General features: G+C 45.2%; 6 pseudogenes and 3 gene segments (V, D, J or C); all 9 read left to right on the top strand.

Annotated features, from left to right (window-relative positions):
• Positions 1-5,130, top strand: part of LOC146336145 (immunoglobulin lambda constant 6 pseudogene) — a 7,565-nt pseudogene extending 2,435 nt beyond the window's left edge. The window contains exon 3 of the transcript XR_014785676.1: positions 4,592-5,130. The product of XR_014785676.1 is annotated as an immunoglobulin lambda constant 6 pseudogene (transcript). The remainder of the gene's footprint in view (positions 1-4,591) is intronic.
• A 1,247-nt stretch (positions 5,131-6,377) lies between these two features.
• LOC146336144 (Ig lambda-1 chain C region pseudogene) lies at positions 6,378-13,943 on the top strand (annotated as a pseudogene). The gene is made up of 3 exons (XR_014785675.1): positions 6,378-6,464; positions 9,402-9,474; positions 13,411-13,943. The product of XR_014785675.1 is annotated as an Ig lambda-1 chain C region pseudogene (transcript).
• Positions 13,944-16,676: 2,733 nt separating this feature from the next.
• Positions 16,677-21,506, top strand: LOC146336143 (Ig lambda-1 chain C region-like). The segment is given in 2 exon segments: positions 16,677-16,984; positions 20,791-21,506. Coding segments are annotated over 2 exon segments (396 nt in total).
• A 3,861-nt stretch (positions 21,507-25,367) lies between these two features.
• LOC146336142 (immunoglobulin lambda constant 6-like) lies at positions 25,368-30,168 on the top strand. The segment is given in 3 exon segments: positions 25,368-25,385; positions 25,599-25,671; positions 29,630-30,168. Coding segments are annotated over 3 exon segments (411 nt in total).
• Positions 30,169-34,218: 4,050 nt separating this feature from the next.
• Positions 34,219-38,994, top strand: LOC146336141 (immunoglobulin lambda constant 6 pseudogene; annotated as a pseudogene). The gene is made up of 3 exons (XR_014785674.1): positions 34,219-34,236; positions 34,450-34,522; positions 38,462-38,994. The product of XR_014785674.1 is annotated as an immunoglobulin lambda constant 6 pseudogene (transcript).
• A 2,801-nt stretch (positions 38,995-41,795) lies between these two features.
• On the top strand, positions 41,796-46,400 carry LOC146336140 (Ig lambda-1 chain C region-like). The segment is given in 2 exon segments: positions 41,796-42,042; positions 45,862-46,400. Coding segments are annotated over 2 exon segments (396 nt in total).
• A 1,243-nt stretch (positions 46,401-47,643) lies between these two features.
• LOC146336139 (immunoglobulin lambda constant 6 pseudogene) lies at positions 47,644-55,202 on the top strand (annotated as a pseudogene). Its single transcript, XR_014785672.1, has 3 exons — positions 47,644-47,822; positions 50,690-50,742; positions 54,670-55,202. The product of XR_014785672.1 is annotated as an immunoglobulin lambda constant 6 pseudogene (transcript).
• Positions 55,203-56,455: 1,253 nt separating this feature from the next.
• Positions 56,456-64,022, top strand: LOC146336138 (Ig lambda-1 chain C region pseudogene; annotated as a pseudogene). The gene is made up of 3 exons (XR_014785671.1): positions 56,456-56,542; positions 59,480-59,552; positions 63,490-64,022. The product of XR_014785671.1 is annotated as an Ig lambda-1 chain C region pseudogene (transcript).
• A 1,253-nt stretch (positions 64,023-65,275) lies between these two features.
• The window catches only part of LOC146336137 (immunoglobulin lambda constant 6 pseudogene), a 7,558-nt pseudogene continuing 744 nt past the window's right edge, over positions 65,276-72,089 (top strand). Inside the window, exons 1-2 of the transcript XR_014785670.1 lie at positions 65,276-65,362; positions 68,302-68,374. The product of XR_014785670.1 is annotated as an immunoglobulin lambda constant 6 pseudogene (transcript). The remainder of the gene's footprint in view (positions 65,363-68,301; positions 68,375-72,089) is intronic.

Below are 72,089 nucleotides of genomic sequence, written 5' to 3'. Positions count from 1 at the left end.
CCGTTGTCAGGCAATTTCATTGCTATCCCACCACATCCAAGCAAGCAGTTCATTTCTTAAGTCAATTAGCACTGAATTCTCTAACGTTTGAGACATACCAACAGCTACTCAGGGAAGCTCATATTTACAGTCAAGGGAACAGTCTGGTGCAGTGGGTTTACATTATCAGAAATTATCTGAGCATAGACAAAGGCTTCTCTGTCTACCACATCACCTATGACTTCTCTGCTCAGAGACATATCCATCTTCTACTAGACTGGATGAACCATTGCCACCATTTCACTCCCTCTCCTATGTAGCTCACGCTATAATGAAAAAAGGGATCTCTTCTGCCATACTTCCTCCATTTGGAAATGGACCATGGCGCATAGGATCACGGTAAAGAACTGAGATGCTTATAGATCACCAAAAGAACCTTCCCCTTCTTTGCCCAAAGATGAACTAGACTGCAGTAACTGTATTCTTCCAAAAATACTCCCTTGCCTACAGTTTCTGTGGAAATGGGAAATGCTTCATCCTAAAGGGAGCAACAGGGGTTGTCGCTCTGTTTCCATGTGGGATAAGTGTGGATAACTGGTCTCTGATGTGAAGTGGGGCAGGTTTTTGTACAGCTGTGTGTCACTGTGGTTTATCTTCGGAAGTGGAACCTGGCTGACTGTCACTGGTAAGTCACTGAATTTATTGTGTCCCTTTTCTTCTCTGTGAACATTGTGTAACATTTCATCATTTTTGCCCTCTTTTCTTTCTCTTCCTTCAAGTTGACCTTGGGGGTTCTGTTGCTTAATCTGGGATGATCAACCGAAACGTTTATCATAGCTGGAGCAGGGTGTTCCAATGCCACCTTACATGTCTCTTCCCTCTCCTCAGGGGATATTAGAGAGTTTATTGATGGAAAAAAAGATATTTTTTCTTGCTGTGTAATTCAATGTAGCATTGTTTGAACATCTCCAAACTCAAATTCTGAAATAATTTTATAGGACGATAGAAAATGTAGCTCACAAATACATTCACGTTTTGGCGTCTTCACACAGTCAACACAACTTATGGACCTGGGATTTTTTTTAATGGCGCCTTCTAATATTGTGATTTCGTAATTGTGCTTCCTGCTAGAATAATGGAACAAGGTCTATTCAAGTGATACATTGTTTGATAGGTGGGCAATCCAGAGCAACAGGCTCTCTCTCTATTTTTTTCTAAAACCAAGAGGTTCCATGTTTATTTTGGTAGACACAGGTCTTTGTGAAATGCAAGTGTGTGGTGTAGTTGGAGAGCCAGTGTGGTGTAGTGTCGCGAGTGTTGAACTGGGAGCCGGGAGATCTGGGTTCTAGTCCCCATTCGGCCAAGGAAGCTCCCTGGGTGACATTGGGCCAGTCACCGACTCACAGCCCAGCCTACCTCATAGGGTTGTTGTTGTGAGGATAAAATGGAGTGGAGGATGATAATGCAAGCTGCCTTGGGTTCCTTGCAAGAGTGGGGGGGGGGAAGCAGGATATAAATGCAGTTAATATATAAATACATAAATTTGAGGTCAACTTTCTGAATGACATTTGGAATGAGTGTTCCAAGAATGGTAGCAGAAAGCTGCAATCCACCAGGCATCACAGGGCCAGGATACATCTGATGCAGGAAACTGCATCTCCTGATGTTTTTGTTTGATTTGATGGTAGATCAGCTTTTGTGGGCACCAGACCGTGCTTCTCATCAAGGAGGTCTTTTCTACCCCAAATGTTGTATTAGCCCCGCTGAGAAAAATAATCCCCTGTCTCTATCATGCCCATTTTTTCCCCCAGTGCAGCTAATAATGGACTCAGGGTGCAATTGTATAAACACTTAGCTGGGAGTACATCCTATTGAACTCAGAGGGACTTACTTCTCAGTGCATGCATAGGATTGCGATGTAAGGGCAGAATAGCTGAGGAAAGCAGCAGGGGTAGGAACCGTTAAATATCTTTTCCTTCAGTACTGCTCTTCCCAGGAAAATTGGATCTCCCAGCTGTTTGTTTGTTTGTTTGTTTGTTTTATAATGCTGGGACATCCAGTCATCCAGGTCTCCTGCATGCTGTCGGTTTTACCTCTGGGGGTTCCAGTTAAATTTATTGCATTGCACTAGTATACATCAATTGGAGATTTCATGGATTGACAGGTGCCTTTCATTCCATCGTCTCTTCATTGACAGAATCAGATTTTTTCAAGTTTCACAAAGTTGCGTAAATTCACATTTGTGGGAATTCGCACTTTCAAGAATTCATGAATTCACATTTGGAAAAAAGCGCAAATCCCCCCCCCCCCTGGCATTTTCATGCTTTAGCCTATGGGGAAAATGCACATTTTTGGACAGGGTTTTTTATTATGCTTTTACATATTTTTCTGTGACAACGTTTCCATAAAAATCCAGGGAGTAAAACAACTGGTCTGCAAGTCCGCAGAATCCGGGCCCCTCAGGAAAAGCCTAGTAATGTGGTCTTACTGAGGTGAGAGAGACTGCATGGCACAAAGAGGTTGAGCGTTGCTGCCTTACATGATCATCAGGAAGTTCTGATGGTTGTAGGGCTTGTTTCCCACTGGAATGTCAGGCTTGTCGATACCACAGAATATCTCTTTAACATTATGGCCAACCATTCTGGCACATTTAGTATTCCGGGGTTGTTCTTCACTTTCCTTTGTGTAACTACCGTTGAATTTAAACAAACAAACAAAAAAAACTGCTTTGAATTTCCTCCAGAAATACAATGAGGGCAGATTTACAAAGGTGAGCATCTGGCAAACGATGTATCTCAGTGGTAGAGCATCAGCTGTACATGCAAAAGGTCCCAAGTTCAATGCTTGGCATCTCCATGTTGTGGTGAGAAAGACCCTTGTCGGAAAACGTGGAGGGGCTCTGCCAAACACTGAATACTGAACCACGTAGACCAAAGATCTATGCATAAGTCAGATTCCTCTGCGCTGCTCTTTTCCTTCTTCAGAAGATTGTGTATGCAGGTATCCATCCGCCTGAAGATGCATTCGCACAATTATCTACCACGAAGTCTTGCAGAACCTTAAGGACTAGCAGGTTCCTTGTGGCATAAGTGACCATGGCCTAGAGCCACCAATGCTGACCGCTGTCCCTCTGGACCTGGAAGCAGTTAGTGTGTCGATGTCACCTGGATTATTTTTCTGATTGCAACTGAACTCTTTCTCATTTACCATTACTCCACCTTGTCTAGAATACATGTACAAAATCAAAATGGGGTGGGGATATATGCGCAGATGACCCTCGAGTTAATTGGAGCACTGAGATATTTTATATCTCGGATTAGGGTTGGGATTAGGGTTGGGGTGAGGGTTAAGTGGTGGGATTAAATGACCCTCCTCCATATCCATATCCATCCTAGAATTGCCAGGTTCTCTGGTGAAATGAAGGCTGACATCCCACTGAGGGGGCTGGACAGTGTCTTCTTAGCAGTTTTGGACTGTGTGTCAGGGCTCACATGGTGCAATGCTCCTCCATACAACAGAAATGCCATGTGTAGAGAAAAACAGAAGCCAGGGAGAAGAGCTCTAGCCTGTCCTTCACCCGGAGAGGTGAACATCTAAGATGGAGGCGTTTCTTTGTGTTGGAGGGTGGGGGACCATTGCACCCTGTGCTGCCCCACCTGCATTCTGAAATGGTACAGGCCACACATGCCGTCACCCTCTCAGGTAGAGGTGGGCCACTACCACACTCCCAAATTTATGCTCGATCTAATTTACCAGTTCATTGCTGAGATATCCAATGCCACAAGAGCTAATATAAAAGATGTTTGGGCCTAACCTACTTGCCAGGAGCCCCTGTATTTCTGAATTAATTAACATTTGTTCACATGGACTAAAGACCTTTTCTAATTGGAATTTTCTAATTGGGCCTTGTAGGCCCCTTCCAACCCTACTATTCTATGATTCTAAGAATGTATGAACATGGGACAAGGCGGGTCAGGGATACAGCACAGATACCCCTGGGAGGGCTGCCTGTGTAAATGCCATGGCTTGGATGCATATTACATCATACGTAGAGAACCTGCTTTGAAATGAATGGGACTTCAGCTAATGAGTCACTTTAGACCCATTGATTTCATTGGGTTGGCTCTCATTATGACAAACACTGGATCCAAGAACTTTCCAAGAATTGGGACTGTATTGGCAGCAAAGCCAAAAGTTCCCACTAGTTCACAGAGACTTCTGCAAGAAGAATAGTGGAGGCTGGTTTTGAGGACTTGCCGGAAGACGTTACCGTGCCAAGGCACATTCTATTGAAAATGTTGTCTTAGTTCCACGATGAAACCCTGAAGAAAAATAGCCCAAACCCTCAATCATCAGCTGAATTCCAAATGTTCACACTTGCATAAATCTCAAATACCCCCGCAGGGCTGGTGTAATAGCCTGACGTAGAAAGTCTGTCTGATGCTTAAGGTCATACGTAAGAAGTTCTGTCCATGGCAATGTCCGGGTTAAATCCATGGGTGAGATCCAGAGTTAAGTCATACAGATTTGCCAATGTACGCGTCTGTAATATTCTGCAGAGGCACTTTACTGTTTCGCTCAGGCACTTAAGAAAATCTCTGCTCTCTTCCAGGTCAGCCAACAGCCTCGCCTTCCGTGGTACTCTACCCTCCATCCCAGGAAGAGCTCAAGGCCAAAAAGACAGCCACCTTGGTCTGTCTGATAGATGGCTTTTATCCGGGTACCATAGAAGTCAGCTGGCAGGCTGATGGCAGTGCGATCTCCTCGGGAGTGGAGACCACCAAACCCGCCAAAAAGGATGGCAAGTACATGGCCAGCAGTTACCTGACCCTGACTGAGGCAGGCTGGGCAGACCATGAGACGTACAGCTGCCAGGTGACGCACGAAGGAAAGAGCATCACAAAGTCGGTGAACAGAATGGAGTGTTCTTAAAGATTGGGTGACTCAAGGGTGGCCCGTATCCCTCCAGCCACCAGGAAGAAAGTGTCCTTCCTCCATGGGCACAAATTCATTCTCTTCTTTCCTCCCAATGCTAGTCTGACTGAATAATACCGATATCTCTTGTATGTTGCCCCACTCCCCGGACCCACACACCTTGTATGCTTGCTTCCAGTATTAGCAGAGTAATAAAATTTGACATATTTCACTGGGGCTCTTTCTTGACCAAGGTACTTAAGAACATAAGAAGAGTCCTGCTGGATCACACCCAACTGGGCCTTTCTAATCCAGCATCTTGCTTCAAACAGTGTTCAGTTAGCTCTCATGCAAGATGGTTGAGCTGTGCAAGTCATTAGGTGACCCCCTTGGTTCTCAATGAGATCCGCTGAATCTAGATTTTTCACTGGGTTGAAATGGGTGTGCTGAATTGAATTCACTGCATGTACTCGGTCACACAGATACTTGCATGATCCTTGGGTCTATCAATTGTCCTGCGTAGTGGAGAAGGCAGACTCGAGATCTCAGGGATCTCAGGGACCGGCCACGAATGCTTTCAGGAAGTCTACAACACGGCTGGAGAGCAATGTAGGAAATTCCGCTCCAGTGGTTATCTATGAATGTAAGTTGCGGCCAACTGGATCAGACCAAATGTCCCCTTAGTCCAATGTCCACTTTCTCACAGGGACCAGCCATCAATGTTTCTGGGAAGCCTACAACCATGACACCATAGCCATCTATGGAAATTAAGCTCGACTGGTTGGCAAATCCCAATCCAAATCTGACCCATATGTGAATACATCTGTCACCGACACATAATCCTGATGTTCTCCCACTACAAGGGTTTAGGCGCTAGCCACTGGTGTCTCGATTCTGATTCCATTCCCACATGAGGCCAACGTGTACGTGGAAACAGGAAACTAGGGGAAGCAGCATGTCTGGTTGCTGGGGAACCATCCTTGCTTCCCCCGTTTCTTCCTGGAACATAAGTGCAACAAGCAGATGAGCAAAACAAACAGATAAGCAAACTTCAGAATGGCTGAGCTCCTGATGTTAAGTTGAACGTTTCTTTGCTCACTCACTCACTCACTCACTCACTTCCTACCACTTCTCACCCTCAAATCAAGGAAACCTGAGTAGTGTCCACAGTGCCTATCCTATTCCATCATATCACACCACACCATAGTATGAGGGTTACACTCTATGGCCAAAAATAAATCTGTCCACATGGCAAATGGTAGAGGTCATTCATGACAACAAGTGTGGAAGAGGGAACATCACCAAGACACTTCCAGTTGCGTATGATCTTGCCCTGACTGAACGTACCCCACGTCAGATCAGAGCACAGGCTTCCAGTCGTTACAAGCAGGCCACTCCATGTGACGACTAATGCCCAGTATGGTTGTGTAATGGAGCGGTGGCCAGCAACTCTTTCTGGAGTCTAGCGTGGAAGGGTTCTCATTATGTCAGTGCCATACAGTATCTTGGAGCCACTGGCCAACCCTCACGTGGAAGCTATCCCCATCAATAGTGGACAGAGCTACGCACAGGTGGGCAACATGTGACCCTCCAGATATTTTGGCCACACCGCTTCTGATCCCTCTGCACTGGCTGGACTGCCTAGGGCTGAGGAGGGTGGCAGGTCAAAACATCAGGATGGCACCAGATGGGCCACCCTTGCCTTGGCCAAAGTAGGGACAGCTCTCCATACGAAGGGAACCGTTTCCAGACAGTATTACATAGTCAGCATTCCATGGGTAACATTTTCAGCTCGTTCAAACATAGACATTGTCCAAGGCCTAGGCCTTTGTGGAACCATGTACTTCACCATGAATTCCATGTGAAACGAAATTCACTGTTAGACCTCCTCATGCAACCCAAGTGTGAAATTCTTAATCAATCACAGGGGATTTTTCTAGCAGTGGAGACATACCACCAGCTGACCAGGGAAGTTCAGATTGACACTCAAAGGAACAGTTCAGTGCATTGAGTTTAATTTATAAGAAACTGAGCATGGACAAAGCCTCATTGCCTACAATGTCTGCTCTAAAACCTCTTCTGAAAAACGCATTCTGCATCTACAGGACGGGAGAAGCCATTAGCACCCCGTCTGTGTGCCTCCTATATGGCTCAAGCTATCATGAAAAGGGGAGATCTTCTGTATTGCTTCCTCCATCTAGAAATGGACCATAGACAGTCCAATGACTTGAAAGACCTGGGAGACTTATGGAGAAAGCCAAGAGGACCTTCCTCTGCTCTGCCCAGAAATTAACCAGATAAGGGCATTGTTTCTCTTGCAAAAGAGACCGTTCACTACAGAGTATTTGGCAATGGGAAGTGTGTCATCTTAAGGAAACCAACAGTGGTTGTCTGCTTTCCCACTCTATTCCCATACGGAATGGGTATCGCTGATCTTTCTCTGACAGGTGTCAATGAGCATTTTCTGCTGTGAAGACACTGTGGTTTTTGTACAGCTCTGAGTCACTGTGGGCTGTCTTCGGTGGAGGAACCCAACTGACTGTCACTGGTAAGTCACTAAACTTCTCATGTTCCTTTCCTTCCCTATGACAATATTTTAACATTCCCGTCATTTCCCCATTCTTTTCCATCTCTGCCTTCACCTCAGGGTTTCCCTCACTCCATATAGGATGCTCCTTTAATACGAACTGAATTTCAATCCATGCAAGAGTAAGGCGGAAAATCCCGTTTTACATCCCCCTTCTCCAAGGACATTGGAAAACATACTTATAAAAGAAAACATCCCTTTTCTGTCTCTAACTTAATGTGACATTGTTTGAAGAATCTCTTTTGTGGCTACATTGGTAGATTCAAAGGTATCAGAGAAGGGAATTCGCGCTGAGCCAGGTATGCCTGCATAGTCAACTTGGCTTCACGCAGAGGACTGGATTTGTTTTTGTTCAGAACGTGTAATGGTGTGTTTCCATTATGGGACACCCTAACTGCAATAACATAAAAGTGCCTATTAAAGTGGCGTGCTGTTTAATAAGTTGGCAATGCAAAGAATCCAGCTCCTGACCTACTAAAATGAAAAGCAGCAGGAGTTCCCAAATTCTATTTGGTCATTGCAGATTTATTACCATGTGAATTGAGGTCAAATTACTGAATGACCATTCCCGTATCTACATGAAGTGTGGGTCCATTCTATGCTGTGATGTGGGGCAGGTTTTTGTAGAGTGGTGTGTCACTGTGGGGGGTGTTTGGAGCAGGAACCCATCTGACTGTCACTGGTAAGTCACTCATTTGTTCACGTCCTTTTCCTTCTCTGTCACAAGATTTTTACATTTCCATCATTTTTGCCGTCTTTCCTTTCTCTGCCTTTGAATTGACCTCAGCATTTCTGTTGACGAATCCACTGAACTTTTCACCGTAGCCATAGCAGGGTGTTGAAATGCCATGTTCTGTGTCTCTTGGGTTCCTTAAAGTGGAAAAAGGAGGGATATGCATGTAATACATACATACATACACACACACATACATACATATGGAAGACAATGGAACCAATGACCTAGGGAGGTAGTGGGCTCTCCCACACTGGAGGCATTCAAGACGAGGCTGGACAGCTGTCAGTCAGGGATGCTCTGGATTCCTGCATTGAGCAGGGGGTTGGTCTCGATGGCCTTGTAGGCCCCTCCAACCCTACTATTCTATGATTCTATGAAACTGGGCTGATGAGAGTGGTAGGTCAAATCATCCGGAGGCCAGGATTGCCCACCCCTTGCTATGACCAGGGTCAGAGAAGGTCTTCAGATGAAGGAAACATTTCCCAAGCAGCATCTGCCTAGTTAACATTCATTCGGCACCATTCTTAACAACATGACCATCGTCCACGCCAGTACAGAACAATGCATTTCTGGAAGCCTAGATTTCACCGTGAATCCCGTTGTCAGGCAATTTCATTGCTATCCCACCACATCCAAGCAAGCAGTTCATTTCTTAAGTCAATTAGCACTGAATTCTCTAACGTTTGAGACATACCAACAGCTACTCAGGGAAGCTCATATTTACAGTCAAGGGAACAGTCTGGTGCAGCGGGTTTACATTATCAGAAATTATCTGAGCATAGACAAAGGCTTCTCTGTCTACCACATCACCTATGACTTCTCTGCTCAGAGACATATCCATCTTCTACTAGACTGGATGAACCATTGCCACCATTTCACTCCCTCTCCTATGTAGCTCACGCTATAATGAAAAAAGGGATCTTCTGCCATACTTCCTCCATTTGGAAATGGACCATGGCGCATAGGATCACGGTAAAGAACTGAGATGCTTATAGATCACCAAAAGAACCTTCCCCTTCTTTGCCCAAAGATGAACTAGACTGCAGTAACTGTATTCTTCCAAAAATACTCCCTTGCCTACAGTTTCTGTGGAAATGGGAAATGCTTCATCCTAAAGGGAGCAACAGGGGTTGTCGCTCTGTTTCCATGTGGGATAAGTGTGGATAACTGGTCTCTGATGTGAAGTGGGGCAGGTTTTTGTACAGCTGTGTGTCACTGTGGTATATCTTCGGAGGAGGAACCCGGCTGACTGTCATTAGTAAGTCACTGAATTTATTGTGTCCCTTTTCTTCTCTGTGAACATTGTGTAACATTTCATCATTTTTGCCCTCTTTTCTTTCTCTTCCTTCAAGTTGACCTTGGGGGTTCTGTTGCTTAATCTGGGATGATCAACCGAAACGTTTATCATAGCTGGAGCAGGGTGTTCCAATGCCACCTTACATGTCTCTTCCCTCTCCTCAGGGGATATTAGAGAGTTTATTGATGGAAAAAAAGATATTTTTTCTTGCTGTGTAATTCAATGTGTCATTGTTTGAAAATCTCCAAACTCAAATTCTGAAATAATTTTATAGGACGATAGAAAATGTAGCTCACAAATACATTCACGTTTTGGCGTCTTCACACAGTCAACACAACTTATGGACCTGGGACAGTGCTCAGGATTTTTTTTAATGGCGCCTTCTAATATTGTGATTTTGTAATTGTGCTTCCTGCTAGAATAATGGAACAAGGTCTATTCAAGTGATACATTGTTTGATAGGTGGGCAATCCAGAGCAACAGGCTCTCTCTCTATTTTTTTCTAAAACCAAGAGGTTCCATGTTTATTTTGGTAGACACAGGTCTTTGTGAAATGCAAGTGTGTGGTGTAGTTGGAGAGCCAGTGTGGTGTAGTGTCGCGAGTGTTGAACTGGGAGCTGGGAGATCTGGGTTCTAGTCCCCATTCGGCCAAGGAAGCTCCCTGGGTGACATTGGGCCAGTCACCGACTCACAGCCCAGCCTACCTCACAGGGTTGTTGTTGTGAGGATAAAATGGAGTGGAGGATGATAATGCAAGCTGCCTTGGGTTCCTTGCAAGAGTGGGGGGGGGAGGCAGGATATAAATGCAGTTAATATATAAATACATAAATTTGAGGTCAACTTTCTGAATGACATTTGGAATGAGTGTTCCAAGAATGGTAGCAGAAAGCTGCAATCCACCAGGCATCACAGGGCCAGGATACATCTGATGCAGGAAACTGCATCTCCTGATGTTTTTGTTTGATTTGATGGTAGATCAGCTTTTGTGGGCACCAGACCGTGCTTCTCATCAAGGAGGTCTTTTCTACCCCAAATGTTGTATTAGCCCCGCTGAGAAAAATAATCCCCTGTCTCTATCATGCCCATTTTTTCCCCCAGTGCAGCTAATAATGGACTCAGGGTGCAATTGTATAAACACTTAGCTGGGAGTACATCCTATTGAACTCAGAGGGACTTACTTCTCAGTGCATGCATAGGATTGCGATGTAAGGGCAGAATAGCTGAGGAAAGCAGCAGGGGTAGGAACCATTAAATATCTTTTCCTTCAGTACTGCTCTTCCCAGGAAAATTGGATCTCCCAGCTGTTTGTTTGTTTGTTTGTTTGTTTTATAATGCTGGGACATCCAGTCATCCAGGTCTCCTGCATGCTGTCGGTTTTACCTCTGGGGGTTCCAGTTAAATTTATTGCATTACACTAGTATACATCAATTGGAGATTTCATGGATTGACAGGTGCCTTTCATTCCATCGTCTCTTCATTGACAGAATCAGATTTTTTCAAGTTTCACAAAGTTGCGTAAATTCACATTTGTGGGAATTCGCACTTTCAAGAATTCATGAATTCACATTTGGAAAAAAGCGCAAATCCCCCCCCCCCTGGCATTTTCATGCTTTAGCCTATGGGGAAAATGCACATTTTTGGACAGGGTTTTTTATTATGCTTTTACATATTTTTCTGTGACAACGTTTCCATAAAAATCCAGGGAGTAAAACAACTGGTCTGCAAGTCCGCAGAATCCGGGCCCCTCAGGAAAAGCCTAGTAATGTGGTCTTACTGAGGTGAGAGAGACTGCATGGCACAAAGAGGTTGAGCGTTGCTGCCTTACATGATCATCAGGAAGTTCTGATGGTTGTAGGGCTTGTTTCCCACTGGAATGTCAGGCTTGTCGATACCACAGAATATCTCTTTAACATTATGGCCAACCATTCTGGCACATTTAGTATTCCGGGGTTGTTCTTCCCTTTCCTTTGTGTAACTACCGTTGAATTTAAACAACAACAAAAAAAAACTGCTTTGAATTTCCTCCAGAAATACAATGAGGGCAGATTTACAAAGGTGAGCATCTGGCAAACGATGTATCTCAGTGGTAGAGCATCAGCTGTACATGCAAAAGGTCCCAAGTTCAATGCTTGGCATCTCCATGTTGTGGTGAGAAAGACCCTTGTCAGAAAACGTGGAGGGGCTCTGCCAAACACTGAATACTGAACCACGTAGACCAAAGATCTATGCATAAGTCAGATTCCTCTGCGCTGCTCTTTTCCTTCTTCAGAAGATTGTGTATGCAGGTATCCATCCGCCTGAAGATGCATTCGCACAATTATCTACCACGAAGTCTTGCAGAACCTTAAGGACTAGCAGGTTCCTTGTGGCATAAGTGACCATGGCCTAGAGCCACCAATGCTGACCGCTGTCCCTCTGGACCTGGAAGCAGTTAGTGTGTCGATGTCACCTGGATTATTTTTCTGATTGCAACTGAACTCTTTCTCATTTACCATTACTCCACCTTGTCTAGAATACATGTACAAAATCAAAATGGGGTGGGGATATATGCGCAGATGACCCTCGAGTTAATTGGAGCACTGAGATATTTTATATCTCGGATTAGGGTTGGGATTAGGGTTGGGGTGAGGGTTAAGTGGTGGGATTAAATGACCCTCCTCCATATCCATATCCATCCTAGAATTGCCAGGTTCTCTGGTGAAATGAAGGCTGACATCCCACTGAGGGGGCTGGACAGTGTCTTCTTAGCAGTTTTGGACTGTGTGTCAGGGCTCACATGGTGCAATGCTCCTCCATACAACAGAAATGCCATGTGTAGAGAAAAACAGAAGCCAGGGAGAAGAGCTCTAGCCTGTCCTTCACCCGGAGAGGTGAACATCTAAGATGGAGGCGTTTCTTTGTGTTGGAGGGTGGGGGACCATTGCACCCTGTGCTGCCCCACCTGCATTCTGAAATGGTACAGGCCACACATGCCGTCACCCTCTCAGGTAGAGGTGGGCCACTACCACACTCCCAAATTTATGCTCGATCTAATTTACCAGTTCATTACTGAGATATCCAATGCCACAAGAGCTAATATAAAAGATGTTTGGGCCTAACCTACTTGCCAGGAGCCCCTGTATTTCTGAATTAATTAACATTTGTTCACATGGACTAAAGACCTTTTCTAATTGGAATTTTCTAATTGGGCCTTGTAGGCCCCTTCCAACCCTACTATTCTATGATTCTAAGAATGTATGAACATGGGACAAGGCGGGTCAGGGATACAGCACAGATACCCCTGGGAGGGCTGCCTGTGTAAATGCCATGGCTTGGATGCATATTACATCATACGTAGAGAACCTGCTTTGAAATGAATGGGACTTCAGCTAATGAGTCACTTTAGACCCATTGATTTCATTGGGTTGGCTCTCATTATGACAAACACTGGATCCAAGAACTTTCCAAGAATTGGGACTGTATTGGCAGCAAAGCCAAAAGTTCCCACTAGTTCACAGAGACTTCTGCAAGAAGAATAGTGGAGGCTGGTTTTGAGGACTTGCCGGAAGACGTTACCGTGCCAAGGCACATTCTATTGAAAATGTTGCCTTAGTTCCACGATGAAACCCTGAAGAAAAATAGCCCAAACCCTCAATCATCAGCTGAATTCCAAATGTTCACACTTGCATAAATCTCAAATACCCCCGCAGGGCTGGTGTAATAGCCTGACGTAGAAAGTCTGTCTGATGCTTAAGGTCATACGTAAGAAGTTCTGTCCATGGCAATGTCCGGGTTAAATCCATGGGTGAGATCCAGAGTTAAGTCATACAGATTTGCCAATGTACGCGTCTGTAATATTCTGCAGAGGCACTTTACTGTTTCGCTCAGGCACTTAAGAAAATCTCTGCTCTCTTCCAGGTCAGCCAACAGCCTCGCCTTCCGTGGTACTCTACCCTCCATCCCAGGAAGAGCTCAAGGCCAAAAAGACAGCCACCTTGGTCTGTCTGATAGATGGCTTTTATCCGGGTACCATAGAAGTCAGCTGGCAGGCTGATGGCAGTGCGATCTCCTCGGGAGTGGAGACCACCAAACCCGCCAAAAAGGATGGCAAGTACATGGCCAGCAGTTACCTGACCCTGACTGAGGCAGGCTGGGCAGACCATGAGACGTACAGCTGCCAGGTGACGCACGAAGGAAAGAGCATCACAAAGTCGGTGAACAGAATGGAGTGTTCTTAAAGATTGGGTGACTCAAGGGTGGCCCGTATCCCTCCAGCCACCAGGAAGAAAGTGTCCTTCCTCCATGGGCACAAATTCATTCTCTTCTTTCCTCCCAATGCTAGTCTGACTGAATAATACCGATATCTCTTGTATGTTGCCCCACTCCCCGGACCCACACACCTTGTATGCTTGCTTCCAGTATTAGCAGAGTAATAAAATTTGACATATTTCACTGGGGCTCTTTCTCGACCAAGGTACTTAAGAACATAAGAAGAGTCCTGCTGGATCACACCCAACTGGGCCTTTCTAATCCAGCATCTTGCTTCAAACAGTGTTCAGTTAGCTCTCATGCAAGATGGTTGAGCTGTGCAAGTCATTAGGTGACCCCCTTGGTTCTCAATGAGATCCGCTGAATCTAGATTTTTCACTGGGTTGAAATGGGTGTGCTGAATTGAATTCACTGCATGTACTCGGTCACACAGATACTTGCATGATCCTTGGGTCTATCAATTGTCCTGCGTAGTGGAGAAGGCAGACTCGAGATCTCAGGGATCTCAGGGACCGGCCACGAATGCTTTCAGGAAGTCTACAACACGACTGGATAGCAATGTAGGAAATTCCGCTCCAGTGGTCATCTATGAATGTAAGTTGCGGCCAACTGGATCAGACCAAATGTCCCCTTAGTCCAATGTCCACTTTCTCACAGGGACCAGCCATCAATGTTTCTGGGAAGCCTACAACCATGACACCATAGCCATCTATGGAAATTAAGCTCGACTGGTTGGCAAATCCCAATCCAAATCTGACCCATATGTGAATACATCTGTCACCGACACATAATCCTGATGTTCTCCCACTACAAGGGTTTAGGCGCTAGCCACTGGTGTCTCGATTCTGATTCCATTCCCACATGAGGCCAACGTGTACGTGGAAACAGGAAACTAGGGGAAGCAGCATGTCTGGTTGCTGGGGAACCATCCTTGCTTCCCCCGTTTCTTCCTGGAACATAAGTGCAACAAGCAGATGAGCAAAACAAACAGATAAGCAAACTTCAGAATGGCTGAGCTCCTGATGTTAAGTTGAACGTTTCTTTGCTCACTCACTCACTTACTCACACGCTCACTCACTTCCTACCACTTCTCACCCTTAAATCAAGGAAACCTGAGTAGTGTCCACAGTGCCTATCCTATTCCATCATATCACACCACACCATAGTATGAGGGTTGCACTCTATGGCCAAAAATAAATCTGTCCACATGGCAAATGGTAGAGGTCATTCATGACAACAAGTGTGGAAGAGGGAACATCACCAAGACACTTCCAGTTGCGTATGATCTTGCCCTGACTGAACGTACCCCACGTCAGATCAGAGCACAGGCTTCCAGTCGTTACAAGCAGGCCACTCCATGTGACGACTAATGCCCAGTATGGTTGTGTAATGGAGCGGTGGCCAGCAACTCTTTCTGGAGCCTAGCGTGGAAGGGTTCTCATTATGTCAGTGCCATACAGTATCTTGGAGCCACTGGCCAACCCTCACTTGGAAGCTATCCCAATCAATAGTGGACAGAGCTACGCACAAGTGGGCAACATGTGGCCCTCCAGATGTTTTGGCCACACCGCTTCTGATCCCTCTGCACTGGCTGGACTGCCTAGGGCTGAGGAGGGTGGCAGGTCAAAACATCAGGATGGCACCAGATGGGCCACCCTTGCCTTGGCCAAAGTAGGGACAGCTCTCCATACGAAGGGAACCGTTTCCAGACAGTATTACATAGTCAGCATTCCATGGGTAACATTTTCAGCTCGTTCAAACATAGACATTGTCCAAGGCCTAGGCCTTTGTGGAACCATGTACTTCACCATGAATTCCATGTGAAACGAAATTCACTGTTAGACCTCCTCATGCAACCCAAGTGTGAAATTCTTAATCAATCACAGGGGATTTTTCTAGCAGTGGAGACATACCACCAGCTGACCAGGGAAGTTCAGATTGACACTCAAAGGAACAGTTCAGTGCATTGAGTTTAATTTATAAGAAACTGAGCATGGACAAAGCCTCATTGCCTACAATGTCTGCTCTAAAACCTCTTCTGAGAAACGCATTCTGCATCTACAGGACGGGAGAAGCCATTAGCACCCCGTCTGTGTGCCTCCTATATGGCTCAAGCTATCATGAAAAGGGGAGATCTTCTGTACTGCTTCCTCCATCTAGAAATGGACCATAGGCAGTCCAATGACTTGAAAGACCTGGGAGACTTATGGAGAAAGCCAAGAGGACCTTCCTCTGCTCTGCCCAGAAATTAACCAGATAAGGACATGGTTTCTCTTGCAAAAGAGACCGTTCACTACAGAGTATTTGGCAATGGGAAGTGTGTCATCTTAAGGAAACCAACAGTGGTTGCCTGCTTTCCCACTCTATTCCCATACGGAATGGGTATCGCCGATCTTTCTCTGACAGGTGTCAATGAGCATTTTCTGCTGTGAAGACACTGTGGTTTTTGTACAGCTGTGAGTCACTGTGGCCTGTCTTCGGTGGAGGAACCCAACTGACTGTCACTGGTAAGTCACTAAACTTCTCATGTTCCTTTCCTTCCCTATGACAATATTTTAACATTCCCGTCATTTCCCCATTCTTTTCCATCTCTGCCTTCACCTCAGGGTTTCCCTCACTCCATATAGGATGCTCCTTTAATACGAACTGAATTTCAATCCATGCAAGAGTAAGGCGGAAAATCCCGTTTTACATCCCCCTTCTCCAAGGACATTGGAAAACATACTTAGAAAACATCCCTTTTCTGTCTCTAACTTAATGTGACATTGTTTGAAGAATCTCTTTTGTGGCTACATTGGTAGATTCAAAGGTATCAGAAAAGGGAATTCGCACTGAGCCAGGTATGTCTGCATAGTCAACTTGGCTTCACGCAGAGGACTGGATTTGTTTTTGTTCAGAACGTGTAATGGTGTGTTTCCATTATGGGACACCCTAACTGTAATAACATAAAAGTGCCTATTAAAGTGGCGTGCTGTTTGATAAGTTGGCAATGCAAAGAACCCAGCTCCTGACCTACTAAAATGAAAAGCAGCAGGAGTTCCCAAATTCTATTTGGTCATTGCAGATTTATTACCATGTGAATTGAGGTCAAATTACTGAATGACCATTCCCGTATCTACATGAAGTGTGGGTCCATTCTATGCTGTGATGTGGGGCAGGTTTTTGTACAGTGGTGTGTCACTGTGGTGGGTGTTTGGACCAGGAACCCATTTGACTGTTACCGGTAAGTCACTCATTTGTTCACGTCCTTTTCCTTCTCTGTCACAAGATTTTTACATTTCCATCATTTTTGCCTTCTTTCCTTTCTCTGCCTTTGAATTGACCTCAGCATTTCTGTTGACGAATCCACTGAACTTTTCACCATAGCCATAGCAGGGTGTTGAAATGCCATGTTCTGTGTCTCTTCCCTCTCCTTTGAGGATATTAGAAATCGTATTAATGGGGGAAAGAAGTCTTTCTCTTGGTTTAACTTCAGGTGACATTATTTGAATGTCCCTTCTGTGGCTAAACTCCAACTCTGACGTCCATATACTGGTGGATACAAACCACAGAACAGAAATGGAATCAAAGTGGGGTGACTCCAGGTATTAAACCTGGCTTCCGGTCATGGATGGAGGTAGATTGGAATGTTTTGGGAAATTCTGATTTTTTTAATTCTGTATTTGGGCTTCCCACTAGAATAGCATAAGAGAGTCTATTAAAGTGAAATGTTGCTAGCTAAGTTGCCAATTGAGAGCAAGCTGCTCCCCCTTTCCTATCAAAACATGAAGAAGTTCAAATGTTTTTTGCCCAACACAGATCTATGAAAATGCAGTTTGAGGTGATCTTGCAGAACAACATTAGGAGTGAATGTTCTGACCATTGCACCAGAAACCTGCCATCTGCCATGTATCACAGGCAGAAGACAGACCTAATGCAGGAGAGCTGGAACTGCATCTCTTGATATTTTTATTGGAATTGATTGGATTAGAAATCAGCCTTATCTGGCTCCTCTTTCGATCCAAACATTGGGTCAGGTGGATTTCTATCCCCTAAACACAAACTATCTATTACCACCCGCTGTGGAAAAATGCAGTACTTCTATCATAAGAGCATTTTCTTCTCCAGTGCAGCGAAGAATAGAGTAATTTGGAAATAATATGCACAGTGACCTGGGATTCAGTCCTGTTTAATTCAGTGAGAGGTTCCTCTCAGTAGTTATGCGGAGGATTACAATATAAGGACAGAAGAGATAGGAAAATAGCAATGGGAAAAAGGATACAACATCTGCTCCCTCAAAACTGCTCCTGGCATGAAAACTGGAGCCCACTCCGGCTGACTCAATTTTTAAAAATGGGACATTCAGTGGGACATTCAAACATATGTCTCTTCCTCATCTCTGTTTTACCTAGACGTGGTCTCATTGAAATCTACCAGACTTCTTTGGAAACATAAATTTCAGATGGCATCCTTCTATGTTGATTCCAGTTAGTTTATTTGAAACAAAGCTCTGGACCTAGGGAGACTTCCTTCCGTATTGTATCTGTCCATCACATGGTTGTTCTTTTCGTGTGTGTGTGTGTGTGTGTGTGTGTGTGTGTGTGTGTAGATATAGATAGATAGGGATAGAGATAGAGATAGAGATAGAGATAGAGATAGAGATAGAGATAGAGATATATGAATGATAGATAGGTAGAGCTAGTGATGATAGATAGATGAAAGATGGATGGATGGACGGATGGATGGAGACAGACAGACAGACAGACAGACAGACAGACAGGTTCTGGTATGCATTTTCTCCAGAATTAAGAGCAGGACTGATGCAAAAGGGGACTATAAAGAAAGGGATGTAGCTCAAGGGTCCAGCTCCTCCTTTCCATGCCTAATCTTCCAGGTTCAGGCCTTGGCATCTCTGCGTATGGCTGGGAAAACGTCCTGTCCAGTACACTGGGCAGCCACTGACCATTTCAGTAGACATGAGTTAGATGGACGAAAGGTCTGGGTTTGTGTCACACCACTTCCTCTGAACTGATACTGTTCTTCTCCAAATGGTTGTTTGCCAGGCCATCTATCAATGCGATGAACTAGTAAAGTGTCTATGGCACCTTAAAGACTGGCAGGTTTGATCTGGAGTCCGTGACCATGGACTGCTAATGCCAGTTCCATGGTAAACCTGTTAGTCTTCACAGTGTCACAAGATGCTCTGGACGTTTTGCTTCACCACTCAAACAAGGTTGTCCCTCTGGAACTGGAGGCAATTTCTGTGATGTTGTTCCATGGGCGTTGTTGTTCCCTGATTACACCTGAACACTTTCTCAAATCAAATGGGGAAGCAGCTGGATGTGAACAAGTCCAGAGTTAACTGGGGCACTTAAATATGTCATACCTTGGATTAGGATTAGGGTCAGGTTTGGGGTGAGGGCTACGGTTGTGGTTAGGGTGAAGTGGTGGGATTAAATGACCCCCCCCCCCTGTTGTACACATCCATACTAGATTTCTCAGATTTTCTGGTGAAATGAAGGTGGACTTCCCACGGAAATCATTTCACTGTGTTTTCGCTGTATGTGGGGGGTCACATGATGGAATGTTCCCACACAGAAAACAAATTCCCTGTACAGAAAATCTTTGAAGCCAGGGAGCAGAGCTCTAGCCTTCCTCCTGGTGTATGAGCTTCTGATATGGAGAGAACTGATTGGGTGCGGACTGAAACTTTGCACCCTGTGCTTTCCCACCTGTACTCAGAAATGGTGCAGAGAGGAGAGGCACGTTCACCACCTTCCGTGAGAAGGAGGCCAATGCATCACTCCAACATGAAGACTCTACTTATGAGTGGGTTGGGTACTTTCATGGCGGAAAAAGCCTCTATCATGGCAATTAATGCTTTAAGAAATGTTTGGGTCTACGGTTTTTTTACAGGAAGCCCTGTGTTTCTGAACTGCTAAATAACCTTTGGTATATACAAATGTCCTAATCTCATAATGCATAGGCAGTGGACAAGGTGGGTGACAAATAGAGGACAGCGGCTTGTGGATGGGATTCCTGTGGATCCCACTCCATGGGTTGGATCCATATGACATCATACTTCAGGAAGAGCCAGTGAAATCAGTGGGTCTAACGTGACTCATCGATTACGGCTCTACGTATGACAAAAACTGGATCTGAGCCAGTTCAGAGAACTCAAGGGTATTGTTAGCAGGGCCAAAACTACCCAGTATTTCGTAGCAGCTTCACAAAGAGGAATCTTTGGTGGACTCCATCTAGAAACAGCAGTGAGGTTTGAGGATGCTTTGGAAGACGTTACCACGTCAGAGCATGTTCTATTTGGTTTACGTTCCAGGGTGAAATCCTGCAGGAAAATAGCCCAAACGTTGAACTCAATGCCCCACTTCCAAGATTTCATGCATGTTCATATTTTTTCTTGCACAAATCTGTAAAGTCCTAGCAGGGCTGATGTTTGCGGTCAGCCCATCTTGTGAGGTTTGGCTGACACTGAAGGACATACGTCAGAAGTTCTGTCCAGAGGAATGGCTGAGTGAAATCCATGGGTAAGATCCAGAGTTACTCCTAGGAATTTGCCAATGTACCAGTCATTCATATCCTGCAGATAAATGTTACCATTTCACCTAGCCACTTAAGAAAATGTGGCAGGGGCTCCTGGCAGTTGAAGTCCAAAACATCTGGAGATCTACCTTCTGCCCACCCCTGCTATCGAGTCCTCTGTTTTCTTTTCAGAATGAGAACCTGAAGGGAGATAGTACTCAACTTCCTTCAAAACCTCCATGCTAAACTTTCCTACAGCGTCATATCGGTCTACATCAGACCTTTACTGTCCCTGCATCGCTGATGTAACAGCCTGTCTTCTGATATTTTGCTGACAAAAACGGTCCTGTTAAGGGGTTATATCCATGGCAGAAATTCTTAGGATCTGATTGTAATGATAGGATTTCATGGACAGCATTTCATCAGTGCAGCATCAGGTCTTTCATCAGTGCAGTATCAGGTCTTTCATATGCCATATAGACTTTGAACAAGGTTTCCCCTCTCTTCCAGGTCAGCCAACAGTCTCGCCTTCTGTGCTCCTCTTCCCTCCATCCCAGGAAGAGCTCAAGACCAAACAGAAAGCCACCTTGGTCTGTCTGATAGATGGCTTTTATCCGGGTACCATAGAACTCAGCTGGCAGGCTGATGGCAGTGCAATCTCCTCGGGAGTGGAGACCACCAAACCCGCCAAAAAGGATGGCAAGTACATGGCCAGCAGTTACCTGACCCTGACTGAGGCAGGCTGGGCAGACCATGAGACGTACAGCTGCCAGGTGACGCACGAAGGAAAGAGCATCACAAAGTCGGTGAACAGAATGGAGTGTTCTTAAAGATTGGGTGACTCAAGGGTGGCCCGTATCCCTCCAGCCACCAGGAAGAAAGTGTCCTTCCTCCATGGGCACAAATTCATTCTCTTCTTTCCTCCCAATGCTAGTCTGACTGAATAATACCGATATCTCTTGTATGTTGCCCCACTCCCCGGACCCACACACCTTGTATGCTTGCTTCCAGTATTAGCAGAGTAATAAAATTTGACATATTTCACTGGGGCTCTTTCTTGACCAAGGTACTTAAGAACATAAGAAGAGTCCTGCTGGATCACACCCAACTGGGCCTTTCTAATCCAGCATCTTGCTTCAAACAGTGTTCAGTTAGCTCTCATGCAAGATGGTTGAGCTGTGCAAGTCATTAGGTGACCCCCTTGGTTCTCAATGAGATCCGCTGAATCTAGATTTTTCACTGGGTTGAAATGGGTGTGCTGAATTGAATTCACTGCATGTACTCGGTCACACAGATACTTGCATGATCCTTGGGTCTATCAATTGTCCTGCGTAGTGGCGAAGGCAGACTCGAGATCTCAGGGATCTCAGGGACCGGCCACGAATGCTTTCAGGAAGTCTACAACACGACTGGATAGCAATGTAGGAAATTCCGCTCCAGTGGTCATCTATGAATGTAAGTTGCGGCCAACTGGATCAGACCAAATGTCCCCTTAGTCCAATGTCCAGTTTCTCACAGGGACCAGCCATCAATGTTTCTGGGAAGCCTACAACCATGACACCATAGCCATCTATGGAAATTAAGCTCGACTGGTTGGCAAATCCCAATCCAAATCTGACCCATATGTGAATACATCTGTCACCGACACATAATCCTGATGTTCTCCCACTACAAGGGTTTAGGCGCTAGCCACTGGTGTCTCGATTCTGATTCCATTCCCACATGAGGCCAACGTGTACGTGGAAACAGGAAACTAGGGGAAGCAGCATGTCTGGTTGCTGGGGAACCATCCTTGCTTCCCCCATTTCTTCCTGGAACATAAGTGCAACAAGCAGATGAGCAAAACAAACAGATAAGCAAACTTCAGAATAGCTGAGCTCCTGATGTTAAGTTCAACGTTTCTTTGCTCACTCACTCACTCACTCACTTCCTACCACTTCTCACCCCCAAATCAAGGAAACCTGAGTAGTGTCCACAGTGCCTATCCTATTCCATCATATCACACCACACCATAGTATGAGGGTTGCACTCTATGGCCAAAAATAAATCTGTCCACATGGCAAATGGTAGAGGTCATTCATGACAACAAGTGTGGAAGAGGGAACATCACCAAGACATTTCCAGTTGCGTATGATCTTGCCCTGACTGAACGTACCCCACGTCAGATCAGAGCACAGGCTTCCAGTCGTTACAAGCAGGCCACTCCATGTGACGACTAATGCCCAGTATGGTTGTGTAATGGAGAGGTGGCCAGCAACTCTTTCTGGAGCCTAGCGTGGAAGGGTTCTCATTATGTCAGTGCCATACAGTATCTTGGAGCCACTGGCCAACCCTCACTTGGAAGGTATCCCCATCAATAGTGGACAGAGCTACGCACAAGTGGGCAACATGTGGCCCTCCAGAGGTTTTGGCCACACCGCTTCTGATCCCTCTGCACTGGCTGGACTGCCTAGGGCTGAGGAGGGTGGCAGGTCAAAACATCAGGATGGCACCAGATGGGCCACCCTTGCCTTGGCCAAAGTAGGGACAGCTCTCCATACGAAGGGAACCGTTTCCAGACAGTATTACATAGTCAGCATTCCATGGGTAACATTTTCAGCTCGTTCAAACATAGACATTGTCCAAGGCCTAGGCCTTTGTGGAACCATGTACTTCACCATGAATTCCATGTGAAACGAAATTCACTGTTAGACTTCCTCATGCAACCCAAGTGTGAAATTCTTAATCAATCACAGGGGATTTTTCTAGCAGTGGAGACATACCACCAGCTGACCAGGGAAGTTCAGATTGACACTCAAAGGAACAGTTCAGTGCATTGAGTTTAATTTATAAGAAACTGAGCATGGACAAAGCCTCATTGCCTACAATGTCTGCTCTAAAACCTCTTCTGAAAAACGCATTCTGCATCTACAGGACGGGAGAAGCCATTAGCACCCCTTCTGTGTGCCTCCTATATGGCTCAAGCTATCATGAAAAGGGGAGATCTTCTGTACTGCTTCCTCCATCTAGAAATGGACCATAGACAGTCCAGTGACTTGAAAGACCTGGGAGACTTATGGAGAAAGCCAAAAGGACCTTCCTCTGCTCTGCCCAGAAATTAACCAGATAAGGACATGGTTTCTCTTGCAAAAGAGACCGTTCACTACAGAGTATTTGGCAATGGGAAGTGTGTCATCTTAAGGAAACCAACAGTGGTTGTCCGCTTTCCCACTCTATTCCCATACGGAATGGGTATCGCCGATCTTTCTCTGACAGGTGTCAATGAGCATTTTCTGCTGTGAAGACACTGTGGTTTTTGTACAGCTGTGAGTCACTGTGGCCTGTCTTCGGTGGAGGAACCCAACTGACTGTCACTGGTAAGTCACTAAACTTCTCATGTTCCTTTCCTTCCCTATGAGCATATTTTAACATTCCCATCATTTCCCCATTCTTTTCCATCTCTGCCTTCACCTCAGGGTTTCCCTCACTCCATATAGGATGCTCCTTTAATACGAACTGAATTTCAATCCATGCAAGAGTAAGGCGGAAAATCCCGTTTTACATCCCCCTTCTCCAAGGACATTGGAAAACATACTTATAAAAGAAAACATCCCTTTTCTGTCTCTAACTTAATGTGACATGGTTTGAAGAATCTCTTTTGTGGCTACATTGGTAGATTCAAAGGTATCAGAGAAGGGAATTCGCGCTGAGCCAGGTATGTCTGCATAGTCAACTTGGCTTCACGCAGAGGACTGGATTTGTTTTTGTTCAGAACGTGTAATGGTGTGTTTCCATTATGGGACACCCTAACTGTAATAACATAAAAGTGCCTATTAAAGTGGCGTGCTGTTTGATAAGTTGGCAATGCAAAGAATCCAGCTCCTGACCTACTAAAATGAAAAGCAGCAGGAGTTCCCAAATTCTATTTGGTCATTGCAGATTTATTACCATGTGAATTGAGGTCAAATTACTGAATGACCATTCCCGTATCTACATGAAGTGTGGGTCCATTCTATGCTGTGATGTGGGGCAGGTTTTTGTAGAGTGGTGTGTCACTGTGGTGGGTGTTTGGAGAAGGAACCCATCTGACTGTCACTGGTAAGTCACTCATTTGTTCACGTCCTTTTCCTTCTCTGTCACAAGATTTTTACATTTCCATCATTTTTGCCTTCTTTCTTTTCTCTGCCTTTGAATTGACCTCAGCATTTCTGTTGACGAATCCACTGAACTTTTCACCGTAGCCATAGCAGGGTGTTGAAATGCCATGTTCTGTGTCTCTTGGGTTCCTTAAAGTGGAAAAAGGAGGGATATGCATGTAATACATACATACATACACACACACATACATACATATGGAAGACAATGGAACCAATGACCTAGGGAGGTAGTGGGCTCTCCCACACTGGAGGCATTCAAGATGAGGCTGGACAGCTGTCAGTCAGGGATGCTCTGGATTCCTGCATTGAGCAGGGGGTTGGTCTCGATGGCCTTGTAGGCCCCTCCAACCCTACTATTCTATGATTCTATGAAACTGGGCTGATGAGAGTGGTAGGTCAAATCATCTGGAGGCCAGGATTGCCCACCCCTTGCTATGACCAGGGTCAGAGAAGGTCTTCAGATGAAGGAAACATTTCCCAAGCAGCATCTGCATAGTTAACATTCATTCGGCACCATTCTTAACAACATGACCATCGTCCACGCCAGTACAGAACAATGCATTTCTGGAAGCCTAGATTTCACCGTGAATCCCGTTGTCAGGCAATTTCATTGCTATCCCACCACATCCAAGCAAGCAGTTCATTTCTTAAGTCAATTAGCACTGAATTCTCTAACGTTTGAGACATACCAACAGCTACTCAGGGAAGCTCATATTTACAGTCAAGGGAACAGTCTGGTGCAGCGGGTTTACATTATGAGAAACTATCTGAGCATAGACAAAGGCTTCTCTGTCTACCACATCACCTATGACTTCTCTGCTCAGAGACATATCCATCTTCTACTAGACTGGATGAACCATTGCCACCATTTCACTCCCTCTCCTATGTAGCTCACGCTATAATGAAAAAAGGGATCTCTTCTGCCATACTTCCTCCATTTGGAAATGGACCATGGCGCATAGGATCATGGTAAAGAACTGAGGTGCTTATAGATCACCAAAAGAACCTTCCCCTTCTTTGCCCAAAGATGAACTAGACTGCAGTATCAGTATTCTTCCAAAAATACTCCCTTGCCTACAGTTTCTGTGGAAATGGGAAATGCTTCATCCTAAAGGGAGCAACAGGGGTTGTCGCTCTGTTTCCATGTGGGATAAGTGTGGATAACTGGTCTCTGATGTGAAGTGGGGCAGGTTTTTGTACAGCTGTGTGTCACTGTGGTATATCTTCGGAGGAGGAACCCGGCTGACTGTCACTGGTAAGTCACTGAATTTATTGTGTCCCTTTTCTTCCCTGTGAACATTGTGTAACATTTCATCATTTTTGCCCTCTTTTCTTTCTCTGCCTTCAAATTGACCTTGGGGTTTCTGTTGCTTAATCTGGGATGATCAACCAAAAAGTTTATCGTAGCTGGAGCAGGGTGTTCCAATGCCACCTTACATGTCTCTTCCCTCTCCTCTGGGGATATTGGAAAGTGTATTGATGAAAAAAAAGATATTTTTTCTTGCTCTAATTCAATGTGGCATTGTTTGAACATCTCCAAACTCAAATTCTGAAATAATTTTATAGGACGATAGAAAATGTAGCTCACAAATACATTCACGTTTTGGCGTCTTCACACAGTCAACACAACTTATGGACCTGGGACAGTGCTCAGGATTTTTTTTAATGGCGCCTTCTAATATTGTGATTTCGTAATTGTGCTTCCTGCTAGAATAATGGAACAAGGTCTATTCAAGTGATACATTGTTTGATAGGTGGGCAATCCAGAGCAACAGGCTCTCTCTCTATTTTTTTCTAAAACCAAGAGGTTCCATGTTTATTTTGGTAGACACAGGTCTTTGTGAAATGCAAGTGTGTGGTGTAGTGGGAGAGCCAGTGTGGTGTAGTGTCGCGAGTGTTGAACTGGGAGCCGGGAGATCTGGGTTCTAGTCCCCATTCGGCCAAGGAAGCTCCCTGGGTGACATTGGGCCAGTCACCGACTCACAGCCCAGCCTACCTCATAGGGTTGTTGTTGTGAGGATAAAATGGAGTGGAGGATGATAATGCAAGCTGCCTTGGGTTCCTTGCAAGAGTGGGGGGGGGGAGGCAGGATATAAATGCAGTTAATAAATAAATACATAAATTTGAGGTCAACTTTCTGAATGACATTTGGAATGAGTGTTCCAAGAATGGTAGCAGAAAGCTGCAATCCACCAGGCATCACAGGGCCAGGATACATCTGATGCAGGAAACTGCATCTCCTGATGTTTTTGTTTGATTTGATGGTAGATCAGCTTTTGTGGGCACCAGACCATGCTTCTCATCAAGGAGGTCTTTTCTAATATTAATTCTCTTACCCCAAATGTTGTATTAGCCCCGCTGAGAAAAATAATCCCCTGTCTCTATCATGCCCATTTTTTCCCCCAGTGCAGCTAATAATGGACTCAGGGTGCAATTGTATAAACACTTAGCTGGGAGTACATCCTATTGAACTCAGAGGGACTTACTTCTCAGTGCATGCATAGGATTGCGATGTAAGGGCAGAATAGCTGAGGAAAGCAGCAGGGGTAGGAACCGTTAAATATCTTTTCCTTCAGTACTGCTCTTCCCAGGAAAATTGGATCTCCCAGCTGTTTGTTTGTTTGTTTGTTTGTTTGTTTGTTTTATAATGCTGGGACATCCAGTCATCCAGGTCTCCTGCATGCTGTCGGTTTTACCTCTGGGGGTTCCAGTTAAATTTATTGCATTACACTAGTATACATCAATTGGAGATTTCATGGATTGACAGGTGCCTTTCATTCCATCGTCTCTTCATTGACAGAATCAGATTTTTTCAAGTTTCACAAAGTTGCGTAAATTCACATTTGTGGGAATTCGCACTTTCAAGAATTCATGAATTCACATTTGGAAAAAAGCACAAATCCCCCCCCCCCCGGCATTTTCATGCTTTAGCCTATGGGGAAAATGCACATTTTTGGACAGGGTTTTTTATTATGCTTTTACATATTTTTCTGTGACAACGTTTCCATAAAAATCCAGGGAGTAAAACAACTGGTCTGCAAGTCCGCAGAATCCGGGCCCCTCAGGAAAAGCCTAGTAATGTGGTCTTACTGAGGTGAGAGAGACTGCATGGCACAAAGAGGTTGAGCGTTGCTGCCTTACATGATCATCAGGAAGTTCTGATGGTTGTAGGGCTTGTTTCCCACTGGAATGTCAGGCTTGTCGATACCACAGAATATCTCTTTAACATTATGGCCAACCATTCTGGCACATTTAGTATTCCGGGGTTGTTCTTCACTTTCCTTTGTGTAACTACCGTTGAATTTAAACAACAACAAAAAAAAACTGCTTTGAATTTCCTCCAGAAATACAATGAGGGCAGATTTACAAAGGTGAGCATCTGGCAAACGATGTATCTCAGTGGTAGAGCATCAGCTGTACATGCAAAAGGTCCCAAGTTCAATGCTTGGCATCTCCATGTTGTGGTGAGAAAGACCCTTGTCGGAAAACGTGGAGGGGCTCTGCCAAACACTGAATACTGAACCACGTAGACCAAAGATCTATGCATAAGTCAGATTCCTCTGCGCTGCTCTTTTCCTTCTTCAGAAGATTGTGTATGCAGGTATCCATCCGCCTGAAGATGCATTCGCACAATTATCTACCACGAAGTCTTGCAGAACCTTAAGGACTAGCAGGTTCCTTGTGGCATAAGTGACCATGGCCTAGAGCCACCAATGCTGACCGCTGTCCCTCTGGACCTGGAAGCAGTTAGTGTGTCGATGTCACCTGGATTATTTTTCTGATTGCAACTGAACTCTTTCTCATTTACCATTACTCCACCTTGTCTAGAATACATGTACAAAATCAAAATGGGGTGGGGATATATGCGCAGATGACCCTCGAGTTAATTGGAGCACTGAGATATTTTATATCTCGGATTAGGGTTGGGATTAGGGTTGGGGTGAGGGTTAAGTGGTGGGATTAAATGACCCTCCTCCATATCCATATCCATCCTAGAATTGCCAGGTTCTCTGGTGAAATGAAGGCTGACATCCCACTGAGGGGGCTGGACAGTGTCTTCTTAGCAGTTTTGGACTGTGTGTCAGGGCTCACATGGTACAATGCTCCTCCATACAACAGAAATGCCATGTGTAGAGAAAAACAGAAGCCAGGGAGAAGAGCTCTAGCCTGTCCTTCACCCGGAGAGGTGAACATCTAAGATGGAGGCGTTTCTTTGTGTTGGAGGGTGGGGGACCATTGCACCCTGTGCTGCCCCACCTGCATTCTGAAATGGTACAGGCCACACATGCCGTCACCCTCTCAGGTAGAGGTGGGCCACTACCACACTCCCAAATTTATGCTCGATCTAATTTACCAGTTCATTGCTGAGATATCCAATGCCACAAGAGCTAATATAAAAGATGTTTGGGCCTAACCTACTTGCCAGGAGCCCCTGTATTTCTGAATTAATTAACATTTGTTCACATGGACTAAAGACCTTTTCTAATTGGAATTTTCTAATTGGGCCTTGTAGGCCCCTTCCAACCCTACTATTCTATGATTCTAAGAATGTATGAACATGGGACAAGGCGGGTCAGGGATACAGCACAGATACCCCTGGGAGGGCTGCCTGTGTAAATGCCATGGCTTGGATGCATATTACATCATACGTAGAGAACCTGCTTTGAAATGAATGGGACTTCAGCTAATGAGTCACTTTAGACCCATTGATTTCATTGGGTTGGCTCTCATTATGACAAACACTGGATCCAAGAACTTTCCAAGAATTGGGACTGTATTGGCAGCAAAGCCAAAAGTTCCCACTAGTTCACAGAGACTTCTGCAAGAAGAATAGTGGAGGCTGGTTTTGAGGACTTGCCGGAAGACGTTACCGTGCCAAGGCACATTCTATTGAAAATGTTGCCTTAGTTCCACGATGAAACCCTGAAGAAAAATAGCCCAAACCCTCAATCATCAGCTGAATTCCAAATGTTCACACTTGCATAAATCTCAAATACCCCCGCAGGGCTGGTGTAATAGCCTGACGTAGAAAGTCTGTCTGATGCTTAAGGTCATACGTAAGAAGTTCTGTCCATGGCAATGTCCGGGTTAAATCCATGGGTGAGATCCAGAGTTAAGTCATACAGATTTGCCAATGTACGCGTCTGTAATATTCTGCAGAGGCACTTTACTGTTTCGCTCAGGCACTTAAGAAAATCTCTGCTCTCTTCCAGGTCAGCCAACAGCCTCGCCTTCCGTGGTACTCTACCCTCCATCCCAGGAAGAGCTCAAGGCCAAAAAGACAGCCACCTTGGTCTGTCTGATAGATGGCTTTTATCCGGGTACCATAGAAGTCAGCTGGCAGGCTGATGGCAGTGCGATCTCCTCGGGAGTGGAGACCACCAAACCCGCCAAAAAGGATGGCAAGTACATGGCCAGCAGTTACCTGACCCTGACTGAGGCAGGCTGGGCAGACCATGAGACGTACAGCTGCCAGGTGACGCACGAAGGAAAGAGCATCACAAAGTCGGTGAACAGAATGGAGTGTTCTTAAAGATTGGGTGACTCAAGGGTGGCCCGTATCCCTCCAGCCACCAGGAAGAAAGTGTCCTTCCTCCATGGGCACAAATTCATTCTCTTCTTTCCTCCCAATGCTAGTCTGACTGAATAATACCGATATCTCTTGTATGTTGCCCCACTCCCCGGACCCACACACCTTGTATGCTTGCTTCCAGTATTAGCAGAGTAATAAAATTTGACATATTTCACTGGGGCTCTTTCTCGACCAAGGTACTTAAGAACATAAGAAGAGTCCTGCTGGATCACACCCAACTGGGCCTTTCTAATCCAGCATCTTGCTTCAAACAGTGTTCAGTTAGCTCTCATGCAAGATGGTTGAGCTGTGCAAGTCATTAGGTGACCCCCTTGGTTCTCAATGAGATCCGCTGAATCTAGATTTTTCACTGGGTTGAAATGGGTGTGCTGAATTGAATTCACTGCATGTACTCGGTCACACAGATACTTGCATGATCCTTGGGTCTATCAATTGTCCTGCGTAGTGGAGAAGGCAGACTCGAGATCTCAGGGATCTCAGGGACCGGCCACGAATGCTTTCAGGAAGTCTACAACACGACTGGATAGCAATGTAGGAAATTCCGCTCCAGTGGTCATCTATGAATGTAAGTTGCGGCCAACTGGATCAGACCAAATGTCCCCTTAGTCCAATGTCCACTTTCTCACAGGGACCAGCCATCAATGTTTCTGGGAAGCCTACAACCATGACACCATAGCCATCTATGGAAATTAAGCTCGACTGGTTGGCAAATCCCAATCCAAATCTGACCCATATGTGAATACATCTGTCACCGACACATAATCCTGATGTTCTCCCACTACAAGGGTTTAGGCGCTAGCCACTGGTGTCTCGATTCTGATTCCATTCCCACATGAGGCCAACGTGTACGTGGAAACAGGAAACTAGGGGAAGCAGCATGTCTGGTTGCTGGGGAACCATCCTTGCTTCCCCCGTTTCTTCCTGGAACATAAGTGCAACAAGCAGATGAGCAAAACAAACAGATAAGCAAACTTCAGAATGGCTGAGCTCCTGATGTTAAGTTGAACGTTTCTTTGCTCACTCACTCACTTACTCACACGCTCACTCACTTCCTACCACTTCTCACCCTTAAATCAAGGAAACCTGAGTAGTGTCCACAGTGCCTATCCTATTCCATCATATCACACCACACCATAGTATGAGGGTTGCACTCTATGGCCAAAAATAAATCTGTCCACATGGCAAATGGTAGAGGTCATTCATGACAACAAGTGTGGAAGAGGGAACATCACCAAGACACTTCCAGTTGCGTATGATCTTGCCCTGACTGAACGTACCCCACGTCAGATCAGAGCACAGGCTTCCAGTCGTTACAAGCAGGCCACTCCATGTGACGACTAATGCCCAGTATGGTTGTGTAATGGAGCGGTGGCCAGCAACTCTTTCTGGAGCCTAGCGTGGAAGGGTTCTCATTATGTCAGTGCCATACAGTATCTTGGAGCCACTGGCCAACCCTCACTTGGAAGCTATCCCAATCAATAGTGGACAGAGCTACGCACAAGTGGGCAACATGTGGCCCTCCAGATGTTTTGGCCACACCGCTTCTGATCCCTCTGCACTGGCTGGACTGCCTAGGGCTGAGGAGGGTGGCAGGTCAAAACATCAGGATGGCACCAGATGGGCCACCCTTGCCTTGGCCAAAGTAGGGACAGCTCTCCATACGAAGGGAACCGTTTCCAGACAGTATTACATAGTCAGCATTCCATGGGTAACATTTTCAGCTCGTTCAAACATAGACATTGTCCAAGGCCTAGGCCTTTGTGGAACCATGTACTTCACCATGAATTCCATGTGAAACGAAATTCACTGTTAGACCTCCTCATGCAACCCAAGTGTGAAATTCTTAATCAATCACAGGGGATTTTTCTAGCAGTGGAGACATACCACCAGCTGACCAGGGAAGTTCAGATTGACACTCAAAGGAACAGTTCAGTGCATTGAGTTTAATTTATAAGAAACTGAGCATGGACAAAGCCTCATTGCCTACAATGTCTGCTCTAAAACCTCTTCTGAGAAACGCATTCTGCATCTACAGGACGGGAGAAGCCATTAGCACCCCGTCTGTGTGCCTCCTATATGGCTCAAGCTATCATGAAAAGGGGAGATCTTCTGTACTGCTTCCTCCATCTAGAAATGGACCATAGGCAGTCCAATGACTTGAAAGACCTGGGAGACTTATGGAGAAAGCCAAGAGGACCTTCCTCTGCTCTGCCCAGAAATTAACCAGATAAGGACATGGTTTCTCTTGCAAAAGAGACCGTTCACTACAGAGTATTTGGCAATGGGAAGTGTGTCATCTTAAGGAAACCAACAGTGGTTGCCTGCTTTCCCACTCTATTCCCATACGGAATGGGTATCGCCGATCTTTCTCTGACAGGTGTCAATGAGCATTTTCTGCTGTGAAGACACTGTGGTTTTTGTACAGCTGTGAGTCACTGTGGCCTGTCTTCGGTGGAGGAACCCAACTGACTGTCACTGGTAAGTCACTAAACTTCTCATGTTCCTTTCCTTCCCTATGACAATATTTTAACATTCCCGTCATTTCCCCATTCTTTTCCATCTCTGCCTTCACCTCAGGGTTTCCCTCACTCCATATAGGATGCTCCTTTAATACGAACTGAATTTCAATCCATGCAAGAGTAAGGCGGAAAATCCCGTTTTACATCCCCCTTCTCCAAGGACATTGGAAAACATACTTATAAAAGAAAACATCCCTTTTCTGTCTCTAACTTAATGTGACATTGTTTGAAGAATCTCTTTTGTGGCTACATTGGTAGATTCAAAGGTATCAGAGAAGGGAATTCGCGCTGAGCCAGGTATGTCTGCATAGTCAACTTGGCTTCACGCAGAGGACTGGATTTGTTTTTGTTCAGAACGTGTAATGGTGTGTTTCCATTATGGGACACCCTAACTGTAATAACATAAAAGTGCCTATTAAAGTGGCGTGCTGTTTGATAAGTTGGCAATGCAAAGAATCCAGCTCCTGACCTACTAAAATGAAAAACAGCAGGAGTTCCCAAATTCTATTTGGTCATTGCAGATTTATTACCATGTGAATTGAGGTCAAATTACTGAATGACCATTCCCGTATCTACATGAAGTGTGGGTCCATTCTATGCTGTGATGTGGGGCAGGTTTTTGTAGAGTGGTGTGTCACTGTGGGGGGTGTTTGGAGCAGGAACCCATCTGACTGTCACTGGTAAGTCACTCATTTGTTCACGTCCTTTTCCTTCTCTGTCACAAGATTTTTACATTTCCATCATTTTTGCCGTCTTTCCTTTCTCTGCCTTTGAATTGACCTCAGCATTTCTGTTGACGAATCCACTGAACTTTTCACCGTAGCCATAGCAGGGTGTTGAAATGCCATGTTCTGTGTCTCTTGGGTTCCTTAAAGTGGAAAAAGGAGGGATATGCATGTAATACATACATACATACACACACACATACATACATATGGAAGACAATGGAACCAATGACCTAGGGAGGTAGTGGGCTCTCCCACACTGGAGGCATTCAAGACGAGGCTGGACAGCTGTCAGTCAGGGATGCTCTGGATTCCTGCATTGAGCAGGGGGTTGGTCTCGATGGCCTTGTAGGCCCCTCCAACCCTACTATTCTATGATTCTATGAAATTGGGCTGATGAGAGTGGTAGGTCAAATCATCCGGAGGCCAGGATTGCCCACCCCTTGCTATGACCAGGGTCAGAGAAGGTCTTCAGATGAAGGAAACATTTCCCAAGCAGCATCTGCATAGTTAACATTCATTCGGCACCATTCTTAACAACATGACCATCGTCCACGCCAGTACAGAACAATGCATTTCTGGAAGCCTAGATTTCACCGTGAATCCCGTTGTCAGGCAATTTCATTGCTATCCCACCACATCCAAGCAAGCAGTTCATTTCTTAAGTCAATTAGCACTGAATTCTCTAACGTTTGAGACATACCAACAGCTACTCAGGGAAGCTCATATTTACAGTCAAGGGAACAGTCTGGTGCAGTGGGTTTACATTATCAGAAATTATCTGAGCATAGACAAAGGCTTCTCTGTCTACCACATCACCTATGACTTCTCTGCTCAGAGACATATCCATCTTCTACTAGACTGGATGAACCATTGCCACCATTTCACTCCCTCTCCTATGTAGCTCACGCTATAATGAAAAAAGGGATCTCTTCTGCCATACTTCCTCCATTTGGAAATGGACCATGGCGCATAGGATCACGGTAAAGAACTGAGATGCTTATAGATCACCAAAAGAACCTTCCCCTTCTTTGCCCAAAGATGAACTAGACTGCAGTAACTGTATTCTTCCAAAAATACTCCCTTGCCTACAGTTTCTGTGGAAATGGGAAATGCTTCATCCTAAAGGGAGCAACAGGGGTTGTCGCTCTGTTTCCATGTGGGATAAGTGTGGATAACTGGTCTCTGATGTGAAGTGGGGCAGGTTTTTGTACAGCTGTGTGTCACTGTGGTTTATCTTCGGAAGTGGAACCCGGCTGACTGTCACTGGTAAGTCACTGAATTTATTGTGTCCCTTTTCTTCTCTGTGAACATTGTGTAACATTTCATCATTTTTGCCCTCTTTTCTTTCTCTTCCTTCAAGTTGACCTTGGGGGTTCTGTTGCTTAATCTGGGATGATCAACCGAAACGTTTATCATAGCTGGAGCAGGGTGTTCCAATGCCACCTTACATGTCTCTTCCCTCTCCTCAGGGGATATTAGAGAGTTTATTGATGGAAAAAAAGATATTTTTTCTTGCTGTGTAATTCAATGTAGCATTGTTTGAACATCTCCAAACTCAAATTCTGAAATAATTTTATAGGACGATAGAAAATGTAGCTCACAAATACATTCACGTTTTGGCGTCTTCACACAGTCAACACAACTTATGGACCTGGGATTTTTTTTAATGGCGCCTTCTAATATTGTGATTTCGTAATTGTGCTTCCTGCTAGAATAATGGAACAAGGTCTATTCAAGTGATACATTGTTTGATAGGTGGGCAATCCAGAGCAACAGGCTCTCTCTCTATTTTTTTCTAAAACCAAGAGGTTCCATGTTTATTTTGGTAGACACAGGTCTTTGTGAAATGCAAGTGTGTGGTGTAGTTGGAGAGCCAGTGTGGTGTAGTGTCGCGAGTGTTGAACTGGGAGCCGGGAGATCTGGGTTCTAGTCCCCATTCGGCCAAGGAAGCTCCCTGGGTGACATTGGGCCAGTCACCGACTCACAGCCCAGCCTACCTCATAGGGTTGTTGTTGTGAGGATAAAATGGAGTGGAGGATGATAATGCAAGCTGCCTTGGGTTCCTTGCAAGAGTGGGGGGGGGGAAGCAGGATATAAATGCAGTTAATATATAAATACATAAATTTGAGGTCAACTTTCTGAATGACATTTGGAATGAGTGTTCCAAGAATGGTAGCAGAAAGCTGCAATCCACCAGGCATCACAGGGCCAGGATACATCTGATGCAGGAAACTGCATCTCCTGATGTTTTTGTTTGATTTGATGGTAGATCAGCTTTTGTGGGCACCAGACCGTGCTTCTCATCAAGGAGGTCTTTTCTACCCCAAATGTTGTATTAGCCCCGCTGAGAAAAATAATCCCCTGTCTCTATCATGCCCATTTTTTCCCCCAGTGCAGCTAATAATGGACTCAGGGTGCAATTGTATAAACACTTAGCTGGGAGTACATCCTATTGAACTCAGAGGGACTTACTTCTCAGTGCATGCATAGGATTGCGATGTAAGGGCAGAATAGCTGAGGAAAGCAGCAGGGGTAGGAACCGTTAAATATCTTTTCCTTCAGTACTGCTCTTCCCAGGAAAATTGGATCTCCCAGCTGTTTGTTTGTTTGTTTGTTTGTTTGTTTTATAATGCTGGGACATCCAGTCATCCAGGTCTCCTGCATGCTGTCGGTTTTACCTCTGGGGGTTCCAGTTAAATTTATTGCATTGCACTAGTATACATCAATTGGAGATTTCATGGATTGACAGGTGCCTTTCATTCCATCGTCTCTTCATTGACAGAATCAGATTTTTTCAAGTTTCACAAAGTTGCGTAAATTCACATTTGTGGGAATTCGCACTTTCAAGAATTCATGAATTCACATTTGGAAAAAAGCGCAAATCCCCCCCCCCCCTGGCATTTTCATGCTTTAGCCTATGGGGAAAATGCACATTTTTGGACAGGGTTTTTTATTATGCTTTTACATATTTTTCTGTGACAACGTTTCCATAAAAATCCAGGGAGTAAAACAACTGGTCTGCAAGTCCGCAGAATCCGGGCCCCTCAGGAAAAGCCTAGTAATGTGGTCTTACTGAGGTGAGAGAGACTGCATGGCACAAAGAGGTTGAGCGTTGCTGCCTTACATGATCATCAGGAAGTTCTGATGGTTGTAGGGCTTGTTTCCCACTGGAATGTCAGGCTTGTCGATACCACAGAATATCTCTTTAACATTATGGCCAACCATTCTGGCACATTTAGTATTCCGGGGTTGTTCTTCACTTTCCTTTGTGTAACTACCGTTGAATTTAAACAAACAAACAAAAAAAACTGCTTTGAATTTCCTCCAGAAATACAATGAGGGCAGATTTACAAAGGTGAGCATCTGGCAAACGATGTATCTCAGTGGTAGAGCATCAGCTGTACATGCAAAAGGTCCCAAGTTCAATGCTTGGCATCTCCATGTTGTGGTGAGAAAGACCCTTGTCGGAAAACGTGGAGGGGCTCTGCCAAACACTGAATACTGAACCACGTAGACCAAAGATCTATGCATAAGTCAGATTCCTCTGCGCTGCTCTTTTCCTTCTTCAGAAGATTGTGTATGCAGGTATCCATCCGCCTGAAGATGCATTCGCACAATTATCTACCACGAAGTCTTGCAGAACCTTAAGGACTAGCAGGTTCCTTGTGGCATAAGTGACCATGGCCTAGAGCCACCAATGCTGACCGCTGTCCCTCTGGACCTGGAAGCAGTTAGTGTGTCGATGTCACCTGGATTATTTTTCTGATTGCAACTGAACTCTTTCTCATTTACCATTACTCCACCTTGTCTAGAATACATGTACAAAATCAAAATGGGGTGGGGATATATGCGCAGATGACCCTCGAGTTAATTGGAGCACTGAGATATTTTATATCTCGGATTAGGGTTGGGATTAGGGTTGGGGTGAGGGTTAAGTGGTGGGATTAAATGACCCTCCTCCATATCCATATCCATCCTAGAATTGCCAGGTTCTCTGGTGAAATGAAGGCTGACATCCCACTGAGGGGGCTGGACAGTGTCTTCTTAGCAGTTTTGGACTGTGTGTCAGGGCTCACATGGTGCAATGCTCCTCCATACAACAGAAATGCCATGTGTAGAGAAAAACAGAAGCCAGGGAGAAGAGCTCTAGCCTGTCCTTCACCCGGAGAGGTGAACATCTAAGATGGAGGCGTTTCTTTGTGTTGGAGGGTGGGGGACCATTGCACCCTGTGCTGCCCCACCTGCATTCTGAAATGGTACAGGCCACACATGCCGTCACCCTCTCAGGTAGAGGTGGGCCACTACCACACTCCCAAATTTATGCTCGATCTAATTTACCAGTTCATTGCTGAGATATCCAATGCCACAAGAGCTAATATAAAAGATGTTTGGGCCTAACCTACTTGCCAGGAGCCCCTGTATTTCTGAATTAATTAACATTTGTTCACATGGACTAAAGACCTTTTCTAATTGGAATTTTCTAATTGGGCCTTGTAGGCCCCTTCCAACCCTACTATTCTATGATTCTATGATTCTAAGAATGTATGAACATGGGACAAGGCGGGTCAGGGATACAGCACAGATACCCCTGGGAGGGCTGCCTGTGTAAATGCCATGGCTTGGATGCATATTACATCATACGTAGAGAACCTGCTTTGAAATGAATGGGACTTCAGCTAATGAGTCACTTTAGACCCATTGATTTCATTGGGTTGGCTCTCATTATGACAAACACTGGATCCAAGAACTTTCCAAGAATTGGGACTGTATTGGCAGCAAAGCCAAAAGTTCCCACTAGTTCACAGAGACTTCTGCAAGAAGAATAGTAGAGGCTGGTTTTGAGGACTTGCCGGAAGACGTTACCGTGCCGAGGCACATTCTATTGAAAACGTTGTCTTAGTTCCACGATGAAACCCTGAAGAAAAATAGCCCAAACCCTCAATCATCAGCTGAATTCCAAATGTTCACACTTGCATAAATCTCAAATACCCCCGCAGGGCTGGTGTAATAGCCTGACGTAGAAAGTCTGGCTGATGCTTAAGGTCATACGTAAGAAGTTCTGTCCATGGCAATGTCCGGGTTAAATCCATGGGTGAGATCCAGAGTTAAGTCATACAGATTTGCCAATGTACGCATCTGTAATATTCTGCAAAGGCACTTTACTGTTTTGCTCAGGCACTTAAGAAAATCTCTGCTCTCTTCCAGGTCAGCCAACAGCCTCGCCTTCCATGGTTCTCTACCCTCCATCCCAGGAAGAGCTCAAGGCCAAAAAGACAGCCACCTTGGTCTGTCTGATAGATGGCTTTTATCCGGGTACCATAGAAGTCAGCTGGCAGGCTGATGGCAGTGCGATCTCCTCGGGAGTGGAGACCACCAAACCCGCCAAAAAGGATGGCAAATACATGGCCAGCAGTTACCTGACCCTGACTGAGGCAGGCTGGGCAGACCATGAGACGTACAGCTGCCAGGTGACGCACGAAGGAAAGAGCATCACAAAGTCGGTGAACAGAATGGAGTGTTCTTAAAGATTGGGTGACTCAAGGGTGGCCCGTATCCCTCCAGCCACCAGGAAGAAAGTGTCCTTCCTCCATGGGCACAAATTCATTCTCTTCTTTCCTCCCAATGCTAGTCTGACTGAATAATACCGATATCTCTTGTATGTTGCCCCACTCCCCGGACCCACACACCTTGTATGCTTGCTTCCAGTATTAGCAGAGTAATAAAATTTGACATATTTCACTGGGGCTCTTTCTTGACCAAGGTACTTAAGAACATAAGAAGAGTCCTGCTGGATCACACCCAACTGGGCCTTTCTAATCCAGCATCTTGCTTCAAACAGTGTTCAGTTAGCTCTCGTGCAAGATGGTTGAGCTGTGCAAGTTATTAGGTGACCCCCTTGGTTCTCAATAGAGATCCGCTGAATCTAGATTTTTCACTAGGTTGAAATGGGTGTGCTAACTGAATTCACTGCATGTACTTGGTCACACAGATACTTGCATGATTCTTGGGTCTATCAATTGTCCTGCGTAGTGGCGAAGGCAGACTCGAGATCTCAGGGATCTCAGGGACCGGCCACGAATGCTTTCAGGAAGTCTACAAAACGGCTGGAGAGCAATGTAGGAAATTCCGCTCCAGTGGTTATCTATGAATGTAAGTTGCGGCCAACTGGATCAGACCAAATGTTCCCTTAGTCCAATGTCCACTTTCTCACAGGGACCAGCCATCAATGTTTCTGGGAAGCCTACAACCATGACACCATAGCCATCTATGGACATTAAGCTCGACTGGTTGGCAAATCCCAATCCAAATCTGACCCATATGTGAATACATCTGTCACCGACACATAATCCTGATGTTCTCCCACTTTAGGGTTTAGGGTTTAGGCGCTAGCCACTGGTGTCTCAATTCTGATTCCATTCCCACATGAGGCCAACGTGTACGTGGAAACAGGAAACTAGGGGAAGCAGCATGTCTGGTTGCTGGGGAACCATCCTTGCTTCCCCCATTTCTTCCTGGAACATAAGTGCAACAAGCAGATGAGCAAAACAAACAGATAAGCAAACTTCAGAATAGCATAGCTCCTGTTGTTAAGTTGAACATTTCTTTGCTCACTCACTCACTCACGCACTCACTCACTTCCTACCACTTCTCACCCTTAAATCAAGGAAACCTGAGTAGTGTCCACAGTGCCTATCCTATTCCATCATATCACACCACACCATAGTATGAGGGTTGCACTCTATGGCCAAAAATAAATCTGTCCACATGGCAAATGGTAGAGGTCATTCATGACAACAAGTGTGGAAGAGGGAACATCACCAAGACACTTCCAGTTGCGTATGATCTTGCCCTGACTGAACGTACCCCACGTCAGATCAGAGCACAGGCTTCCAGTCGTTACAAGCAGGCCACTCCATGTGACGACTAATGCCCAGTATGGTTGTGTAATGGAGCGGTGGCCAGCAACTCTTTCTGGAGCCTAGCCTGGAAGGGTTCTCATTATGTCAGTGCCATACAGTATCTTGGAGCCACTGGCCAACCCTCATGTGGAAGCTATCCCCATCAATAGTGGACGGAGCTACGCACAGGTGGGCAACATGTGGCCCTCCAGAGATTTTGGCCACACCGCTTCTGATCCCTCTCCACTGGCTGGAATGCCTAGGGCTGAGGAGGGTGGCAAGTCAAAACATCAGGATGGCACCAGATGGGCCACCCTTGCCTTGGCCAAAGTAGGGACAGCTCTCCATACGAAGGGAACCGTTTCCAGACAGTATTACATAGTCAGCATTCCATGGGTAACATTTTCAGCTCGTTCAAACATAGACATTGTCCAAGGCCTAGGCCTTTGTGGAACCATGTACTTCACCATGAATTCCATGTGAAACGAAATTCACTGTTAGACCTCCTCATGCAACACAAGTGTGAAATTCTTAATCAATCACAGGGGATTTTTCTAGCAGTGGAGACATACCACCAGCTGACCAGGGAAGTTCAGATTGACACTCAAAGGAACAGTTCAGTGCATTGAGTTTAATTTATAAGAAACTGAGCATGGACAAAGCCTCATTGCCTACAATGTCTGCTCTAAAACCTCTTCTGAGAAACGCATTCTGCATCTACAGGACGGGAGAAGCCATTAGCACCCCGTCTGTGTGCCTCCTATATGGCTCAAGCTATCATGAAAAGGGGAGATCTTCTGTATTGCTTCCTCCATCTAGAAATGGACCATAGACAGTCCAATGACTTGAAAGACCTGGGAGACTTATGGAGAAAGCCAAGAGGACCTTCCTCTGCTCTGCCCAGAAATTAACCAGATAAGGGCATTGTTTCTCTTGCAAAAGAGACCGTTCACTACAGAGTATTTGGCAATGGGAAGTGTGTCATCTTAAGGAAACCAACAGTGGTTGTCTGCTTTCCCACTCTATTCCCATACGGAATGGGTATCGCTGATCTTTCTCTGACAGGTGTCAATGAGCATTTTCTGCTGTGAAGACACTGTGGTTTTTGTACAGCTCTGAGTCACTGTGGGCTGTCTTCGGTGGAGGAACCCAACTGACTGTCACTGGTAAGTCACTAAACTTCTCATGTTCCTTTCCTTCCCTATGACAATATTTTAACATTCCCATCATTTCCCCATTCTTTTCCATCTCTGCCTTCACCTCAGGGTTTCCCTCACTCCATATAGGATGCTCCTTTAATACGAACTGAATTTCAATCCATGCAAGAGTAAGGCGGAAAATCCCGTTTTACATCCCCCTTCTCCAAGGACATTGGAAAACATACTTATAAAAGAAAACATCCCTTTTCTGTCTCTAACTTAATGTGACATTGTTTGAAGAATCTCTTTTGTGGCTACATTGGTAGATTCAAAGGTATCAGAGAAGGGAATTCGCGCTGAGCCAGGTATGTCTGCATAGTCAACTTGGCTTCACGCAGAGGACTGGATTTGTTTTTGTTCAGAACGTGTAATGGTGTGTTTCCATTATGGGACACCCTAACTGTAATAACATAAAAGTGCCTATTAAAGTGGCGTGCTGTTTGATAAGTTGGCAATGCAAAGAACCCAGCTCCTGACCTACTAAAATGAAAAGCAGCAGGAGTTCCCAAATTCTATTTGGTCATTGCAGATTTATTACCATGTGAATTGAGGTCAAATTACTGAATGACCATTCCCGTATCTACATGAAGTGTGGGTCCATTCTATGCTGTGATGTGGGGCAGGTTTTTGTACAGTGGTGTGTCACTGTGGTGGGTGTTTGGAGCAGGAACCCATTTGACTGTTACCGGTAAGTCACTCATTTGTTCACGTCCTTTTCCTTCTCTGTCACAAGATTTTTACATTTCCATCATTTTTGCCGTCTTTCCTTTCTCTGCCTTTGAATTGACCTCAGCATTTCTGTTGACGAATCCACTGAACTTTTCACCATAGCCATAGCAGGGTGTTGAAATGCCATGTTCTGTGTCTCTTCCCTCTCCTTTGAGGATATTAGAAATCGTATTAATGGGGGAAAGAAGTCTTTCTCTTGGTTTAACTTCAGGTGACATTATTTGAATGTCCCTTTTGTGGCTAAACTCCAACTCTGACATCCATATACTGGTGGATACAAACCACAGAACAGAAATGGAATCAAAGTGGGGTGACTCCAGGTATTAAACCTGGCTTCCGGTCATGGATGGAGGTAGATTGGAATGTTTTGGGAAATTCTGATTTTTTTAATTCTGTATTTGGGCTTCCCACTAGAATAGCATAAGAGAGTCTATTAAAGTGAAATGTTGCTAGCTAAGTTGCCAATTGAGAGCAAGCTGCTCCCCCTTTCCTATCAAAACATGAAGAAGTTCAAATGTTTTTTGCCCAACACAGATCTATGAAAATGCAGTTTGAGGTGATCTTGCAGAACAACATTAGGAGTGAATGTTCTGACCATTGCACCAGAAACCTGCCATCCGCCATGTATCACAGGCAGAAGACAGACCTAATGCAGGAGAGCTGGAACTGCATCTCTTGATATTTTTATTGGAATTGATTGGATTAGAAATCAGCCTTATCTGGCTCCTCTTTCGATCCAAACATTGGGTCAGGTGGATTTCTATCCCCTAAACACAAACTATCTATTACCACCCACTGTGGAAAAATGCAGTACTTCTATCATAAGAGCATTTTCTTCTCCAGTGCAGCGAAGAATAGAGTAATTTGGAAATAATATGCACAGTGACCTGGGATTCAGTCCTGTTTAATTCAGTGAGAGGTTCCTCTCAGTAGTTATGCGGAGGATTACAATATAAGGACAGAAGAGATAGGAAAATAGCAATGGGAAAAAGGATACAACATCTGCTCCCTCAAAACTGCTCCTGGCATGAAAACTGGAGCCCACTCCGGCTGACTCAATTTTTAAAAATGGGACATTCAGTGGACATTCAAACATATGTCTCTTCCTCATCTCTGTTTTACCTAGACGTGGTCTCATTGAAATCTACCAGACTTCTTTGGAAACATAAATTTCAGATGGCATCCTTCTATGTTGATTCCAGTTAGTTTATTTGAAACAAAGCTCTGGACCTAGGGAGACTTCCTTCCGTATTGTATCTGTCCATCACATGGTTGTTCTTTTTATGTGTGTGTGTGTGTGTGTTTGTGTGTGTGTTTGTGTGTGTGTAGATATAGATAGATAGGGATAGAGATAGAGATAGAGATAGAGATAGAGATAGAGATAGAGATAGAGATATATGAATGATAGATAGGTAGAGCTAGTGATGATAGATAGATGAAAGATGGATGGATGGACGGATGGATGGAGACAGACAGACAGACAGACAGACAGACAGACAGACAGGTTCTGGTATGCATTTTCTCCAGAATTAAGAGCAGGACTGATGCAAAAGGGGACTATGAAGAAAGGGATGTAGCTCAAGGGTAGAGCTCCTCCTTTCCATGCCTAATCTTCCAGGTTCAGGCCTTGGCATCTCTGCATATGGCTGGGAAAACGTCCTGTCCAGTACACTGGGCAGCCACTGACCATTTCAGTAGACATGAGTTAGATGGACGAAAGGTCTGGGTTTGTGTCACACCACTTCCTCTGAACTGATACTGTTCTTCTCCAAATGGTTGTTTGCCAGGCCATCTATCAATGCGATGAACTAGTAAAGTGTCTATGGCACCTTAAAGACTGGCAGGTTTGATCTGGAATACGTGACCATGGACTGCTAATGCCAGCTCCACAGTAAACCTGTTAGTCTTCACAGTGTCACAAGATGCTCTGGACGTTTTGCTTCACCACTCAAACAAGTGGCTTGTTTGCCTCTGGAACTGGAGGCAATTTCTGTGATGTTGTTCCATGGGCGTTGTTGTTCCCTGATTGCACCTGAACACTTTCTCAATTCAAATGGGGAAGCAGCTGGATATGAACAAGTCCAGAGTTAACTGGGGCACTTAAATATGTCATACCTTGGATTAGGATTAGGGTCAGGTTTGGGGTGAGGGCTACGGTTGTGGTTAGGGTGAAGTGGTGGGATTAAATGACCCCCCCCCCTGTTGTACACATCCATACTAGATTTCTCAGATTTTCTGGTGAAATGAAGGTGGACTTCCCATGGAAATAATTTCACTGTGTTTTCGCTGTATGCGGGGGGTCACATGATGGAATGTTCCCACACAGAAAACAAATTCCCTCTACAGAAAGTCTTTGAAGCCAGGGAGCAGAGCTCTAGCCTTCCTCCTGGTGTATGAGCTTCTGATATGGAGAGAACTGATTGGGTGTGGACTGAAACTTTGCACCCTGTGCTTTCCCACCTGTACTCAGAAATGGTGCAGAGAGGAGAGGCACGTTCACCACCTTCCGTGAGAAGGAGGCCAATGCATCACTCCAACATGAAGACTCTACTTATGAGTGGGTTGGGTACTTTCATGGCGGAAAAAGCCTCTGTCATGGCAATTAATGCTTTAAGAAATGTTTGGGTCTACGGTTTTTTTACAGGAAGCCCTGTGTTTCTGAACTGCTAAATAACCTTTGGTATATACAAATGTCCTAATCTCATAATGCATAGACAGTGGACAAGGTGGGTGACAAATAGAGGATAGCGGCTTGTGGATGGGATTCCTGTGGATCCCACTCCATGGGTTGGATCCATATGACATCATACTTCAGGAAGAGCCAGTGAAATCAGTGGGTCTAACGTGACTCATCGATTATGGCTCTACGTATGACAAAAACTGGATCTGAGCCAGTTCAAAGAACTCAAGGGTATTGTTAGCAGGGCCAAAACTACCCAGTATTTCGTAGCAGCTTCACAAAGAGGAATCTTTGGTGGACTCCATCTAGAAACAGCAGTGAGGTTTGAGGATGCCTTGGAAGATGTTACCACGTCAGAGCATGTTCTATTTGGTTTACGTTCCAGGGTGAAATCCTGCAGGAAAATAGCCCAAACGTTGAACTCAATGCCCCACTTCCAAGATTTCATGCATGTTCATATTTTTTCGTGCACAAATCTGTAAAGTCCTAGCAGGGCTAATGTTTGCGATCAGCCCATCTTGTGAGGTTTGGCTGACACTGAAGGACATACGTCAGAAGTTCTGTCCAGAGGAATGGCTGAGTGAAATCCATGGGTAAGATCCAGAGTTACTCCTAGGAATTTGCCAATGTACCAGTCATTCATATCCTGCAGATAAATGTTACCATTTCACCTAGCCACTTAAGAAAATGTGGCAGGGGCTTCTGGCAGTTGAAGTCCTAAACATCTGAAGATCTACCTTCTGCCCACCCCTGCTATCGAGTCCTCTGTTTTCTTTTCAGAATGAGAACCTGAAGGGAGATAGTACTCAACTTCCTTCAAAACCTCCATGCTAAACTTTCCTACAGCGTCATATCGGTCTACATCAGACCTTTACTGTCCCTGCATCGCTGATGTAACAGCCTGTCTTCTGATATTTTGCTGACAAAAACGGTCCTGTTGAGGGGTTATATCCATGGCAGAAATTCTTAGGATCTGATTGTAATGATAGGATTTCATGGACAGCATTTCATCAGTGCAGCATCAGGTCTTTCATCAGTGCAGTATCAGGTCTTTCATTTGCCATATAGACTTTGAACAAGGTTTCCCCTCTCTTCCAGGTCAGCCAACAGTCTCGCCTTCTGTGCTCCTCTTCCCTCCATCCCAGGAAGAGCTCAAGACCAAACAGAAAGCCACCTTGGTCTGTCTGATAGATGGCTTTTATCCGGGTACCATAGAACTCAGCTGGCAGGCTGATGGCAGTGCAATCTCCTCGGGAGTGGAGACCACCAAACCCGCCAAAAAGGATGGCAAGTACATGGCCAGCAGTTACCTGACCCTGACTGAGGCAGGCTGGGCAGACCATGAGACGTACAGCTGCCAGGTGACGCACGAAGGAAAGAGCATCACAAAGTCGGTGAACAGAATGGAGTGTTCTTAAAGATTGGGTGACTCAAGGGTGGCCCGTATCCCTCCAGCCACCAGGAAGAAAGTGTCCTTCCTCCATGGGCACAAATTCATTCTCTTCTTTCCTCCCAATGCTAGTCTGACTGAATAATACCGATATCTCTTGTATGTTGCCCCACTCCCTGGACCCACACACCTTGTATGCTTGCTTCCAGTATTAGCAGAGTAATAAAATTTGACATATTTCACTGGGGCTCTTTCTTGACCAAGGTACTTAAGAACATAAGAAGAGTCCTGCTGGATCACACCCAACTGGGCCTTTCTAATCCAGCATCTTGCTTCAAACAGTGTTCAGTTAGCTCTCATGCAAGATGGTTGAGCTGTGCAAGTCATTAGGTGACCCCCTTGGTTCTCAATGAGATCCGCTGAATCTAGATTTTTCACTGGGTTGAAATGGGTGTGCTGAATTGAATTCACTGCATGTACTCGGTCACACAGATACTTGCATGATCCTTGGGTCTATCAATTGTCCTGCGTAGTGGAGAAGGCAGACTCGAGATCTCAGGGATCTCAGGGACCGGCCACGAATGCTTTCAGGAAGTCTACAACACGGCTGGAGAGCAATGTAGGAAATTCCGCTCCAGTGGTCATCTATGAATGTAAGTTGCGGCCAACTGGATCAGACCAAATGTCCCCTTAGTCCAATGTCCACTTTCTCACAGGGACCAGCCATCAATGTTTCTGGGAAGCCTACAACCATGACACCATAGCCATCTATGGAAATTAAGCTCGACTGGTTGGCAAATCCCAATCCAAATCTGACCCATATGTGAATACATCTGTCACCGACACATAATCCTGATGTTCTCCCACTACAAGGGTTTAGGCGCTAGCCACTGGTGTCTCGATTCTGATTCCATTCCCACATGAGGCCAACGTGTACGTGGAAACAGGAAACTAGGGGAAGCAGCATGTCTGGTTGCTGGGGAACCATCCTTGCTTCCCCCGTTTCTTCCTGGAACATAAGTGCAACAAGCAGATGAGCAAAACAAACAGATAAGCAAACTTCAGAATGGCTGAGCTCCTGATGTTAAGTTGAACGTTTCTTTGCTCACTCACTCACTCACTCACTTCCTACCACTTCTCACCCCCAAATCAGGGAAACCTGAGTAGTGTCCACAGTGCCTATCCTATTCCATCATATCACACCACACCATAGTATGAGGGTTGCACTCTATGGCCAAAAATAAATCTGTCCACATGGCAAATGGTAGAGGTCATTCATGACAACAAGTGTGGAAGAGGGAACATCACCAAGACACTTCCAGTTGCGTATGATCTTGCCCTGACTGAACGTACCCCACGTCAGATCAGAGCACAGGCTTCCAGTCGTTACAAGCAGGCCACTCCATGTGACGACTAATGCCCAGTATGGTTGTGTAATGGAGAGGTGGCCAGCAACTCTTTCTGGAGCCTAGCGTGGAAGGGTTCTCATTATGTCAGTGCCATACAGTATCTTGGAGCCACTGGCCAACCCTCACGTGGAAGCTATCCCCATCAATAGTGGACAGAGCTACGCACAAGTGGGCAACATGTGGCCCTCCAGAGGTTTTGGCCACACCGCTTCTGATCCCTCTGCACTGGCTGGACTGCCTAGGGCTGAGGAGGGTGGCAGGTCAAAACATCAGGATGGCACCAGATGGGCCACCCTTGCCTTGGCCAAAGTAGGGACAGCTCTCCATACGAAGGGAACCGTTTCCAGACAGTATTACATAGTCAGCATTCCATGGGTAACATTTTCAGCTCGTTCAAACATAGACATTGTCCAAGGCCTAGGCCTTTGTGGAACCATGTACTTCACCATGAATTCCATGTGAAACGAAATTCACTGTTAGACTTCCTCATGCAACCCAAGTGTGAAATTCTTAATCAATCACAGGGGATTTTTCTAGCAGTGGAGACATACCACCAGCTGACCAGGGAAGTTCAGATTGACACTCAAAGGAACAGTTCAGTGCATTGAGTTTAATTTATAAGAAACTGAGCATGGACAAAGCCTCATTGCCTACAATGTCTGCTCTAAAACCTCTTCTGAGAAATGCATTCTGCATCTACAGGACGGGAGAAGCCATTAGCACCCCTTCTGTGTGCCTCCTATATGGCTCAAGCTATCATGAAAAGGGGAGATCTTCTGTACTGCTTCCTCCATTTAGAAATGGACCATAGACAGTCCAGTGACTTGAAAGACCTGGGAGACTTATGGAGAAAGCCAAAAGGACCTTCCTCTGCTCTGCCCAGACATTAACCAGATAAGGACATGGTTTCTCTTGCAAAAGAGACCGTTCACTACAGAGTATTTGGCAATGGGAAGTGTGTCATCTTAAGGAAACCAACAGTGGTTGCCTGCTATCCCACTCTATTCCCATACGGAATGGGTATCGCCGATCTTTCTCTGACAGGTGTCAATGAGCATTTTCTGCTGTGAAGACACTGTGGTTTTTGTACAGCTGTGAGTCACTGTGGCCTGTCTTCGGTGGAGGAACCCAACTGACTGTCACTGGTAAGTCACTAAACTTCTCATGTTCCTTTCCTTCCCTATGACAATATTTTAACATTCCCGTCATTTCCCCATTCTTTTCCATCTCTGCCTTCACCTCAGGGTTTCCCTCACTCCATATAGGATGCTCCTTTAATACGAACTGAATTTCAATCCATGCAAGAGTAAGGCGGAAAATCCCGTTTTACATCCCCCTTCTCCAAGGACATTGGAAAACATACTTATAAAAGAAAACATCCCTTTTCTGTCTCTAACTTAATGTGACATTGTTTGAAGAATCTCTTTTGTGGCTACATTGGTAGATTCAAAGGTATCAGAGAAGGGAATTCGCGCTGAGCCAGGTATGTCTGCATAGTCAACTTGGCTTCACGCAGAGGACTGGATTTGTTTTTGTTCAGAACGTGTAATGGTGTGTTTCCATTATGGGACACCCTAACTGTAATAACATAAAAGTGCCTATTAAAGTGGCGTGCTGTTTGATAAGTTGGCAATGCAAAGAATCCAGCTCCTGACCTACTAAAATGAAAAACAGCAGGAGTTCCCAAATTCTATTTGGTCATTGCAGATTTATTACCATGTGAATTGAGGTCAAATTACTGAATGACCATTCCCGTATCTACATGAAGTGTGGGTCCATTCTATGCTGTGATGTGGGGCAGGTTTTTGTAGAGTGGTGTGTCACTGTGGGGGGTGTTTGGAGCAGGAACCCATCTGACTGTCACTGGTAAGTCACTCATTTGTTCACGTCCTTTTCCTTCTCTGTCACAAGATTTTTACATTTCCATCATTTTTGCCGTCTTTCCTTTCTCTGCCTTTGAATTGACCTCAGCATTTCTGTTGACGAATCCACTGAACTTTTCACCGTAGCCATAGCAGGGTGTTGAAATGCCATGTTCTGTGTCTCTTGGGTTCCTTAAAGTGGAAAAAGGAGGGATATGCATGTAATACATACATACATACACACACACATACATACATATGGAAGACAATGGAACCAATGACCTAGGGAGGTAGTGGGCTCTCCCACACTGGAGGCATTCAAGACGAGGCTGGACAGCTGTCAGTCAGGGATGCTCTGGATTCCTGCATTGAGCAGGGGGTTGGTCTCGATGGCCTTGTAGGCCCCTCCAACCCTACTATTCTATGATTCTATGAAATTGGGCTGATGAGAGTGGTAGGTCAAATCATCCGGAGGCCAGGATTGCCCACCCCTTGCTATGACCAGGGTCAGAGAAGGTCTTCAGATGAAGGAAACATTTCCCAAGCAGCATCTGCATAGTTAACATTCATTCGGCACCATTCTTAACAACATGACCATCGTCCACGCCAGTACAGAACAATGCATTTCTGGAAGCCTAGATTTCACCGTGAATCCCGTTGTCAGGCAATTTCATTGCTATCCCACCACATCCAAGCAAGCAGTTCATTTCTTAAGTCAATTAGCACTGAATTCTCTAACGTTTGAGACATACCAACAGCTACTCAGGGAAGCTCATATTTACAGTCAAGGGAACAGTCTGGTGCAGTGGGTTTACATTATCAGAAATTATCTGAGCATAGACAAAGGCTTCTCTGTCTACCACATCACCTATGACTTCTCTGCTCAGAGACATATCCATCTTCTACTAGACTGGATGAACCATTGCCACCATTTCACTCCCTCTCCTATGTAGCTCACGCTATAATGAAAAAAGGGATCTCTTCTGCCATACTTCCTCCATTTGGAAATGGACCATGGCGCATAGGATCACGGTAAAGAACTGAGATGCTTATAGATCACCAAAAGAACCTTCCCCTTCTTTGCCCAAAGATGAACTAGACTGCAGTAACTGTATTCTTCCAAAAATACTCCCTTGCCTACAGTTTCTGTGGAAATGGGAAATGCTTCATCCTAAAGGGAGCAACAGGGGTTGTCGCTCTGTTTCCATGTGGGATAAGTGTGGATAACTGGTCTCTGATGTGAAGTGGGGCAGGTTTTTGTACAGCTGTGTGTCACTGTGGTTTATCTTCGGAAGTGGAACCCGGCTGACTGTCACTGGTAAGTCACTGAATTTATTGTGTCCCTTTTCTTCTCTGTGAACATTGTGTAACATTTCATCATTTTTGCCCTCTTTTCTTTCTCTTCCTTCAAGTTGACCTTGGGGGTTCTGTTGCTTAATCTGGGATGATCAACCGAAACGTTTATCATAGCTGGAGCAGGGTGTTCCAATGCCACCTTACATGTCTCTTCCCTCTCCTCAGGGGATATTAGAGAGTTTATTGATGGAAAAAAAGATATTTTTTCTTGCTGTGTAATTCAATGTAGCATTGTTTGAACATCTCCAAACTCAAATTCTGAAATAATTTTATAGGACGATAGAAAATGTAGCTCACAAATACATTCACGTTTTGGCGTCTTCACACAGTCAACACAACTTATGGACCTGGGATTTTTTTTAATGGCGCCTTCTAATATTGTGATTTCGTAATTGTGCTTCCTGCTAGAATAATGGAACAAGGTCTATTCAAGTGATACATTGTTTGATAGGTGGGCAATCCAGAGCAACAGGCTCTCTCTCTATTTTTTTCTAAAACCAAGAGGTTCCATGTTTATTTTGGTAGACACAGGTCTTTGTGAAATGCAAGTGTGTGGTGTAGTTGGAGAGCCAGTGTGGTGTAGTGTCGCGAGTGTTGAACTGGGAGCCGGGAGATCTGGGTTCTAGTCCCCATTCGGCCAAGGAAGCTCCCTGGGTGACATTGGGCCAGTCACCGACTCACAGCCCAGCCTACCTCATAGGGTTGTTGTTGTGAGGATAAAATGGAGTGGAGGATGATAATGCAAGCTGCCTTGGGTTCCTTGCAAGAGTGGGGGGGGGGGAAGCAGGATATAAATGCAGTTAATATATAAATACATAAATTTGAGGTCAACTTTCTGAATGACATTTGGAATGAGTGTTCCAAGAATGGTAGCAGAAAGCTGCAATCCACCAGGCATCACAGGGCCAGGATACATCTGATGCAGGAAACTGCATCTCCTGATGTTTTTGTTTGATTTGATGGTAGATCAGCTTTTGTGGGCACCAGACCGTGCTTCTCATCAAGGAGGTCTTTTCTACCCCAAATGTTGTATTAGCCCCGCTGAGAAAAATAATCCCCTGTCTCTATCATGCCCATTTTTTCCCCCAGTGCAGCTAATAATGGACTCAGGGTGCAATTGTATAAACACTTAGCTGGGAGTACATCCTATTGAACTCAGAGGGACTTACTTCTCAGTGCATGCATAGGATTGCGATGTAAGGGCAGAATAGCTGAGGAAAGCAGCAGGGGTAGGAACCGTTAAATATCTTTTCCTTCAGTACTGCTCTTCCCAGGAAAATTGGATCTCCCAGCTGTTTGTTTGTTTGTTTGTTTGTTTTATAATGCTGGGACATCCAGTCATCCAGGTCTCCTGCATGCTGTCGGTTTTACCTCTGGGGGTTCCAGTTAAATTTATTGCATTGCACTAGTATACATCAATTGGAGATTTCATGGATTGACAGGTGCCTTTCATTCCATCGTCTCTTCATTGACAGAATCAGATTTTTTCAAGTTTCACAAAGTTGCGTAAATTCACATTTGTGGGAATTCGCACTTTCAAGAATTCATGAATTCACATTTGGAAAAAAGCGCAAATCCCCCCCCCCCTGGCATTTTCATGCTTTAGCCTATGGGGAAAATGCACATTTTTGGACAGGGTTTTTTATTATGCTTTTACATATTTTTCTGTGACAACGTTTCCATAAAAATCCAGGGAGTAAAACAACTGGTCTGCAAGTCCGCAGAATCCGGGCCCCTCAGGAAAAGCCTAGTAATGTGGTCTTACTGAGGTGAGAGAGACTGCATGGCACAAAGAGGTTGAGCGTTGCTGCCTTACATGATCATCAGGAAGTTCTGATGGTTGTAGGGCTTGTTTCCCACTGGAATGTCAGGCTTGTCGATACCACAGAATATCTCTTTAACATTATGGCCAACCATTCTGGCACATTTAGTATTCCGGGGTTGTTCTTCACTTTCCTTTGTGTAACTACCGTTGAATTTAAACAAACAAACAAAAAAAACTGCTTTGAATTTCCTCCAGAAATACAATGAGGGCAGATTTACAAAGGTGAGCATCTGGCAAACGATGTATCTCAGTGGTAGAGCATCAGCTGTACATGCAAAAGGTCCCAAGTTCAATGCTTGGCATCTCCATGTTGTGGTGAGAAAGACCCTTGTCGGAAAACGTGGAGGGGCTCTGCCAAACACTGAATACTGAACCACGTAGACCAAAGATCTATGCATAAGTCAGATTCCTCTGCGCTGCTCTTTTCCTTCTTCAGAAGATTGTGTATGCAGGTATCCATCCGCCTGAAGATGCATTCGCACAATTATCTACCACGAAGTCTTGCAGAACCTTAAGGACTAGCAGGTTCCTTGTGGCATAAGTGACCATGGCCTAGAGCCACCAATGCTGACCGCTGTCCCTCTGGACCTGGAAGCAGTTAGTGTGTCGATGTCACCTGGATTATTTTTCTGATTGCAACTGAACTCTTTCTCATTTACCATTACTCCACCTTGTCTAGAATACATGTACAAAATCAAAATGGGGTGGGGATATATGCGCAGATGACCCTCGAGTTAATTGGAGCACTGAGATATTTTATATCTCGGATTAGGGTTGGGATTAGGGTTGGGGTGAGGGTTAAGTGGTGGGATTAAATGACCCTCCTCCATATCCATATCCATCCTAGAATTGCCAGGTTCTCTGGTGAAATGAAGGCTGACATCCCACTGAGGGGGCTGGACAGTGTCTTCTTAGCAGTTTTGGACTGTGTGTCAGGGCTCACATGGTGCAATGCTCCTCCATACAACAGAAATGCCATGTGTAGAGAAAAACAGAAGCCAGGGAGAAGAGCTCTAGCCTGTCCTTCACCCGGAGAGGTGAACATCTAAGATGGAGGCGTTTCTTTGTGTTGGAGGGTGGGGGACCATTGCACCCTGTGCTGCCCCACCTGCATTCTGAAATGGTACAGGCCACACATGCCGTCACCCTCTCAGGTAGAGGTGGGCCACTACCACACTCCCAAATTTATGCTCGATCTAATTTACCAGTTCATTGCTGAGATATCCAATGCCACAAGAGCTAATATAAAAGATGTTTGGGCCTAACCTACTTGCCAGGAGCCCCTGTATTTCTGAATTAATTAACATTTGTTCACATGGACTAAAGACCTTTTCTAATTGGAATTTTCTAATTGGGCCTTGTAGGCCCCTTCCAACCCTACTATTCTATGATTCTAAGAATGTATGAACATGGGACAAGGCGGGTCAGGGATACAGCACAGATACCCCTGGGAGGGCTGCCTGTGTAAATGCCATGGCTTGGATGCATATTACATCATACGTAGAGAACCTGCTTTGAAATGAATGGGACTTCAGCTAATGAGTCACTTTAGACCCATTGATTTCATTGGGTTGGCTCTCATTATGACAAACACTGGATCCAAGAACTTTCCAAGAATTGGGACTGTATTGGCAGCAAAGCCAAAAGTTCCCACTAGTTCACAGAGACTTCTGCAAGAAGAATAGTGGAGGCTGGTTTTGAGGACTTGCCGGAAGACGTTACCGTGCCAAGGCACATTCTATTGAAAATGTTGTCTTAGTTCCACGATGAAACCCTGAAGAAAAATAGCCCAAACCCTCAATCATCAGCTGAATTCCAAATGTTCACACTTGCATAAATCTCAAATACCCCCGCAGGGCTGGTGTAATAGCCTGACGTAGAAAGTCTGTCTGATGCTTAAGGTCATACGTAAGAAGTTCTGTCCATGGCAATGTCCGGGTTAAATCCATGGGTGAGATCCAGAGTTAAGTCATACAGATTTGCCAATGTACGCGTCTGTAATATTCTGCAGAGGCACTTTACTGTTTCGCTCAGGCACTTAAGAAAATCTCTGCTCTCTTCCAGGTCAGCCAACAGCCTCGCCTTCCGTGGTACTCTACCCTCCATCCCAGGAAGAGCTCAAGGCCAAAAAGACAGCCACCTTGGTCTGTCTGATAGATGGCTTTTATCCGGGTACCATAGAAGTCAGCTGGCAGGCTGATGGCAGTGCGATCTCCTCGGGAGTGGAGACCACCAAACCCGCCAAAAAGGATGGCAAGTACATGGCCAGCAGTTACCTGACCCTGACTGAGGCAGGCTGGGCAGACCATGAGACGTACAGCTGCCAGGTGACGCACGAAGGAAAGAGCATCACAAAGTCGGTGAACAGAATGGAGTGTTCTTAAAGATTGGGTGACTCAAGGGTGGCCCGTATCCCTCCAGCCACCAGGAAGAAAGTGTCCTTCCTCCATGGGCACAAATTCATTCTCTTCTTTCCTCCCAATGCTAGTCTGACTGAATAATACCGATATCTCTTGTATGTTGCCCCACTCCCCGGACCCACACACCTTGTATGCTTGCTTCCAGTATTAGCAGAGTAATAAAATTTGACATATTTCACTGGGGCTCTTTCTTGACCAAGGTACTTAAGAACATAAGAAGAGTCCTGCTGGATCACACCCAACTGGGCCTTTCTAATCCAGCATCTTGCTTCAAACAGTGTTCAGTTAGCTCTCATGCAAGATGGTTGAGCTGTGCAAGTCATTAGGTGACCCCCTTGGTTCTCAATGAGATCCGCTGAATCTAGATTTTTCACTGGGTTGAAATGGGTGTGCTGAATTGAATTCACTGCATGTACTCGGTCACACAGATACTTGCATGATCCTTGGGTCTATCAATTGTCCTGCGTAGTGGAGAAGGCAGACTCGAGATCTCAGGGATCTCAGGGACCGGCCACGAATGCTTTCAGGAAGTCTACAACACGGCTGGAGAGCAATGTAGGAAATTCCGCTCCAGTGGTTATCTATGAATGTAAGTTGCGGCCAACTGGATCAGACCAAATGTCCCCTTAGTCCAATGTCCACTTTCTCACAGGGACCAGCCATCAATGTTTCTGGGAAGCCTACAACCATGACACCATAGCCATCTATGGAAATTAAGCTCGACTGGTTGGCAAATCCCAATCCAAATCTGACCCATATGTGAATACATCTGTCACCGACACATAATCCTGATGTTCTCCCACTACAAGGGTTTAGGCGCTAGCCACTGGTGTCTCGATTCTGATTCCATTCCCACATGAGGCCAACGTGTACGTGGAAACAGGAAACTAGGGGAAGCAGCATGTCTGGTTGCTGGGGAACCATCCTTGCTTCCCCCGTTTCTTCCTGGAACATAAGTGCAACAAGCAGATGAGCAAAACAAACAGATAAGCAAACTTCAGAATGGCTGAGCTCCTGATGTTAAGTTGAACGTTTCTTTGCTCACTCACTCACTCACTCACTCACTTCCTACCACTTCTCACCCTCAAATCAAGGAAACCTGAGTAGTGTCCACAGTGCCTATCCTATTCCATCATATCACACCACACCATAGTATGAGGGTTACACTCTATGGCCAAAAATAAATCTGTCCACATGGCAAATGGTAGAGGTCATTCATGACAACAAGTGTGGAAGAGGGAACATCACCAAGACACTTCCAGTTGCGTATGATCTTGCCCTGACTGAACGTACCCCACGTCAGATCAGAGCACAGGCTTCCAGTCGTTACAAGCAGGCCACTCCATGTGACGACTAATGCCCAGTATGGTTGTGTAATGGAGCGGTGGCCAGCAACTCTTTCTGGAGTCTAGCGTGGAAGGGTTCTCATTATGTCAGTGCCATACAGTATCTTGGAGCCACTGGCCAACCCTCACGTGGAAGCTATCCCCATCAATAGTGGACAGAGCTACGCACAGGTGGGCAACATGTGACCCTCCAGATATTTTGGCCACACCGCTTCTGATCCCTCTGCACTGGCTGGACTGCCTAGGGCTGAGGAGGGTGGCAGGTCAAAACATCAGGATGGCACCAGATGGGCCACCCTTGCCTTGGCCAAAGTAGGGACAGCTCTCCATACGAAGGGAACCGTTTCCAGACAGTATTACATAGTCAGCATTCCATGGGTAACATTTTCAGCTCGTTCAAACATAGACATTGTCCAAGGCCTAGGCCTTTGTGGAACCATGTACTTCACCATGAATTCCATGTGAAACGAAATTCACTGTTAGACCTCCTCATGCAACCCAAGTGTGAAATTCTTAATCAATCACAGGGGATTTTTCTAGCAGTGGAGACATACCACCAGCTGACCAGGGAAGTTCAGATTGACACTCAAAGGAACAGTTCAGTGCATTGAGTTTAATTTATAAGAAACTGAGCATGGACAAAGCCTCATTGCCTACAATGTCTGCTCTAAAACCTCTTCTGAAAAACGCATTCTGCATCTACAGGACGGGAGAAGCCATTAGCACCCCGTCTGTGTGCCTCCTATATGGCTCAAGCTATCATGAAAAGGGGAGATCTTCTGTATTGCTTCCTCCATCTAGAAATGGACCATAGACAGTCCAATGACTTGAAAGACCTGGGAGACTTATGGAGAAAGCCAAGAGGACCTTCCTCTGCTCTGCCCAGAAATTAACCAGATAAGGGCATTGTTTCTCTTGCAAAAGAGACCGTTCACTACAGAGTATTTGGCAATGGGAAGTGTGTCATCTTAAGGAAACCAACAGTGGTTGTCTGCTTTCCCACTCTATTCCCATACGGAATGGGTATCGCTGATCTTTCTCTGACAGGTGTCAATGAGCATTTTCTGCTGTGAAGACACTGTGGTTTTTGTACAGCTCTGAGTCACTGTGGGCTGTCTTCGGTGGAGGAACCCAACTGACTGTCACTGGTAAGTCACTAAACTTCTCATGTTCCTTTCCTTCCCTATGACAATATTTTAACATTCCCGTCATTTCCCCATTCTTTTCCATCTCTGCCTTCACCTCAGGGTTTCCCTCACTCCATATAGGATGCTCCTTTAATACGAACTGAATTTCAATCCATGCAAGAGTAAGGCGGAAAATCCCGTTTTACATCCCCCTTCTCCAAGGACATTGGAAAACATACTTATAAAAGAAAACATCCCTTTTCTGTCTCTAACTTAATGTGACATTGTTTGAAGAATCTCTTTTGTGGCTACATTGGTAGATTCAAAGGTATCAGAGAAGGGAATTCGCGCTGAGCCAGGTATGCCTGCATAGTCAACTTGGCTTCACGCAGAGGACTGGATTTGTTTTTGTTCAGAACGTGTAATGGTGTGTTTCCATTATGGGACACCCTAACTGCAATAACATAAAAGTGCCTATTAAAGTGGCGTGCTGTTTAATAAGTTGGCAATGCAAAGAATCCAGCTCCTGACCTACTAAAATGAAAAGCAGCAGGAGTTCCCAAATTCTATTTGGTCATTGCAGATTTATTACCATGTGAATTGAGGTCAAATTACTGAATGACCATTCCCGTATCTACATGAAGTGTGGGTCCATTCTATGCTGTGATGTGGGGCAGGTTTTTGTAGAGTGGTGTGTCACTGTGGGGGGTGTTTGGAGCAGGAACCCATCTGACTGTCACTGGTAAGTCACTCATTTGTTCACGTCCTTTTCCTTCTCTGTCACAAGATTTTTACATTTCCATCATTTTTGCCGTCTTTCCTTTCTCTGCCTTTGAATTGACCTCAGCATTTCTGTTGACGAATCCACTGAACTTTTCACCGTAGCCATAGCAGGGTGTTGAAATGCCATGTTCTGTGTCTCTTGGGTTCCTTAAAGTGGAAAAAGGAGGGATATGCATGTAATACATACATACATACACACACACATACATACATATGGAAGACAATGGAACCAATGACCTAGGGAGGTAGTGGGCTCTCCCACACTGGAGGCATTCAAGACGAGGCTGGACAGCTGTCAGTCAGGGATGCTCTGGATTCCTGCATTGAGCAGGGGGTTGGTCTCGATGGCCTTGTAGGCCCCTCCAACCCTACTATTCTATGATTCTATGAAACTGGGCTGATGAGAGTGGTAGGTCAAATCATCCGGAGGCCAGGATTGCCCACCCCTTGCTATGACCAGGGTCAGAGAAGGTCTTCAGATGAAGGAAACATTTCCCAAGCAGCATCTGCATAGTTAACATTCATTCGGCACCATTCTTAACAACATGACCATCGTCCACGCCAGTACAGAACAATGCATTTCTGGAAGCCTAGATTTCACCGTGAATCCCGTTGTCAGGCAATTTCATTGCTATCCCACCACATCCAAGCAAGCAGTTCATTTCTTAAGTCAATTAGCACTGAATTCTCTAACGTTTGAGACATACCAACAGCTACTCAGGGAAGCTCATATTTACAGTCAAGGGAACAGTCTGGTGCAGCGGGTTTACATTATCAGAAATTATCTGAGCATAGACAAAGGCTTCTCTGTCTACCACATCACCTATGACTTCTCTGCTCAGAGACATATCCATCTTCTACTAGACTGGATGAACCATTGCCACCATTTCACTCCCTCTCCTATGTAGCTCACGCTATAATGAAAAAAGGGATCTTCTGCCATACTTCCTCCATTTGGAAATGGACCATGGCGCATAGGATCACGGTAAAGAACTGAGATGCTTATAGATCACCAAAAGAACCTTCCCCTTCTTTGCCCAAAGATGAACTAGACTGCAGTAACTGTATTCTTCCAAAAATACTCCCTTGCCTACAGTTTCTGTGGAAATGGGAAATGCTTCATCCTAAAGGGAGCAACAGGGGTTGTCGCTCTGTTTCCATGTGGGATAAGTGTGGATAACTGGTCTCTGATGTGAAGTGGGGCAGGTTTTTGTACAGCTGTGTGTCACTGTGGTATATCTTCGGAGGAGGAACCCGGCTGACTGTCATTAGTAAGTCACTGAATTTATTGTGTCCCTTTTCTTCTCTGTGAACATTGTGTAACATTTCATCATTTTTGCCCTCTTTTCTTTCTCTTCCTTCAAGTTGACCTTGGGGGTTCTGTTGCTTAATCTGGGATGATCAACCGAAACGTTTATCATAGCTGGAGCAGGGTGTTCCAATGCCACCTTACATGTCTCTTCCCTCTCCTCAGGGGATATTAGAGAGTTTATTGATGGAAAAAAAGATATTTTTTCTTGCTGTGTAATTCAATGTGTCATTGTTTGAAAATCTCCAAACTCAAATTCTGAAATAATTTTATAGGACGATAGAAAATGTAGCTCACAAATACATTCACGTTTTGGCGTCTTCACACAGTCAACACAACTTATGGACCTGGGACAGTGCTCAGGATTTTTTTTAATGGCGCCTTCTAATATTGTGATTTCGTAATTGTGCTTCCTGCTAGAATAATGGAACAAGGTCTATTCAAGTGATACATTGTTTGATAGGTGGGCAATCCAGAGCAACAGGCTCTCTCTCTATTTTTTTCTAAAACCAAGAGGTTCCATGTTTATTTTGGTAGACACAGGTCTTTGTGAAATGCAAGTGTGTGGTGTAGTTGGAGAGCCAGTGTGGTGTAGTGTCGCGAGTGTTGAACTGGGAGCCGGGAGATCTGGGTTCTAGTCCCCATTCGGCCAAGGAAGCTCCCTGGGTGACATTGGGCCAGTCACCGACTCACAGCCCAGCCTACCTCACAGGGTTGTTGTTGTGAGGATAAAATGGAGTGGAGGATGATAATGCAAGCTGCCTTGGGTTCCTTGCAAGAGTGGGGGGGGGAGGCAGGATATAAATGCAGTTAATATATAAATACATAAATTTGAGGTCAACTTTCTGAATGACATTTGGAATGAGTGTTCCAAGAATGGTAGCAGAAAGCTGCAATCCACCAGGCATCACAGGGCCAGGATACATCTGATGCAGGAAACTGCATCTCCTGATGTTTTTGTTTGATTTGATGGTAGATCAGCTTTTGTGGGCACCAGACCGTGCTTCTCATCAAGGAGGTCTTTTCTACCCCAAATGTTGTATTAGCCCCGCTGAGAAAAATAATCCCCTGTCTCTATCATGCCCATTTTTTCCCCCAGTGCAGCTAATAATGGACTCAGGGTGCAATTGTATAAACACTTAGCTGGGAGTACATCCTATTGAACTCAGAGGGACTTACTTCTCAGTGCATGCATAGGATTGCGATGTAAGGGCAGAATAGCTGAGGAAAGCAGCAGGGGTAGGAACCATTAAATATCTTTTCCTTCAGTACTGCTCTTCCCAGGAAAATTGGATCTCCCAGCTGTTTGTTTGTTTGTTTGTTTGTTTTATAATGCTGGGACATCCAGTCATCCAGGTCTCCTGCATGCTGTCGGTTTTACCTCTGGGGGTTCCAGTTAAATTTATTGCATTACACTAGTATACATCAATTGGAGATTTCATGGATTGACAGGTGCCTTTCATTCCATCGTCTCTTCATTGACAGAATCAGATTTTTTCAAGTTTCACAAAGTTGCGTAAATTCACATTTGTGGGAATTCGCACTTTCAAGAATTCATGAATTCACATTTGGAAAAAAGCGCAAATCCCCCCCCCCCCTGGCATTTTCATGCTTTAGCCTATGGGGAAAATGCACATTTTTGGACAGGGTTTTTTATTATGCTTTTACATATTTTTCTGTGACAACGTTTCCATAAAAATCCAGGGAGTAAAACAACTGGTCTGCAAGTCCGCAGAATCCGGGCCCCTCAGGAAAAGCCTAGTAATGTGGTCTTACTGAGGTGAGAGAGACTGCATGGCACAAAGAGGTTGAGCGTTGCTGCCTTACATGATCATCAGGAAGTTCTGATGGTTGTAGGGCTTGTTTCCCACTGGAATGTCAGGCTTGTCGATACCACAGAATATCTCTTTAACATTATGGCCAACCATTCTGGCACATTTAGTATTCCGGGGTTGTTCTTCCCTTTCCTTTGTGTAACTACCGTTGAATTTAAACAACAACAAAAAAAAACTGCTTTGAATTTCCTCCAGAAATACAATGAGGGCAGATTTACAAAGGTGAGCATCTGGCAAACGATGTATCTCAGTGGTAGAGCATCAGCTGTACATGCAAAAGGTCCCAAGTTCAATGCTTGGCATCTCCATGTTGTGGTGAGAAAGACCCTTGTCAGAAAACGTGGAGGGGCTCTGCCAAACACTGAATACTGAACCACGTAGACCAAAGATCTATGCATAAGTCAGATTCCTCTGCGCTGCTCTTTTCCTTCTTCAGAAGATTGTGTATGCAGGTATCCATCCGCCTGAAGATGCATTCGCACAATTATCTACCACGAAGTCTTGCAGAACCTTAAGGACTAGCAGGTTCCTTGTGGCATAAGTGACCATGGCCTAGAGCCACCAATGCTGACCGCTGTCCCTCTGGACCTGGAAGCAGTTAGTGTGTCGATGTCACCTGGATTATTTTTCTGATTGCAACTGAACTCTTTCTCATTTACCATTACTCCACCTTGTCTAGAATACATGTACAAAATCAAAATGGGGTGGGGATATATGCGCAGATGACCCTCGAGTTAATTGGAGCACTGAGATATTTTATATCTCGGATTAGGGTTGGGATTAGGGTTGGGGTGAGGGTTAAGTGGTGGGATTAAATGACCCTCCTCCATATCCATATCCATCCTAGAATTGCCAGGTTCTCTGGTGAAATGAAGGCTGACATCCCACTGAGGGGGCTGGACAGTGTCTTCTTAGCAGTTTTGGACTGTGTGTCAGGGCTCACATGGTGCAATGCTCCTCCATACAACAGAAATGCCATGTGTAGAGAAAAACAGAAGCCAGGGAGAAGAGCTCTAGCCTGTCCTTCACCCGGAGAGGTGAACATCTAAGATGGAGGCGTTTCTTTGTGTTGGAGGGTGGGGGACCATTGCACCCTGTGCTGCCCCACCTGCATTCTGAAATGGTACAGGCCACACATGCCGTCACCCTCTCAGGTAGAGGTGGGCCACTACCACACTCCCAAATTTATGCTCGATCTAATTTACCAGTTCATTGCTGAGATATCCAATGCCACAAGAGCTAATATAAAAGATGTTTGGGCCTAACCTACTTGCCAGGAGCCCCTGTATTTCTGAATTAATTAACATTTGTTCACATGGACTAAAGACCTTTTCTAATTGGAATTTTCTAATTGGGCCTTGTAGGCCCCTTCCAACCCTACTATTCTATGATTCTAAGAATGTATGAACATGGGACAAGGCGGGTCAGGGATACAGCACAGATACCCCTGGGAGGGCTGCCTGTGTAAATGCCATGGCTTGGATGCATATTACATCATACGTAGAGAACCTGCTTTGAAATGAATGGGACTTCAGCTAATGAGTCACTTTAGACCCATTGATTTCATTGGGTTGGCTCTCATTATGACAAACACTGGATCCAAGAACTTTCCAAGAATTGGGACTGTATTGGCAGCAAAGCCAAAAGTTCCCACTAGTTCACAGAGACTTCTGCAAGAAGAATAGTGGAGGCTGGTTTTGAGGACTTGCCGGAAGACGTTACCGTGCCAAGGCACATTCTATTGAAAATGTTGCCTTAGTTCCACGATGAAACCCTGAAGAAAAATAGCCCAAACCCTCAATCATCAGCTGAATTCCAAATGTTCACACTTGCATAAATCTCAAATACCCCCGCAGGGCTGGTGTAATAGCCTGACGTAGAAAGTCTGGCTGATGCTTAAGGTCATACGTAAGAAGTTCTGTCCATGGCAATGTCCGGGTTAAATCCATGGGTGAGATCCAGAGTTAAGTCATACAGATTTGCCAATGTACGCGTCTGTAATATTCTGCAGAGGCACTTTACTGTTTCGCTCAGGCACTTAAGAAAATCTCTGCTCTCTTCCAGGTCAGCCAACAGCCTCGCCTTCCGTGGTACTCTACCCTCCATCCCAGGAAGAGCTCAAGGCCAAAAAGACAGCCACCTTGGTCTGTCTGATAGATGGCTTTTATCCGGGTACCATAGAAGTCAGCTGGCAGGCTGATGGCAGTGCGATCTCCTCGGGAGTGGAGACCACCAAACCCGCCAAAAAGGATGGCAAGTACATGGCCAGCAGTTACCTGACCCTGACTGAGGCAGGCTGGGCAGACCATGAGACGTACAGCTGCCAGGTGACGCACGAAGGAAAGAGCATCACAAAGTCGGTGAACAGAATGGAGTGTTCTTAAAGATTGGGTGACTCAAGGGTGGCCCGTATCCCTCCAGCCACCAGGAAGAAAGTGTCCTTCCTCCATGGGCACAAATTCATTCTCTTCTTTCCTCCCAATGCTAGTCTGACTGAATAATACCGATATCTCTTGTATGTTGCCCCACTCCCCGGACCCACACACCTTGTATGCTTGCTTCCAGTATTAGCAGAGTAATAAAATTTGACATATTTCACTGGGGCTCTTTCTCGACCAAGGTACTTAAGAACATAAGAAGAGTCCTGCTGGATCACACCCAACTGGGCCTTTCTAATCCAGCATCTTGCTTCAAACAGTGTTCAGTTAGCTCTCATGCAAGATGGTTGAGCTGTGCAAGTCATTAGGTGACCCCCTTGGTTCTCAATGAGATCCGCTGAATCTAGATTTTTCACTGGGTTGAAATGGGTGTGCTGAATTGAATTCACTGCATGTACTCGGTCACACAGATACTTGCATGATCCTTGGGTCTATCAATTGTCCTGCGTAGTGGAGAAGGCAGACTCGAGATCTCAGGGATCTCAGGGACCGGCCACGAATGCTTTCAGGAAGTCTACAACACGGCTGGAGAGCAATGTAGGAAATTCCGCTCCAGTGGTTATCTATGAATGTAAGTTGCGGCCAACTGGATCAGACCAAATGTCCCCTTAGTCCAATGTCCACTTTCTCACAGGGACCAGCCATCAATGTTTCTGGGAAGCCTACAACCATGACACCATAGCCATCTATGGAAATTAAGCTCGACTGGTTGGCAAATCCCAATCCAAATCTGACCCATATGTGAATACATCTGTCACCGACACATAATCCTGATGTTCTCCCACTACAAGGGTTTAGGCGCTAGCCACTGGTGTCTCGATTCTGATTCCATTCCCACATGAGGCCAACGTGTACGTGGAAACAGGAAACTAGGGGAAGCAGCATGTCTGGTTGCTGGGGAACCATCCTTGCTTCCCCCGTTTCTTCCTGGAACATAAGTGCAACAAGCAGATGAGCAAAACAAACAGATAAGCAAACTTCAGAATGGCTGAGCTCCTGATGTTAAGTTGAACGTTTCTTTGCTCACTCACTCACTCACTCACTCACTTCCTACCACTTCTCACCCTCAAATCAAGGAAACCTGAGTAGTGTCCACAGTGCCTATCCTATTCCATCATATCACACCACACCATAGTATGAGGGTTACACTCTATGGCCAAAAATAAATCTGTCCACATGGCAAATGGTAGAGGTCATTCATGACAACAAGTGTGGAAGAGGGAACATCACCAAGACACTTCCAGTTGCGTATGATCTTGCCCTGACTGAACGTACCCCACGTCAGATCAGAGCACAGGCTTCCAGTCGTTACAAGCAGGCCACTCCATGTGACGACTAATGCCCAGTATGGTTGTGTAATGGAGCGGTGGCCAGCAACTCTTTCTGGAGTCTAGCGTGGAAGGGTTCTCATTATGTCAGTGCCATACAGTATCTTGGAGCCACTGGCCAACCCTCACGTGGAAGCTATCCCCATCAATAGTGGACAGAGCTACGCACAGGTGGGCAACATGTGACCCTCCAGATATTTTGGCCACACCGCTTCTGATCCCTCTGCACTGGCTGGACTGCCTAGGGCTGAGGAGGGTGGCAGGTCAAAACATCAGGATGGCACCAGATGGGCCACCCTTGCCTTGGCCAAAGTAGGGACAGCTCTCCATACGAAGGGAACCGTTTCCAGACAGTATTACATAGTCAGCATTCCATGGGTAACATTTTCAGCTCGTTCAAACATAGACATTGTCCAAGGCCTAGGCCTTTGTGGAACCATGTACTTCACCATGAATTCCATGTGAAACGAAATTCACTGTTAGACCTCCTCATGCAACCCAAGTGTGAAATTCTTAATCAATCACAGGGGATTTTTCTAGCAGTGGAGACATACCACCAGCTGACCAGGGAAGTTCAGATTGACACTCAAAGGAACAGTTCAGTGCATTGAGTTTAATTTATAAGAAACTGAGCATGGACAAAGCCTCATTGCCTACAATGTCTGCTCTAAAACCTCTTCTGAAAAACGCATTCTGCATCTACAGGACGGGAGAAGCCATTAGCACCCCGTCTGTGTGCCTCCTATATGGCTCAAGCTATCATGAAAAGGGGAGATCTTCTGTATTGCTTCCTCCATCTAGAAATGGACCATAGACAGTCCAATGACTTGAAAGACCTGGGAGACTTATGGAGAAAGCCAAGAGGACCTTCCTCTGCTCTGCCCAGAAATTAACCAGATAAGGGCATTGTTTCTCTTGCAAAAGAGACCGTTCACTACAGAGTATTTGGCAATGGGAAGTGTGTCATCTTAAGGAAACCAACAGTGGTTGTCTGCTTTCCCACTCTATTCCCATACGGAATGGGTATCGCTGATCTTTCTCTGACAGGTGTCAATGAGCATTTTCTGCTGTGAAGACACTGTGGTTTTTGTACAGCTCTGAGTCACTGTGGGCTGTCTTCGGTGGAGGAACCCAACTGACTGTCACTGGTAAGTCACTAAACTTCTCATGTTCCTTTCCTTCCCTATGACAATATTTTAACATTCCCGTCATTTCCCCATTCTTTTCCATCTCTGCCTTCACCTCAGGGTTTCCCTCACTCCATATAGGATGCTCCTTTAATACGAACTGAATTTCAATCCATGCAAGAGTAAGGCGGAAAATCCCGTTTTACATCCCCCTTCTCCAAGGACATTGGAAAACATACTTATAAAAGAAAACATCCCTTTTCTGTCTCTAACTTAATGTGACATTGTTTGAAGAATCTCTTTTGTGGCTACATTGGTAGATTCAAAGGTATCAGAGAAGGGAATTCGCGCTGAGCCAGGTATGCCTGCATAGTCAACTTGGCTTCACGCAGAGGACTGGATTTGTTTTTGTTCAGAACGTGTAATGGTGTGTTTCCATTATGGGACACCCTAACTGCAATAACATAAAAGTGCCTATTAAAGTGGCGTGCTGTTTAATAAGTTGGCAATGCAAAGAATCCAGCTCCTGACCTACTAAAATGAAAAGCAGCAGGAGTTCCCAAATTCTATTTGGTCATTGCAGATTTATTACCATGTGAATTGAGGTCAAATTACTGAATGACCATTCCCGTATCTACATGAAGTGTGGGTCCATTCTATGCTGTGATGTGGGGCAGGTTTTTGTAGAGTGGTGTGTCACTGTGGGGGGTGTTTGGAGCAGGAACCCATCTGACTGTCACTGGTAAGTCACTCATTTGTTCACGTCCTTTTCCTTCTCTGTCACAAGATTTTTACATTTCCATCATTTTTGCCGTCTTTCCTTTCTCTGCCTTTGAATTGACCTCAGCATTTCTGTTGACGAATCCACTGAACTTTTCACCGTAGCCATAGCAGGGTGTTGAAATGCCATGTTCTGTGTCTCTTGGGTTCCTTAAAGTGGAAAAAGGAGGGATATGCATGTAATACATACATACATACACACACACATACATACATATGGAAGACAATGGAACCAATGACCTAGGGAGGTAGTGGGCTCTCCCACACTGGAGGCATTCAAGACGAGGCTGGACAGCTGTCAGTCAGGGATGCTCTGGATTCCTGCATTGAGCAGGGGGTTGGTCTCGATGGCCTTGTAGGCCCCTCCAACCCTACTATTCTATGATTCTATGAAATTGGGCTGATGAGAGTGGTAGGTCAAATCATCCGGAGGCCAGGATTGCCCACCCCTTGCTATGACCAGGGTCAGAGAAGGTCTTCAGATGAAGGAAACATTTCCCAAGCAGCATCTGCATAGTTAACATTCATTCGGCACCATTCTTAACAACATGACCATCGTCCACGCCAGTACAGAACAATGCATTTCTGGAAGCCTAGATTTCACCGTGAATCCCGTTGTCAGGCAATTTCATTGCTATCCCACCACATCCAAGCAAGCAGTTCATTTCTTAAGTCAATTAGCACTGAATTCTCTAACGTTTGAGACATACCAACAGCTACTCAGGGAAGCTCATATTTACAGTCAAGGGAACAGTCTGGTGCAGTGGGTTTACATTATCAGAAATTATCTGAGCATAGACAAAGGCTTCTCTGTCTACCACATCACCTATGACTTCTCTGCTCAGAGACATATCCATCTTCTACTAGACTGGATGAACCATTGCCACCATTTCACTCCCTCTCCTATGTAGCTCACGCTATAATGAAAAAAGGGATCTCTTCTGCCATACTTCCTCCATTTGGAAATGGACCATGGCGCATAGGATCACGGTAAAGAACTGAGATGCTTATAGATCACCAAAAGAACCTTCCCCTTCTTTGCCCAAAGATGAACTAGACTGCAGTAACTGTATTCTTCCAAAAATACTCCCTTGCCTACAGTTTCTGTGGAAATGGGAAATGCTTCATCCTAAAGGGAGCAACAGGGGTTGTCGCTCTGTTTCCATGTGGGATAAGTGTGGATAACTGGTCTCTGATGTGAAGTGGGGCAGGTTTTTGTACAGCTGTGTGTCACTGTGGTTTATCTTCGGAAGTGGAACCCGGCTGACTGTCACTGGTAAGTCACTGAATTTATTGTGTCCCTTTTCTTCTCTGTGAACATTGTGTAACATTTCATCATTTTTGCCCTCTTTTCTTTCTCTTCCTTCAAGTTGACCTTGGGGGTTCTGTTGCTTAATCTGGGATGATCAACCGAAACGTTTATCATAGCTGGAGCAGGGTGTTCCAATGCCACCTTACATGTCTCTTCCCTCTCCTCAGGGGATATTAGAGAGTTTATTGATGGAAAAAAAGATATTTTTTCTTGCTGTGTAATTCAATGTAGCATTGTTTGAACATCTCCAAACTCAAATTCTGAAATAATTTTATAGGACGATAGAAAATGTAGCTCACAAATACATTCACGTTTTGGCGTCTTCACACAGTCAACACAACTTATGGACCTGGGATTTTTTTTAATGGCGCCTTCTAATATTGTGATTTCGTAATTGTGCTTCCTGCTAGAATAATGGAACAAGGTCTATTCAAGTGATACATTGTTTGATAGGTGGGCAATCCAGAGCAACAGGCTCTCTCTCTATTTTTTTCTAAAACCAAGAGGTTCCATGTTTATTTTGGTAGACACAGGTCTTTGTGAAATGCAAGTGTGTGGTGTAGTTGGAGAGCCAGTGTGGTGTAGTGTCGCGAGTGTTGAACTGGGAGCCGGGAGATCTGGGTTCTAGTCCCCATTCGGCCAAGGAAGCTCCCTGGGTGACATTGGGCCAGTCACCGACTCACAGCCCAGCCTACCTCATAGGGTTGTTGTTGTGAGGATAAAATGGAGTGGAGGATGATAATGCAAGCTGCCTTGGGTTCCTTGCAAGAGTGGGGGGGGGGAAGCAGGATATAAATGCAGTTAATATATAAATACATAAATTTGAGGTCAACTTTCTGAATGACATTTGGAATGAGTGTTCCAAGAATGGTAGCAGAAAGCTGCAATCCACCAGGCATCACAGGGCCAGGATACATCTGATGCAGGAAACTGCATCTCCTGATGTTTTTGTTTGATTTGATGGTAGATCAGCTTTTGTGGGCACCAGACCGTGCTTCTCATCAAGGAGGTCTTTTCTACCCCAAATGTTGTATTAGCCCCGCTGAGAAAAATAATCCCCTGTCTCTATCATGCCCATTTTTTCCCCCAGTGCAGCTAATAATGGACTCAGGGTGCAATTGTATAAACACTTAGCTGGGAGTACATCCTATTGAACTCAGAGGGACTTACTTCTCAGTGCATGCATAGGATTGCGATGTAAGGGCAGAATAGCTGAGGAAAGCAGCAGGGGTAGGAACCGTTAAATATCTTTTCCTTCAGTACTGCTCTTCCCAGGAAAATTGGATCTCCCAGCTGTTTGTTTGTTTGTTTGTTTGTTTTATAATGCTGGGACATCCAGTCATCCAGGTCTCCTGCATGCTGTCGGTTTTACCTCTGGGGGTTCCAGTTAAATTTATTGCATTGCACTAGTATACATCAATTGGAGATTTCATGGATTGACAGGTGCCTTTCATTCCATCGTCTCTTCATTGACAGAATCAGATTTTTTCAAGTTTCACAAAGTTGCGTAAATTCACATTTGTGGGAATTCGCACTTTCAAGAATTCATGAATTCACATTTGGAAAAAAGCGCAAATCCCCCCCCCCCTGGCATTTTCATGCTTTAGCCTATGGGGAAAATGCACATTTTTGGACAGGGTTTTTTATTATGCTTTTACATATTTTTCTGTGACAACGTTTCCATAAAAATCCAGGGAGTAAAACAACTGGTCTGCAAGTCCGCAGAATCCGGGCCCCTCAGGAAAAGCCTAGTAATGTGGTCTTACTGAGGTGAGAGAGACTGCATGGCACAAAGAGGTTGAGCGTTGCTGCCTTACATGATCATCAGGAAGTTCTGATGGTTGTAGGGCTTGTTTCCCACTGGAATGTCAGGCTTGTCGATACCACAGAATATCTCTTTAACATTATGGCCAACCATTCTGGCACATTTAGTATTCCGGGGTTGTTCTTCACTTTCCTTTGTGTAACTACCGTTGAATTTAAACAAACAAACAAAAAAAACTGCTTTGAATTTCCTCCAGAAATACAATGAGGGCAGATTTACAAAGGTGAGCATCTGGCAAACGATGTATCTCAGTGGTAGAGCATCAGCTGTACATGCAAAAGGTCCCAAGTTCAATGCTTGGCATCTCCATGTTGTGGTGAGAAAGACCCTTGTCGGAAAACGTGGAGGGGCTCTGCCAAACACTGAATACTGAACCACGTAGACCAAAGATCTATGCATAAGTCAGATTCCTCTGCGCTGCTCTTTTCCTTCTTCAGAAGATTGTGTATGCAGGTATCCATCCGCCTGAAGATGCATTCGCACAATTATCTACCACGAAGTCTTGCAGAACCTTAAGGACTAGCAGGTTCCTTGTGGCATAAGTGACCATGGCCTAGAGCCACCAATGCTGACCGCTGTCCCTCTGGACCTGGAAGCAGTTAGTGTGTCGATGTCACCTGGATTATTTTTCTGATTGCAACTGAACTCTTTCTCATTTACCATTACTCCACCTTGTCTAGAATACATGTACAAAATCAAAATGGGGTGGGGATATATGCGCAGATGACCCTCGAGTTAATTGGAGCACTGAGATATTTTATATCTCGGATTAGGGTTGGGATTAGGGTTGGGGTGAGGGTTAAGTGGTGGGATTAAATGACCCTCCTCCATATCCATATCCATCCTAGAATTGCCAGGTTCTCTGGTGAAATGAAGGCTGACATCCCACTGAGGGGGCTGGACAGTGTCTTCTTAGCAGTTTTGGACTGTGTGTCAGGGCTCACATGGTGCAATGCTCCTCCATACAACAGAAATGCCATGTGTAGAGAAAAACAGAAGCCAGGGAGAAGAGCTCTAGCCTGTCCTTCACCCGGAGAGGTGAACATCTAAGATGGAGGCGTTTCTTTGTGTTGGAGGGTGGGGGACCATTGCACCCTGTGCTGCCCCACCTGCATTCTGAAATGGTACAGGCCACACATGCCGTCACCCTCTCAGGTAGAGGTGGGCCACTACCACACTCCCAAATTTATGCTCGATCTAATTTACCAGTTCATTGCTGAGATATCCAATGCCACAAGAGCTAATATAAAAGATGTTTGGGCCTAACCTACTTGCCAGGAGCCCCTGTATTTCTGAATTAATTAACATTTGTTCACATGGACTAAAGACCTTTTCTAATTGGAATTTTCTAATTGGGCCTTGTAGGCCCCTTCCAACCCTACTATTCTATGATTCTAAGAATGTATGAACATGGGACAAGGCGGGTCAGGGATACAGCACAGATACCCCTGGGAGGGCTGCCTGTGTAAATGCCATGGCTTGGATGCATATTACATCATACGTAGAGAACCTGCTTTGAAATGAATGGGACTTCAGCTAATGAGTCACTTTAGACCCATTGATTTCATTGGGTTGGCTCTCATTATGACAAACACTGGATCCAAGAACTTTCCAAGAATTGGGACTGTATTGGCAGCAAAGCCAAAAGTTCCCACTAGTTCACAGAGACTTCTGCAAGAAGAATAGTGGAGGCTGGTTTTGAGGACTTGCCGGAAGACGTTACCGTGCCAAGGCACATTCTATTGAAAATGTTGTCTTAGTTCCACGATGAAACCCTGAAGAAAAATAGCCCAAACCCTCAATCATCAGCTGAATTCCAAATGTTCACACTTGCATAAATCTCAAATACCCCCG

This window comes from Heloderma suspectum, chromosome 13 (assembly GCF_057233095.1).
Source record: "Heloderma suspectum isolate Gila_16-S chromosome 13, 16-S_ref, whole genome shotgun sequence".
Lineage (NCBI taxonomy): Eukaryota > Metazoa > Chordata > Lepidosauria > Squamata > Helodermatidae > Heloderma > Heloderma suspectum.
Note: the sequence above shows the minus strand (reverse complement) of the source record. Positions and strands in the feature narration are given on the sequence as shown.